This window comes from Nicotiana tabacum, chromosome 4 (assembly GCF_000715075.1).
Source record: "Nicotiana tabacum cultivar K326 chromosome 4, ASM71507v2, whole genome shotgun sequence".
NCBI lineage: Eukaryota > Viridiplantae > Streptophyta > Magnoliopsida > Solanales > Solanaceae > Nicotiana > Nicotiana tabacum.
Window position 1 is genome coordinate 81,376,348 of NC_134083.1, and position 72,089 is coordinate 81,448,436.

Genomic DNA, 72,089 nt, shown 5'->3' on the forward strand with positions numbered 1-72,089 from the left:
CTTTCTCCAAGGCATCCTTCACTAAATCAGTGCCATATAACCTAGCCTCATCGGGCTCAAACCATCCGGTGGGCGAACGACATCGCCGACCATACAAAGCCTCAAATAGAGCCATCTCATGCTGGATTGGTAATTGTTGTTAAGAAAACTCAGCCAAAGGCAAGAATCGATCCCACTGCCCTCCGAAGTCAATCACACATGCTTTGAGCACATTATCCAGGAATCGCTCGCTCCGACTACCCGTCGGTCTGCGGATGAAAGGTTGTGCTGAGCTCTACCCGGGTGCCCAACTCACTCTGTACTGCTCTCCAAAAGTGTGAAGTGAACTGAGGGCCCCTATCTGAAATGATGGAAATAGGCACACCATGCAACTGAAAAATCTCCTGAATATAAAGCTAAGCCAATCTTTTTGACGTGTACGTAGTCACAACCGGAATAAAGTATGCCGACTTGGTCAACCTATCGAAAATGACCCAAACGACATCAAACTTCCTCAGCATCCGCGGCAACCCAACTACAAAGTCCATAGTGATGCGCTCCCATTTTCACTCAAGTATAACCATATGCTAAAGTAGGCCACCTGGCCTCTGGTGTTCATACTTAACCTGCTGACAATTTAGGCATCTCGCTACATACTCAACTATGTCCTTCTTCATCCGCCGCCACTAATAATGCTACCTCAAGTCGCGATACATCTTTGTAACACCTGGATAAATAGAATACCGAGAACTGTGTGCCTCCTCTAGAATCCTATCCCTCAATCCATCAACATTAGGAACACATAGACGACCCTGGAATCGCAGAACACCACCCTTACCGATAGTAACCTCTTTGGCACTACCCTGTAGTACCGTCTCCCTAAGAACTAGTAAGTGTGGATTATCATACTGACGAGCATTGATCCACTCAAATAATAAAGAATGAGCAACGACACATGCAAAAACTCGACTAGGCTCTGAAATATCCAACCTCAAGAGTTTGTTGGCCAAGGGCTGAATATCCAAAGCGAATGGTCTCTCCTCTGTTGAAATGAAGGCCAAACTACCCATACTCTCGGCCTTTCTGCTCAAGGCATCCGAAACCACATTTCGCTTGCCCAGATGATAAAAGATAGTAATATCATAGTCCTTTAGTAACTCAAGCCACCTGCGATGCCTCAAATTGAGATCCCTCTGCTTGAACAAATCCTGCAAGCTGCGATGATCGGTGTAAACCTCACAAGACACCTTATAAAGATAATGCCTCCAGATATTCAGAGCATGAACTATCGCGGCCAACTCCAAGTCATGTTAGGTTCTAAACTAAACCTATCTGATACTCCATTTTGTATAGCTTGTTCTTACTTTACTTTATTTGAATTCTAAAATAAACTTATTATCTCATTTGACGCCTTATTTTATTTCACACAATTATTACGGTTGTCTGGTATTACATATATATTTCTCGATCACTTTAATTTATATTTGACACGGATACGATGTACATGGTAGCATGAGGACTTTGTCGTACGAAGGTGATTGCTATTGAGGGGCACGAGGTGCCATACGTGTAAGATTCAAAAATTGTGACTCATGATTTGTGACTACGAGAAGTGGTACCTCAGGTTAACTCTTGTTGTAATTCATGTATTAGGAACGATTTGATTAATTGAGTTTGTCATCGATTTTTCTTACTTGAGTTCATACATATTTCATATGTATTCTAACTATGTTGTTGCTTTATTACATGTTTACTTCTTGTTTCCATTATGCTTCTATTATTTTCACTGTCGGTTGTAAATTGTGATCCTTCCACTATTGGTCTTACATTGATGTTATTTTCATTGTTCGTTATATGTTATATCCTGCATAGGTTTCTATGTCTAGTAGGTGCCTTGACCTGGCATCGTCACTACTCTACCGGCATTAGGCTTGATACTTACTGGGTACCATTGTGGTGTACTCATGCTATGCTTCTGCACATTTTTTGTGAAGATCTAGTACTTCTGATCGAGTTGGTTTTTAGACTTATGTATGTACGACTGGAGACTTCAAGGTATACCTGCTTGATGTTCGCAAGCCCCGGAAGTCACCTTCTATTGTCTTTTATATCCACTGTTTACTATTGTTTTGGAATAGTGATGTACTTGGTATTCCTAGTTACTCTTAGGAAAGATTATGACTTGTACTAGCGGTTTTGGGATTGTATGACCGACGATGGTTCAGATGAGTTGTTTCAGTTATTAACTAATGTATTACAGTTAAGTTAGTTAAATTGCATTAATTCTCAGCATATGTTAGGCTTACCTAGTCTCAGTGAATAGGTGCCATCATGACTACCTGATGGTAGGCTAGGAACACGTGTTTTAGCCGCATTTTGCACTCTAATTACTGCACTTTGAGCGTGTTTGAGCTTAAATGATGGTTAATTTCACTTAAAACGTGTTTTATGCTTTGTAGGAGATGATTCTGAGTTAATAACGTGTTCTCGAGCTAAATAGAATAGTTTGGAGCTTTGAAGTCTGAGTAAAACCCCAAGGAATTAAACCGGGATCGCGTTCGGGGCTCGTGGACCGGCGTTGCATACGAAAGTTGAAATAAAGCGCATGGGCTGGAGCAAAATGTACTAGTGTGTCGCATAAGGCATGGCATGGAGTGACGCATTAGTACAAAAGTTCATCAGAAATTTGAGAAGTTCAGAGACTTGTAGTTTTTGGGACTGACAGAAAAATACACTAGTGCTACGCATAGCGCGTGGCATAGTGTGACACATTAGTACAAACGTTTGTCAGACAAGCTAAGTTCAGAGAGTTTACAACCGAGCAAAATGCACTAACGTGATGCACCTTGCGTAGCACTGTGCGACACATGAAGTAAACCGTTTGCAGTTTTTCCCACTTGGGCGAAAAACGGGTAGTTTCATTTGTGTTTGTTCCTACTTGGTATAAATACACTGGAAACATATTTTTTGAAGAGACTTTTGACCTACGGAAGATTGAAGAGCATTTGAGACTCAAAGCACAAAGATTCATCATTCTTTTCTCAAACTCAATACCGGAGTTTGGATTGAATTCATGTTTTCTTATTATTCAACTTTATTTGTGATGAATTTCTCCATAAATATGGAGTAGTTTACCATAGAGTTTGATGGATATGGTATTTTGATTAATATTTATAGATTTTAACTCTAGTTCTTTGCTTGAATTCGTTTATGGAGCTTTGAATTGATTGTAACTTTATTCGCCAATTTATTTAATCGAAAGAGTAATATTTTGGTGATTATATTTGCATTATTTTATTTGGTTTAATTCAATGATTCTTTTAAGTAATCGAAAGAGCTTGTTAAATTGTTGATTAAATCAAGTTAGGAGAATATTCGAGAGACGTTTCCTGAAGACTAATCCATTAACGCATGCTTGCATATGTTCACAGTGCTTATATTGGTTTACCTCGTAGAGTTAAGATTTAATCGAGAGAGGAGTCTTGACTACACGTTTGAACTAATCATCAAATGAATTCGTGAGAATCATTAAAACTTTAGAGTGAATTGAACTAGAGTTAGATCCTAAATAACTATCTTGCACCTATCCTGTCATGACCCTTATTTCTCTCATTGATATTTGGGTGTTGCTCAACTCTTGTATTTTTGTGATCAATTGTTAGTTGTTTTAGTTTCATAGTTAATTTTAGTTATTAATCCTCGCAACCAAAGTGTTAATTATCCTGAATAGCGTTAAGCTAGAAATTCTATGAGCATTGCTTAAATCTAATCCCTGTGGAGACGATAATTAAACTATACTATCTTTCTCTAGCGAGCATCAATTTCGTATTGTGTTTTGCGCTCGTCACTACCTAAGGTGGGATTTTGGGTCATGACATCCTACCCCTATGCTATTAAGACTACTCCTTATGAGGCACTCTATGGAGCGATGTATTAGTACAAATGTTCATCAGAAATTTGAGAAGTTCAGAGACTTATAGTTTTTGGGACTGACAGAAAATACACTAGTGCGATGCATAGCGCGTGGCATAGTGCGACACATTAGTACAAATGTTTGTCAGACAAGCTAAGTTCAGAGAGTTTACAACCGAGCAAAATGCACTAATGCGACGCACCCTGCGTAGCACTGTGCGACGCATGAAGTAAAAAGTTTGCAGGTTTTCCCACTTCGGCTCAAAGTGGGTAGTTTCGTTCGGCTTCGTTCCTACTTGATATAAATACATTGGAAACACGTCTTTGAATATACTTTTGACCCATGGAAGATTGGATGAGCATTAGAGACTCAGATTCATCATTCTTTCCTCAACTCAACACCAAAGTTTGGATTGAAGTCATGTTTTCTTATTATTCAACTTTATTTGAGATGAATTTCTCTATGAATATGAAGTAGTTTACCTTAGAGTTTGATGAATATAGTGTTTTGATTGATATTTGTGGATTTTAACTCTAGTTCTTTGCTTGAATTCGTTTATGAAGCTTTGAATTGATTGCAACTTTATTCACAAGTTTATTTAATCAAAAGAAAAATATTTTGGCGATTATCTTTGCATTGTTTTGTTTGGTTTAATTCAATGAGTCTTTTAGGTAATCAAAATAACTTGTTGAATTGTTGATTAAATCAAGTTAGGAGAATATTCTAGTGACGTTTTTCTGAAGACTAATCCATTAACGCATGCTTGCATATGTTCAGAGTGCTTATATTAGTTCACCTCGTAGAGTAAAGATTTAATCAAGAGAGGTGTCTTGACTACACGTTTGAACTAATCATCGAGTGAATTCGTGAAAATCATTAGAACTTTAGAGTAAATTGAACTACAGTTAGATCCCAAATAGCTATCTTGCATCTATCCTATCATGACCTTTATTTCTCTCATTGATATTTCAGTGTTGCTCAACTCATGTATTTCTGTGATCAATTGTTAATTGTTTTAGTTTCATAGTTAATTTTAGTTATTAATCCTCCCAACCAAAGTGTTAATCTTCCTGAATAGCGTTAAGCTATAAATTACTTGAGCATTATTTAAATCCAATCCTTGTGGAGATGATAATTAAACTATACTATCTTTGGATAGCGAGTATCAATTTCGTATTATGTTTTGCGCTCGTCAAACTTTGGCACCGTTGCCGAGGATTGGCAATCAATAGTGTTCAAAATAGTTTTTGATGCTAATTCAGGAACCAATTTTATTTTATTCTTCAAGATTTTTCTCTTCCGTGTGCAGATAACATGTTAAATTCTTTGGTGTATGACTCGATCTTCTTCAAAAGAAGTCATCCCATATGATCCAGAGGTGGAAAAGAATATGCGACAGTTGAGGAAAGAGAAAGAACTCACAGGGAAATTCTTGGGGCAATCTTCAACCCAAGAGAACATGGCTAAGAACGGTGAGGAGATAGTTGATTTGGTTGCATGGAAAGCAGCCCAACCGGAAGCAGTCGCACGGGCAGTTGCTTAAGCAACTCTCAGAGGTGGTGAAACGATGGACGGGAATGGAGGACGAAGATTCAACCTGAACTGGCCTCTAGTTGAAGACGAATTTGAAAATAATATGCCAAGCCAGTCTACAACCAAGGAGTATCTGTGTGCGGCCTCCTCCAATCGCGACCAATAGTTTTGAGATCAAGCAAGGGCTACTTTAGACCATTCAGAACAATTGTGCCTTCTGAGGCAAACCAAACGAAGATCCAAATACTTATTTGATGGATTTTGATGAGATTATGAATACCTTCGAGCACAATGTTGTATCGAAAGATGCTATCTACTTAAGGACACTTCCTTTGCATTGAGGAAAGATGCTAAGCACTGGTTGCGGAGTTTGCCGACTGGGTCAATTCGAACTTGGGAAGACATGACAAGAAGTTCCTTACAAATATTTTTCAGTTGCAAAAACATGGAAAATTCGAAGAGAGATTTACAACTTCGAGCAGAAGGATACATAAATGGTGTTTGAAGCATGAGAAAGACTTAAGGATATTGTGAGAAGATGTCAAAATAACGGAGTAGACTTGTGGATACAACTCCAAGATTTCTAGGATGGGCTGACACCCTCTGGTAGAAGGACGCTAAACAATGCAGTTGGAGGTTTTTTTATGAAGAAAACTCCTGAGGAGATTGTTATAATTCTAAATGAATTATCAGAAGATGCAAATTTAATGGCCTTCAGATGATAACGAGAGAAGGAAAAGGGTTGGGGTACATCAAGTGGATTCTAACACATCAGTGCAACCCCAACTAGACACTATGGCCAGAGAGATAAGAAAGTTAACCTTTGCCAAGGTCCAGAGCCAGTAATCCTTGATTTGTGGTTTTTATGGAATGGGTCATCCAACGCATGAGTGTCTGACCTCACCTGCAGATGAAGTGTGAAGTTTTGATAGAGGCAACTACCAGAGTGGTAATAATTTTAACTTTATGGCAGTAGAATAATCTGAGACCCCAGGGACACGAAGCTCCAGGATTTTAGAATTAGCAAAGGCAGCAATACCAGCCTTCATATTCTAATCAGTCTAGCATGGAAGATCTAATGAAGGCTTTTATTATTAAGACGGATGAGAGATGTGAAACTCATGGTGCAACTATTCGAAACTTAGAAAGGCAAGTGGGGCAGATTGCTAGTCTGTTATCCGAGAGGTCTCCAGGAACCCTCCATGCGGACACCAAAAGGAATCCAAAGGAAATAATAAATGTAGTGTCTTTGAGGAATGGAAAAGTATTGCAAGGTCTGTTGGTAGCAGAGAAGAATGAGTTAACGGGAAATCAAGTTAAGAATGAAGGAAAGCAAAAAAGTGATGAGAATCGTAGGAATGAAGTGAGGGCAGAGCAAGAGGATGATCTGAAGAAGAAGAATAAATCTGAAGTTCCAACAAAGAAGAAGAAAGACAAACAAAAAAGTAATGATGAGATCGAAGAGAGTAAATATATGTCTGCTCTACCTTTCCCTCAGAAGCACAGAAGAGAGAAGTTGGACAAGCAATTTGGGTATTTTCTAAAAGTACTCAAGCAGGTGCATGTTAATGTACCTTTCACAGAGGTGCTTTCACAGATGCCAGCATATGCCAAGTTCTTAAAGGAGATATTTTCCAACAAATGGAAAGTCGAGGAGACATTGGTAGTCAAGCTCACAGAGCATTGTAGTGCCATTCTACAAAATAAGTTCCATCAAAAGTGTGGAGATTCATGGAGTTTTACTATACCTTGCTCTGTAAGAAGTACTAAATTTGAAAAATCTTTGTGTGATTTAGGCGCTTCCATTAACCTTATGCCTGTCTATTTACATGAAATTGGAGGGAAAATTGGATAAATCTGATCGATATATGTGTCCTTGCAGCTGGCGGATCAGACCACAATCATACCTGAAAGAATAGTGGAAGATGTGCTAGTTCGGGTGGACAAATTTGTGTTCCTTGTGGACTTCATCGTGGTGAACATGGAAGAGAATAGGGAAGTCCCTTTGATTCTAGGAGACCCTTCTTGGCTACTGGCAAAGCGATTCTAGACATTCAAGCAAGGCAGCTCATGCTCAGAGTTGGGAAAGAAGGGTAGTCTTTAAGATGGAAGAAGCAATGGGGCCCCTAAAAGAACTAGCTGGAAAGAGTAAACATGATAAGTGTGGGGTGTACCCAAAGAAGGAAAAAAAAAGCTCTCAGCATGGACGTGTGCACTGGGTCGGGCATGCAAAGGAGATCCCGACTTTTATTCAGACCCTGACTAGATGAATCATGAGAGTTTTATTTGCCTCTTGATTTTTATTTGTGTGTCATGGGTACATGCCTCAATTTAAAGTGTGGGGTGGGGATATAAATATGTACATGTATATTTGTTTTCTTGTGTTTCCCGATGATGGATTTTCTCGACTGTCTTCTTGAGGGATCAAAGTCGAATAAAAAAATAAATTTTGTTTTTCTTAGGCAGTGTAATAATTTCTCCTTGGTTTTCTTGTGTCGCGATTCTTTTCCAAGGGTTTTGCTTGAACCGAATGCAGTTAATTTTTCTTTTATTAGGAATAGTGAAGTCATGTGCTATGGTATTAAATGTACATGACTTTTCTTGACTTTGTTATGCCTTGAGAGTAGTGGGTGCCTTATTTGTGATGCCTAGGCTCAGTTCTTAACTCATGTATAAGTGCATGAATTTGGTTGATTTGTAACTTTGCTTAACTGATTTGACTAGAGAGTTGGGATAGATCTGATCCTAAGTGAGTTATACGCCAATGTGTGAGTAAGGTTTTTGTGATATTCTATGTATGTCAGTTGATGTCTAGAACTTGCCTCGTGTGTTTGCAAAGCAAAATAGCAGTCTTGCTCAGTCTAGGAAGTGATATAAGCATTTCTTTGTTGAGCCAATTATACGTTTATGACCCGCCTAACTATTATGTATCCTAGTATCTCCTTTGAGCTTATAATCCTACTTCTTTGGTAACCACACTACAAGCCTGATCCATTTTATTTGAATTGGCTATTTGCTTGAACATTTTACCTCTATTGAGCACTTGACATTGTTATGAGCTTGTGAAAGGCTAAGTGGAGGTATGGTTGGGTTTTCGAGTGGAACTAAGAAATATGGAGATAGGTACGCTGTTTGAAAATTTAGGAGAGTCACTTGTAAGGAATTGAAAGAAGAAACAATGAAGTTGCTTGAAGAAAAAAGAATCAGAACTTAGAAAGAAAAGAAAAAGAGTTTGTATATGTATTAGAAAGAAAAAAAGATTCATTGCCAGTGGTATGCTTGCATTGTGTCTGTGCTTAAAGAAATTGGGATCTTGATGTTATTATGTGTGAGGGTTGGTGTTTAGTTCAACACAAGTGTTGGGGTTTAAATTGTTAATGTATATGTATTAAAGTACTTAGGGAGGTGTAGTCACTATATCCAAATGTATACTACCCGTCCCGCATCCTACATTACAACCAAATAAAGTCCTACTTGATCTTTGACTGAATGAGCTCAATTATTAGAGTACGATACTACGGGCAAGCATATGGTGCGTCCTCTGTGTCACATGAATTTTAATTATGAGAGTGCGTGAATTCTTTCTATCTTGAGTTTCTATTTGTTCTTGAATTTTATTATGTGTGGAACTACTCTCTATCTTTGGTGTGAGGGCACATAATTTTCGAAGGAAAGGTAATATCTTTGGCCTTTGAGTTAGAGTAAGTGAGTAGGTTTTTGAAATACGTGGCACGTGTGAGTCAAGTCTTGAGGCTAGGATGTTATGATATGGTGCTTAGTCTGCTTTAAATATTCTTGACATGATGCATTATAGAAGTTGTCTAATGAGAAGGTCGTCTCTATGTGAAGTGTCGTTTGATTTCCCGAGGACAAGCAATGGTTTAAGTGTGGGGTATTGATGGTAGGTTAGGAACACGTGTTTTAGCCGTATTTTGCACTCTAATTACTGCACTTTGAGCGTGTTTGAGCTTAAATGATGATTATTTTCAATTAAAATATGTTTTATGCTTTGTAGGAGATGATTCCGAGTTAAGAAGGTGTTCTGGAGCTAAATCGAATAATTTGGAGCTTTGAAGTCTGAGTAAAACCCTAAGGAATAAAATCGGGATCGCGTCCAGGGCTCGTGGACCGGCGTTGCATACGAAAGTTGGAAGAAAGTGCAAGGGCTAGAGTAAAACGTACTAGTATGTCGCATAAGGCATGGCATAGAGCGACGCATTAGTACCAATGTTTGTCAGAAATTTGAGAAGTTCAGAGACTTGTAGTTTTTGGGTCTGACAGAAAAATACACTAACGTGACGCCTGGCGCGTGGCATAGTGCGACGCATTAGTACAAAAGTTTGTCAGACAAGCTAAGTTCAGAGAGTTTACAACCGAGCAAAATGCACTAATGTGACACACCTTACGTAGCACTGTGCGACGCATGGAGTAAAATATTTGCAGGTTTTCCTACTTCGGCGCAAAGCAGGTAGTTTCACCGTGTTCGTTCCTACTTGGTATAAATACGCTGGAAACATATTTTTTGAAGATACTTTTGACCTACAGAAGATTGAAGAGCATTTGAGACTCAAAGCACAAAGATTCATCATTCTTTTCTCAAACACAATACCGGAGTTTGGATTGAATTCGTGTTTTCTTATTATTCAACTTTATTTGTGATGAATTTCTCCATAAATATGGAGTAGTTTACCATAGAGTTTGATGGATATGGTATTTTGATTAATATTTATAGATTTTAACTCTAGTTCTTTGCTTGAATTCGTTTATGGAGCTTTGAATTGATTGTAACTTTATTCACCAATTTATTTAATCGAAAGAGTAATATTTTGGTGATTATATTTGCATTATTTTATTTGGTTTAATTCAATGATTCTTTTAAGTAATCGAAAGAGCTTGTTAAATTGTTGATTAAATCAAGTTAGGAGAATATTCGAGAGACGTTTCCTGAAGACTAATCCATTAACGCATGCTTGCATATGTTCACAGTGCTTATATTGGTTCACCTCGCAGAGTTAAAATTTAATCAAGAGAGGAGTCTTGACTACATGTTTGAACTAAATCATCGAATGAATTCGTGAGAATCATTAGAACTTTAGAGTGAATTGAACTAGAGTTAGATCCTAAATAGATATCTTTCACTTATCCTGTCATGACCCTTATTTCTCTCATTGATATTTTGTGTTGCTCAACCCTTGTATTTTTGTGATCAATTGTTAGTTGTTTTAGTTTCATAGTTAATTCTAGTTATTAATCCTCCCAACCAAAGTGTTAATTATCCTGAATAGCGTTAAGCTAAAAATTCCTTGAGCATTGTTTAAATTCAATCCCCGTGGAGACGATAATTAAACTATACTATCTTTCGCTAACGAACATCAATTTCGTATTGTGTTTTGTGCTCGTCACTACCTAAGGTGGGATTTTGGGATCGTAACATCCTACCCCTCTGCTATTAAGACTATTCCTTATGAGGCACTCTATGGAAGACCACCACCACCACTACATTTACCTTACTTATCAGGAGAATCAACTTCAAGTGATGTTGATAATATATTGTTGAATAAGGAATTGAAATTGTAACTGCTTAATCATCACCTGTTAAGAGCTCGTCTAAGGATGAAACAACAAGATGATTCTCGTAGAAATGACAAACAATTTAATGTTGGATATTGGGTGTACTTGAAGATTTAGCCTTACAAACATATTAGCCTATTAACGCAATCATTGTACAAGTTAGCTTCAAAGTACTATGGTCCTTTCGAGGTTGTCAAGAGAATGTGACCAATAGCCTATACTTTTTTTCTTTCTATCTTCAGTGCGACATCCTAATATATATGTATCTTTATTGAAAAGGTGCTATGAAGTGCCTCCTCAAATATCAACCCCTCCTATCATTTATATTGCTAGTCCTCGTTGTCCTAGCCCTAAATCAAATTTGTAAAGGAAAATGATGAAAAGGGGGATAATGCAGTGGCTAGGTCTTTGTTAAGTGGATAGGACTGTCCGCAAATCACGCTACTTGGGAATTCTTCAATGTCCTAAAGACAAGGTTCACACATTTTGATCTTTATGGTCAAGGATTTTTTGTGGGATGACGTATTGATACACAAAATACAACTTCTGATACAATTAGTTAGTTAAAAAGCCATGTCAGTTAGAGTCAGTTAGAGTTAGTTACAATAGTTAGTTGAGTTGGTTATAGTTAGCTGAGAGCAGAGATGCGATTGTTATTCAATCATGATTCATTGCAATCTCTATAGAATATTATACTTCAGAAATTACAACCATCAGTAAACAGTTATTACAAATAACTCTCTAAATTCTCTCAATTAATCCTCTTTCTCTCGTCACCATTGTTGATTTTCTCGAGCTTCTCTGTAAAGCTCCTGATCCAGCTATTTAACCCTCGAGTTCTTTACTGAATTCCAACAATTAGGCTATCATTATCTTCGTTATTGATACTTTTTATATATGTGCTTTGTCGTCTGCAATCTTCTTCCTCATGGTTGGTTACTTTTAGTACTTTGCTAGAATTTATTAAATGAAAATGCAAATGTATTAGCCTAGACATCAACTCGCCATAGCGATGTGAAACCTTATCTAATGCCCAAGTTAGTATAGTTCTTAGCGAATAGCCAAAGCAATAAATAAAAATAAGAGAAATTGTACTTATATTAAATAGTTGAGAGTGATTGCATCGTTCCCGACAATTAATCACCATGCTTTAGTAAAGAAAGAGGTGAACGCCTAAGAGATATACTTACAACTTGCCACCAAGCTCCTCATGTCAGATCACCTTGTCTGTGTGGTTTGAGTGACATCATAGCCTTTCCCACGTCCCTCCTTACCCAAAAAGAAAAGTCACACTAAAACTTATTTGAATCTTTTCTCCCCAGACAAATGAACTTAAATAAAAAGAGAAAAAGAAAAAGAAATCTTTTTTAATGGAAAGTTAAAAAAAATAGGGCTAAGTGCACATATATCACATTTTGGGAGTGCTATTTAAGCGTTACCAATATTTAAAAAAGTTTATAAAATTTACTCAATTTAGAACCAAGTTGCAAAATTCGTGTATGAAGTTTGGCAACAAACTTTTTGTTTTAAGTGTGGCCTTTGGCAAGGCCAAATTTAGGACATGTTTGCCTAAAGTTTGCTCTAACTTTTTAAGGTTTAGATATTTTTGCCTTAAGCATGACCTTTGGCAAGATCAAACTAAGGATATTTTTGCCCGAAGTATGGTCCAACTTAGTAAGGCCATCTTCGTATATTTGTTTCTTAAGTGTGCCATTTGGCATTTTTAAACAAAATTTTGCCCAGAATTAACAACTTATTCTTCAAATTTTTAATAATTTAGTATACGATCCAAACAAACTCAAATCTAAAATATAAGTCTTACATATTATATAAAAATAAGCTCTATTCATCAATTTGTCAAAATAATAATAAATCTAAAAAGCCTATTTTGCAAACAAGAATAATTCTAGTTTTCAAAAAGCATAGGTCTCGAGCAATATGCCAAAGAAAAAACTATTCGAAAAAAAGGTCGAATTAAAACAAATACCGATCAAACTAAAGGTATTAAGCATACTAGACTATTTGTTCTTGGAGATAGTGAGTTATTGATATAAGGAAAAGGAAAGTAAGTAAGGTAATGAGCCCACCCAATCAAAAATTCTGGTTTTCTCAAAGGAGAATATAAAAAATCATATTTTGTACAATATCTTAGTTGAATTAAACAGGCCAACCCGGCCCAACAAGTAAACTTTAATTGTCCCTTACTCCATGACTCTTCTTGCTGCCTCGAGGTTCTCGGTCTACATTTACAACGGAGAAAATACAAACAAATACAGTAAAGAAAAGCTCATTGTTACTTTCGTTGAGATCTTCTTCTCTCTACTCCAACGAAAACCGTGTTCTTCTCCTTGTACTTCTTGTTAATCCTGAAATTTTCGACAGGTTATCCTGATCGCCAATTAGCTGGAAACAGAGCGGACTCCAATTGAGCTAGTGGTCCTGCAAACTGCCCCATTCATTCTTCTCTACATTATAGAGAAAAAAAGGCGAGTTAATTTCTCTACTCAATTACTCAATTGTACTTTTTGCTCAATTCAGTTGCTATGCATTTTCTTATTATCCTGCATACTTTTACAAATTGAGATACAACTGGGTCTATGAGATCAAATGAAAATACCTTGCAGGTCTAAGATTGACAGTATTAGCGGTCAGCTCTTATTTTTGTTTCACTTCCTTTTTACTGTTAAATTTCTGCAATTGAAGCGTTTGAATCTGATACTTTTTAGTTTTCTGTGTTTGTTCATTGTTGTGAGATATACCATTCAGCTTCACATCCTAGTCATTAATAAAAATATAATTACAGTTTCATTAGTTGATGTTTGAATTGCAACTATTTATTTTCGTAAGAATTTTCTTGCTTTTATTTTCAACTGGATTTCGTTTCGTTGTTTTAGACTGAGTGCCTGCTTGAAATTGGATTAGATAAGTAGGGTCTCTAATTTTGCTTTATACAAAAATTAAACATCTAGATATTACCTGTTGTGTGTCCCAAATTACCTTGTGTTTCCGTGACTAGTTTGTGTTCTTTAATTTGTGCTGCTATATTTGCATGTACATGTTGCTGCTAGTTCAGTGTATTTAAAAGCGAAAAGCGCAAAAGAGTGCTAAAGTCTATTGGGGATTTAAGTGCAAATCGCGATAAAAGCACGGGCTTTAGTGAAGAAAAGCGCCAATAGAGAAGAAATAAAATAGGAATATAACAGCAAGAAAACACAAACAATAAATATTTGGACAAAGAGTGTAAAAACTGTAATTGAACTATATATGTGCAGTTAAAATGAAGTAATTGAATTTCTAATTTCTTGTTCTTAATCACTAAAAGTTTAGTCATGACATTTTCTTAAGAATAAGGCACCACTTCGTCAACTATATTTGTTGTCAAGTGTTGTGCTCTTAAAGACAAAACTCGTTCGTGAATATGCGCAGGCCTTAGCACCTTAATGTCTACAGTAAAGCGCCAACAAAGCGAGGTGAAGCGCATAGCCTGGGCTTCACCGAGCTTCAGGCCCCTTTGACAACACTGTGCTAGTTGGAGTTGTTTTCGCTTGGATTCTGTGTCTCTGCTTTTCACCTGTTAATAATTGCTCTGATATTTTGTAACCAGGTGATGAGATCTCACCTACTTCCACTGAAGTGCAGGTTCTAGTGTTCTCCGGTTTATTAGAAAAGTATCGTATTCTTAAAAGAGGAATGAATTAGCTGGATTATCTACTGAAGTTGCAAGTTCTAGTTTGGATTTCCTATTTTTTCAGCAAACGTAGGGTAAAGTGAAGCTCTGTGACCCTAAGATAAATAGGTCCGCGAAATTTGTAATCCTAGAAATATATGAGAGAAAAGATATTGCTGAAACTTGAAATTAACCAATATAATAAGCTCCCAACTACCTTAGAAAGTTTAAAGGGGAGCGAACAATGACCTTATTGCACTTTGAATTGAGCAGCAAGGAAGGAAGTATGTCCCTTAAACCGACTCCTATAGATGTATGGAAATCAGAAACAGCAAGGTGGTGCTGGTAAAGATGGTCTTACAGTCTTACTGAACTAGCCATCTAAATGTTCCAACATTACATAAAATGTAACCCTTGATCTCCAAATAAGAGTCTTAATACCTTCAAAATCATTCCTATTTCTTCCATCCAAAATGACCATAACATGTGAAGGGAATTCAAAGCATTTTCTTTGTCCTTGGTCGACATGTCATTTTCTAATACCAACATGTAATGACTAATGGGCAAGCTTAATCTAAGATGAAAGTTTACAACTCTGTGGCAGACACATAGTAGAGGAGGAGAAGAATCAGATCTTCTCCGTGAAATTTCCAGACGAACCATTAACTGATATGTCCACTCAATTCTATTGATTAAGTCATCTGGCATCGGAATGCATTTCGAGCAACTTGCAAAAATGGCAAGATATTTGCAAGCATCGGTTCATCAAATTGCTTACGTGCAACCACAGATCATTCTTGAAGCACAAAAGAATATGTTGTAGGGCATAATTGGGATGTCCCTATTTGTTACCGAACTATTTAATTTTATCCCTTCATCCATCTTGAGCATTGACCCAATGGCATTTCCAAATTCAACGTGTCATATACATCTTGGTGTTGGGAGCTCATCACAGTGGGATTTTTCTTGCTCCTTCACTTCACACGGCTAGAGATGTTTCAAGGTGAAAATTTTAAGAGTCCATTAAAAGAGTCTTTGACAACTGAGCTGGATATGCCAAATCAAGGTTTGCTTCCAATATCGAATCATTGGACACGGAGAACTCAAGTTTTCCGATAATTCCTCTCCATAGTCCACCACTAATCTGGCTGTTGTGAACATATATGCTATCCCATCGGCGATAGGGGTTTCATCAAGTCTTTCTTTTATAAATCATCTTGGAACTTCTAATAGCGTATTTAGTAATAGCCCTATAGATGTTTAGTTGCTTCTTTAACATGCATGTCGGATTGATATCCCTAATATCGGGATGCGTGCTTTTAGGTAGAAAAGAAACCATTGGTTGTTTTTGAAATGCATCAAGTAAATCAATAATAAAGCCAACTATAAATTTTTTCTCTCTCTTGGGAAATGAGCCAACTTTCAAACAACAACTTTTCTGATTAGTTCTTGGTCCTTTCCGGGGAGTTCCCATCCTCCATGATGGAGGGGGGACCTTTTTTTCAGCAGGAGACAAGTCTTTCGAACTAATCGACATCAGTGAAGATCGGGTTAGATGGTTTTTACTCTATGAACGCAGCAGGAGGTTCATCGGCAAGATCATAATCGATGAAAACAATCTAAGATGGGTATGCGCTGCTTTGAAAGATGCCTCACGGGGAGAGGGGAACTCGTGCAGGAGATGGGGAAGGAAAATTGAGGCTTATATTTACAGAGTATACCAGAATTTCAACAGTTACGACAGATTTGTTCGTATTGAGGCATGGTTGGGTGACAGGAAATCATCGGTGATTATCCCAGAAATTATTGAAAACGGAGGATGGTGCGACATTGCTGACAAAATCTTGAGATTTCTTTGGAGGCCAGAAAGACCGGCGTCGAACTGGAACTATCAAAGTCAGTTAAGATCTTATTTTGAAGCTGCTAGTCCTGAGCTCTGGTCTTCAATGGAGACGAATGGTGCAGTAGCAGATCAGAACAAAATCAAAATTAGTGCAGAGGCTGAAGCAAATAGCTCTCATTTTCTTGCTAAATGTCTAGTTGGGAGATTTAATGACCCATTTAACATGTCTCCAAACCATGAAGTTGTTCAAAAATGGTTTACTAACATATGGAAAGTGACAGCAGGCTTGAAGGTTACACCAATTGCGCACAATCTCTTCCTCTTTGAGATGCCTTCTCGCTAAGAAGCAGTTAGAGTCAAGGCAGGTGATTGATACTGGAATGGAAGAAGGTTGTCATTGGAGTGGTGGTCAGCAGTCACAGGATTGGGAATGGCGGAACCAAACTCCGAACGTAGATGGATAAAAGCTTTTGGAATTCCTCTCCATGCTTGGTTGGAAAGCTCTTTCAGAGTTATTGGAGAATTGTGTGGCGGCTTCGTTGACACCGACGAAGACACCAAGAAAAGGACTCACCTGCACTGGGCTAGGATTTGTGTCAACAAATCAATTGAAGAAATTCCTAGTAAACTTGAATTGAAAGTGGGAGTACTAAGCTATGAAATTTCTATAATTTCAGATACTCACACTAAATTATGGGTCGCCGGAGATGGGGTGGATTGCAGCAGCAAAGGTTTCATTGAAGAAGAAGGGGTTAGGGTTTCGAGGTCTGCAGCTGTCAAATCAGTAGATAGGCCACAGGGACAGCACATGCCTTTAGCCTTTAATTCAAAATTGTCATATGCCAATGAGGTGGGGCCCTATATTAGGTTTAATAATCCAGCCAAAGGGGCCAGTATTATTAAGGATATTGGGCCTAAAACAATTATTATTAAGAAACCAGACAAAGGGGCATGCATTATTAATGAAGTTGGGCCTTCAAACACAAAGAAAATAGATCAGGCTTATTACAACACAGGCCCAAAAAGAAGAAATAAGATATTACAGATCTGGAAGGCTAGAACCCAAGACCCATGCCTTCTTAAAACACACTCTTCACCTCCACCACATAATCTTGATCCCCTTTCCATAGAACTCCATGCTCTGAAAATTAAGCGTATGGTGTCTGATTCAGAATGGAGTGTTTGCCCGAGCCTCTGCGATGTTGATGATGAAGGAAAATTGCCCCAGGATATAGAACTTCCTTCTATTCCTCCACGGATCAGGGAATTAGCACCAGTGTTTGGCTCAGAATCTGATTACTCTTCTCAATCTCACAGTGATACTCTATCCCTTCCTTGGTACATTGATAACTCTTCTAATCAACAAATTGTTCATACTCCTTCTGTTATATCCACTTCGAAATGGACAAAGCTGGTTATGGTGAAGGCATGCAAAGCATTTGGGGTTAATGCAACTGGTTTTGAACACAAATTATTGAATATGATTCTAAGAATGGACCAGAGAAGACAATCTAAATTGCAGCAAAGGGAGTCAGGAGGGGGTTGTTCAAAGACAAAAAAGAAGAAAGGGGTGACAGAATTGAAAAAATTAGTTTCGAATTTAAGCCAGGGTAAAGGGGAAGGTAGGGTAAGGGGCAGGATTCACAAAGCTCATTTGGGATGAAAGTAAAAATCCTTAGTTGGAACGTTAGAGGGTTGAATGAGAGTAAGAAAAGGGGGATCATCAAATCTTTGTTGATGAAGTGGAAGGCAAATATAGTATGTTTGCAGGAGACAAAAATTGAAGAGTGGTCACAACAATTAGTAGGTTCTTTATGGGGAAATAGATGGGCTAGCTGGGCAGATTTGCAAGCAAATGGCACAAGAGGTGGGGTTATCATTTTGTGGGACAGGAGGTTGTGGAAAAGCATTAACATTCAGCAAGGTATATACTCGGTTTCTGTCATTCTAGAAAGTCTCCAAGAACAATTCAGGTGGTGTTACACTGGGGTATATGGGCGACATTCAAATGCAGCAAGAAAGGATCTTTGGCATGAATTGGCAGCAATAAAGGGTATTTGGGATGAGCATTGGGTGATAGGGGGAGATTTTAATGTATGCAGATATGAGCATGAAAAATTCAACTGTCTTAGAAGGTCCAGAGCAATGAAATCTTTCTCTGATATTATATTGGAATTGGAACTGTTGGACTTACCCCTACATGGAGCTCAATATACATGGTCTAGAGGTGAAGAACAACTTCAGGCTTCTAGAATTGATAGGTTCTTAATCTCATATGAGTGGAATGACAGTTTCAATGCAATAAAGCAGGTGGCTTTACCTAGAGTAGAGTCTGATCATAAGCCATTAATGCTTGAATGTGGGGGATTGGGACTCCAATTCGTCTTATTTTAAATTTGAGAATATGTGGTTGCTAGCAGAGGGATTCATGGACTCAATTAAAGAATGGTGGTCCAGTTATTAGGTAGTGGGCAGTCCAGACTTCATCTTGACTCAAAAACTGAGAAACCTGAAGAAAGACATCTCATGCTGGAACAAGGAGGTATTTGAAAAATTAGAAACCCAAAAAAGTAAGGCACTTAATGAACTAACTATACTGGAACAATCATCTGAAGGCAGAGTTCAAACTCAAGTTGAGAAGGCTCAAATGATTAACCTGCAATCACAAATTTAGCAGTTAGCAAAGATTGAGGAGGTTTCATGGAGACAAAAATTAAGATGCTTATGGCTTAAGGATGGAGATAGAAATACAAAATACTTCCAAAAGATGGCTAATGCTCATAGGAGAAACAATTGCATTGATAGGCTACAGATGGGGGAAGTCATCATTTAAGATAAGGAGGAAATCAAAAGTGAAATCCTGAACTTCTACCAGCAGTTGTACACAGAGAATGAACCTTGGAGGCCGACAGCTAGATTTGACAATCTAGCTAGGATTTCAGAAGCTGAGAGAAACTGGTTGGAAAGGGAGTTTGAGGAACAAGAGATTCTTTCAACTATTAGAAAATGTGCTCCGGATAAGGCTCCAGGACCTGATGGTTTTACTATGGCATTCTTTCAACATGCTTGGGAGATTATCAAAAAGGAAGTTATTGATGCAATGAATCATTTTCACCACAACTGCCACATGGTTAAATCTATTAATGCCTCTTTTATTGCTCTGATTCCTAAAAAGAAAGGCGCAACCGAGCTCAAGGATTATAGACCAATCAGTCTTATAAGCAGTGTTTATAAGATTGCTTCTAAACTTTTGGCTGAAAGGCTTAAAACAGTCATTGGGAAGTTGGTATCGGGGAGTCAGAATGCTTTTGTAAAAGGGAGACAAATCGCAGATGCTGCTCTTATTGCAAATGAGGGACTAGATTGGAGACTTAAGAGTGGAGAGCCAGGGTTGTTATTTAAACTGGACATTGAGAAAGCTTTTGACAAAGTGAGCTGGTCATACTTGCTCACAATTCTGAGGCACATGGGCTTTGGGGAAAGATGGATAAGATGGATCAAGTTCAGCATCACTACTGTTAAGTATTCGATCTTAGTGAACAAGGGTCTAGTGGGTTTCTTTTCTCCACAAAGAGGTATCCGACAGGGCGATCCTATCTCACAGTTCCTCTTTATCTTGGCCATGGAAGGGCTTAGTAAAATGGTGCAGAACTGCTGTATCTCATCTACTTTATGCAGATGATACACTGATTTTTTGTGGAGCTGAGAGGTCTCAAGTGATCCAACTAAACCTAACTTTGTTCATTTTTGAAGCTATTTCAGGTTTGCACATGAACATGTCGAAGAGTACCATTTATCCTGTTAATGAAGTCCCAAATCTGGCTTAGTTGGCTAGTATTATGGGATGTAAAATTGGTTCATTTCCATCTACTTATCTTGGTTTACCTTTGGGAGTAAAATTTAGATCCACTGAAATTTGGAACGGGATCATAGAAAAGTTTGAGAAGAAACTTGCATCATGGCAAATGCAATATCTTTCATTTGGGGGCAGATTAACACTTATCAACAGTGTATTGGACAGCATACCAACTTACTACATGTCTCTATTTCCCATCCCAGCAAAGGTTTTGAAGCAACTTGATAAGCTAAGAAGAAACTTTCTCTGGGAGGGCAATAATGAACGACATAAATTCCACTTGATCAAGTGGAAAAAGGTTACACAACCAAAAACTCAAGGGGGGTTGGGAATCAAAGATCTAGCAGCACACAATAAAAACATGATGATGAAGTGGCTGTGGAGATACAATATAGAGGATTCTGGGTTCTGGAAAGTTGTCATCAAAGCCAAACATGGAGAGCTGAATCACTGGTGTTCAAAAGTCTCAAATTCCCCATACGGTGTGGGATTATGGAAAGGCATCAGCAAATTATAGAGTTCTTTTGCTCAGAACATCCACTTTGAAGCTGGGAATGGTACATACATCAGATTCTGGAAGGATAAATGGCTTGGAAACTCTACCCTCCAAGCTGCATTCCCTAACTTGTTCACCATAGCCCAAGATCCTAATGCGGTTATTGCTGCATATAGGGAAGGGGTCAATTGGAACTTGAAGTTCATAAGGGACATGCATGATTGGGAAATAAACGAGTTGTTAGACCTTTATGCAAGACTACAACAAAGCAATGTTAACTCCCAAGTAGTGGATAGACTTAAATGGGGGAATCATGGTGGAGGCATCTACACAGTCAAGATGGGATATCAACAGATGTGTTCTAGTAATCCCATGATAGATAACTGGCCCTGGAAACTTATTTGGAGAACCAAGCTGCCACCAAAGGTTATCTGTTACACCTGGACAACATTATATGAGGCATGCCTCACACAAGATAACCTGATGAAAAGGAACTTTCAGTTACCTAACAGATGCTACATGTGTCAAAAGAAAGCTGAAAGTACCTGCCACTTGCTCCTACACTGTGAGGTGGCCTCAGACATATGGTACATGTTTTTTTGCCTTTTTGGTCTTAAATGGGTCATCCCTTACACAGTCAAGGACGCTTATAAGAGCTGGAGTTTATGGAGAGTTGATGAAGCCATCATGAAAATCTGGTCAATGGTTCCTGCTTGTATTTTCTGGTGCATTTGGACAGAGAGAAACAAGAGATGTTTTGATGGAAACTCAACTTCTATAGGTTCTTTAAAGGCTATGTGTATTGCAAATTTGTACTGTTGGTCTAGACTCTACCCTATCAATAATATCGATCATCTTTTGGATTTCATTAGTTCCTTAGCTCTGGCTTAGCCAATTAAGTATAGAAGCCAGGATATTTTTTGTATGCTCAAATGCCAAATCATGTACTTCTTGCTTCTTCTGGATGCCATCTATTGAAATCACTTACTTTATCAAAAAAAAAAAACCAATGGTTGTTTTAGATGAAAAAGCCAGAATTGAGATGAAAGTGATGTAAAAAAAGATATATGTCCCTTCCCTAGGAAATTATAGGGGATACATCGGATGGGGATGGGGATTGGGACTTTCCTCTTATGGCTTGGTCAATCCTCACCTCATGAGCTAGCTTCTGGGATTGAGTTAGGCTCAAGGTCCATTTCTTTATCATGGTATCAGAGCCGGACCCATCCCAACTCTCTGTTTCACCGATGTTGGGTCCCCATATTGTATTGTCCACGCTCCAGTTGCAGGCCTGGGCGTGCATGGGTGTTGAGTCTCCCACATCGGATGGGGATGCGGGACTTGGTCTCCTTATATAGCTTGGGCAGTCCTCACCTCATAAGCTAGATTTTGGGTTGAGTTAGACTCAAGGTCCATTTCTTTATCATTTTGAACATATAAAGGTTAGTAACCCTAGATCTGCTAATGGATGCCTGAACAGTGCTTTCTATGGCCGAGCCTCTTCCATCTCTTCTTATTCCTAAACTTCTACCACACCCATCAAGAGCCAAGCTCCCCGCGACCAAACCCCAGTAAATTTCCCCGGCAATCGAGCCCTCACGCGCCGCCAACTCGCCTGTCTTTCCGGCGAGATCCTAGCCACTCGCCGGCGCGTGTGGCCTTTTCCGGCGACTTTTCAAAAAAACTTTCTTCAGACAGCCTCTTCTCGAGGCATTTCCGAGCCATCCCGTGCAAGTTTCACCAAATTCTGACGACGTTTTCTTTTTCCGGCCTTTAAACCCCAGATTCTGACGTTTGTTTCCTTTGTTCAGTACGAGAAAACCTTACTCCCTTCTTATATACTGTTTTCACCCACTGTGAATACTGTTATTCCAACTATTGAGGTTTTTTCCGGCCAATTTTTCCGGGACAACCGCATTTAGAATATGATGGATTGTACAGAGAGAAGCTCCTTTTTCTCTTTAGAATCTAGAAAACTGGAAAACATGTCTTTTATCAAAGCTGTCTCTTGGCCAGCCCTAGAACTTGGGGGAAGATGCCATCGAAAGCTCGACGTAGGACAGGAGCCGCACTTCTCGCTGTCCGAGGAGCACACTCTCAGGCGCAAGGGTTTCTTGGAATCTAGTCTCATTGGGTCTTTTCTCCAAATGGATTGGTTCTCCGGAGGCTGTTAGGAACTGGGCAGCAGAGGTATGGAACGTCAAGGACGGGCTGAAAATATCGCAATTGGGGGACACTCAATATCTCTTTCGTTTTGTTGACAAGTCTCAAGCTTCAGAAATTCTTGTCAGAGGAAACAGGTGGTTCGATGGGAACTTTTTAAATCTAGACAGATGGGTGTAGCATGATGGGTGTCTTGGCCCTCGCTTCACTGGCGAAACATTGGTGGTCAACATGGTGGGTCTCCCGGTGCATCTTTGGTGTCTTGACCTATTCAAGAAGATAGGGGAAATCTGTGGGGTTTTTATTGATGTCACTTGCAGTTTACATGATCTCTCGCGAGTGAGGATTGTGGTGAGGAAAGGGGGCAGAATCCCTGTCTCCACTGTGGTGGAAGATGGCTACCTGAGTTATAGGGTTTGGTTGAGCCCTGAATTTCGCCCTATCTTTATGCCTGTGATAGCGACGGAAGAAAAGGGAAGGTCAAATAGAAGGGAGGGGAGAGGAAATCAGTCTCTGAGGGGAGGGGAGGGCTCACCGGATCACTGGATTAAGCCGGAAGCAAACGTTAGATCGAAAAGAGACGGGAGGTTTGAAATTGGGGGAGGAAGACAAAATTATAATAGGAGGAGAAGACGTGAATGGGTCAGTGAGGCGGGCTGGAAAGGCAGAATGAGACGATCCTCTTCTACTTATCATAGGGCCGGGCAAGTTTTCAGCAAGTATAGGCCTGGGCCTCCTCACATGGGCCCAGCAACTTTCCCCAATTCCATTAGAATTGATCCTAAGGGGCCCAGTTTATTTCAAGCTACGCATGATAAGGCTCCTAAGCATATGGGAACAGTCGTTCCTCCTTCCTCTGGCCATGGTGCTTCACACAGTGGCACTCCTTCACCGAGCTCTAGTGACCTGTGCCCCTCTACGATGGCCGCTGTTGCAGGGGCAGAACCGGCTAAGGATGGTGCCGTTAATCCACGGCGCACCGCCTCTGATGCATTAGCAGACCTAGGGTTGAGTCTCCCACATCTTTAATGAAATCTTATCGTACCTGATAAAAGAAAGAAAAAAAAGGAACATATATATGTCCCTGCTATGTATAAGGTTAGTTTAGAGCAGATCCAATAGTTACTAGAAATGGCCAATACACACACTTACATCTCATCTGTGTTTTGAATTTTGAATGAAATTGCTGAATGTCTTGTGGCTTTTAGGTTTTTTAACATAATTTATACTTTTAGAAATTCACTTTTTTTGTTGCTACATTTTTCTTTCTTGGTTGTCTATCCTATAGTCTTGAGCCGAGGGTATATCGGAAACAGTCTCTCTACCTCTCCAGGTAGGGGTAAGGTATTTTTAACATAATTTATACTTTTAGAAATTCACTTTTTTTGTTGCTACCTTTTTCTTCCTTGGTTGTCTATCCTATAGCTGTTGGTAAGGAACCAATGAGGACTGATCACAGTCTTGTGTTGTACACCACCAAATTTATGCTACTTTTTAGCTTAGTTATCCTGCTTGTCAAATGATTATAATCCAGTTTTTTAGCAAAGATGACGGATATAATTTCTGGTTCCATTTTCTTGTGACTCAGAATAGATGAGAGAGACTAGAGACGGAGTGAGGGTTGACAAGTTTTCAAGTTCCGCATCTGCTGACTCTGATCCGCTTGTTCTTGACATAGATGATTTCAAGGTGACGCCTCAGATGTCATATAATGTGTATGGAGGATTATGCCAACTTAAGCTTTAGAAAGTTGGTAGTTAACTGACAGCAGCGTGTTTTACCCACTAAATGCAGGGGGAGTTCTCCTTTGACGGCTTGTTTGGTAACTTGGTGAATGAGATATTACCTTCTTATCAAGAAGAAGAATCAGATGCAGCTGAAGGCCATGATGCTCTACCAAATGGGAATTTGCGGACACCACCAGATGCGGGAAAGTCAGCACAAGGAATGTCAAGTCCGCTATTCCCTGAAGTTGATGATTTATTATCTTTATTTAAGAATTCGTGTAAACAACTGGTTGATCTCAGAAAACAGGTATAGTAAAGGATTATATGTGGATTCAGTGAGGTAATACTGTTTCTGAAGGTTTTTTACTGATGCCTTCATATTTGATCAAAGATTGATGGGAAACTTAACAATCTTAAGAAGGAAGTTGCTGTCCAAGATACAACGCACCGCAAGACACTTTCTGAGGTTAGTTCATTGGACTGTGGTCATTATAAGATGAAGTTGTAGTTCTTTTAAGGGAAACCTTTTTTCTGGAAATAGTTTTGGGGATTAGCTCATTTTAGTGCAATCTGCTCCTTTAATGGAGTAAGTTTCTTGATAGAGCAAATAAATGACAAAGTGCTGCCGAGGTAACATTTTAAATCACAGTATGTGGGGAATGTTTTCAATATACTTTTTAAATTTGTTTTATGAAAATGAGAATCGATCCACTTGGTCTGTTGTTGTCTCTTTCTTCACTTTGTACTTCTAGGGATATTAAAAAAAAAGAGATGCTTTTTACCTAGATAAAGACCTCAGTTTAAGTTTGATGAACAATGCAATGTGCAGCTGGAAAAAGGTGTAGACGGCTTGTTTGATAGCTTTGCACGGTTGGATTTGCGTATATCTAGTGTGGGTCAAACAGCTGCCAAAATAGGAGATCATCTACAGGTATAGCAGCTTAATTCATTCTTTGCATTTTGCAAGTCTTGTAAGCACTTGTTTTGATGCTTGATTAAGGTTAATTTCGTATGATATTTTAGATAAGAGCGGGTTGCTCTAGTGGTAAGCACCCTCCACTTCCAACCAAGAGGTTGTGAGTTCGAGTCGCCCCAAAAGCAAGGTGGGAGTTCTTGGAGGGAGGGAGCCGAGGGTCTATCGGAAACAGCCTCTCTACCCCAGGGTGGGGGTAAGGTCTGCGTACACACTACCCTCTCCAGACCCCACTAGTGGGATTATACTGGGTTGTTGTTGTTGTTGTTGTCGTCGTCGTATGATATTTTATGTTAAAAACAATTGGTCAAATGAAAGTGTTTCGTTATGGCCAAGTGCAAGTTTGTTTGCTTCCAGAAATTCCACAGTATCCTTCCCCTTTTACTTTGCTTTTCTTCTACTAATAATGAAATGCCTACTTTTAAGAGCAGAAAGAAAAAGAAATTTTTCCTTAAGACCTAACTCCATTATTTTGTCCATGTTGATTAATTTCCTGAGCTGTTTAATACTGTTAGTATGTCTAATATCTACTGAATCTCTGTTTGTGTCCAGAGTGCAGATGCTCAGAGAGAAGTTGCTAGTCAGACGATAGAGCTCATAAAGGTAAACTTTTCATGACTAGCTTCGTGCATTCGGCAAAATAATCCTTGCATGTAGGGCTATTCTAGTTTCTATCCTCATTTGGAAACTGACAGTGTAAGTTGCTTTCCATTTCATAGTACTTGATGGAGTTCAATAGCAGTCCAGGAGACCTGATGGAACTTTCTCCTTTGTTCTCTGATGATAGTCGTGTTGCTGAAGCTGCTTCAATTGCTCAAAAATTAAGTAAGATCCATATGCTTCCTTAATATTCTATGTGGTAAAAATCATACTTTTTTTACCTAAAAATTCTTTTACCGTGATCATTTGAGCTGTCAATTGTAAAGTCTAACTCCTTGCATTTATTACCTAGTAGCCAATGTATAAAGTAAGGGGTCGTTTGTATCATGGGATAAAAGAAGAATAATCCCGGGATAAGATAAAATGTGGGATTATTTAAGCTCGTGTTTGGTTGGATGTTGTTTTTCTGGTATAAGCAATCTTGGGATTAGTTATACCACAATTTGGGTATTATTTTTATACCACATTCAATATAGGATAACAATGCTGGGATAGCTAATCCCGGGGGCAAAACAACCAAATGATAAAAGTGCCCTTCTCCAAAGCTCTTCTCCCAAAGTCCTTTAAGAAGGCCAAGATTAAAATTGGTATGACAGTTTATCCTAGTTTATCTATTTTAAAACCGAACACAGGTTTTATATCATATCCCATATATCCCTTTTTTAATCCAAAGAAATCAAACATCTATTGAAAAGAGTATATCCTCTAAATAATGCCGTTATTATATGATTCCCCCTATTATAATCCCAACATTATAATCCCGGTATAACTTGTTGTTGCAAACCAAATGACCCTTAAGAAAATTAGCTGCTTCTGAGTTTTAAGCCTCTGTATCTTAATCATATGTCATTTGGCTTTTATCTGTAGTCTTATTAATAATACAGTTTATACAGTTGGCTTCCGATGTGGAGTTGTTATATCAGTGTCTTGAACCTAATCTCTGTATTCTCTATGTATCTCGTCTTCTTCCTCATTATTTCCTGTTCAGTTCCCTATTTTAGTTTTCAGCTATACCCCGAGCAGCCTGGAGCTGGGTCCTCTTTTTCCTGTCTAGACCCTGATTTAGATATTTTGCTTCCTTGACTAAGCAAAGCTAACACATTGTCTTCTCATGAGGTTTTCATTGACATAACATCTAGTATCTCTGTATTTTAATCTCATAATCATGGAGGAAACTTTATGAACTATAAATGTTTTGGCCGGTGCCATAAAATGTGTAGCGGCTCGCATTCTATACATGTTTTCCATTACTTAGGAACATATCATATGTATGACAAATGACATAGCAGAATAGCTGACGCGAATATCCTGCTGCTCTGTGCCCTTTCTAAATTCTTTTTTGAGGGCTAGGAGGGGCATTTGAGAGTGGTTTGGTTTGACCGTTGGATTTTGCGTGTCCCAGTCAATGACCAATTGTCTTGATCACTATTCATTCTCCTCATCGCTTGTATTACTTTAGACCTAGGTTTTTAATATCTTAAATATACTGATGCATGCACTTTGCACAATGTTCGTTTCCATTTGAGGAGGATATCTTATCCTTCACTTCTGTGCTGTTCCTCTTTAGATAAAACAAATGGACTCGACACTGAACTCTTTGTTGGTATACAAGAGTGGAACAATATTGTATTTTCTGGCTGCAGTTATGTTCAACAATATTTTCAAGGGATTTTCATGTTAGGACTTATTTTCTTCTTTTTCCGAAGATTTTTATGAAGATTATCTTTTGACATCCATACTATTTCAGGATCATTTGCTGAGGACGATATTGGAAGACAAAGCATGACTATCTCATCAGGTGTTGGTAATGCAACTGCGAGTAGAGGGCTGGAAGTTGCTGTTGCCAACCTCCAAGAATACTGCAATGGTACAAAATTAGCAACTTATTTATCCATCTACCACTTCTACTTGTTGTATTTATCTATCCTCCGTTATACTATCCACCTTTCAGAGCCCCTACCGTTACACTTTGGGGTCAGATATACCCTTATTTTAGATGGAGTGCCACGTGTCACTACCAGATTAAGTTGACCCATCCCCTTTTTCCTAACCCGGTTCATTTAAAAAAATCCACTACCCGACCCAAAGTCCACCCTCACAGCTTCTCTCTCTCACCTCTTTTCCTCCTCTCTTCTCCCTCGCCTCACTGTGATTTCTTCTGAAACCCATCAATTCAATGCTTAAAATAGTTAATACAAACTGCAACATTGTTCTACTATCGTCTCTCTCAGGTGACAATTCTTTGCAAGTCTATTGTCCTACTATTAATTAGAAATTAATACTTAGGCACGGACATAAAACCAGTATGTATAACCCTTTTTTTCCTGGACATATCACATTGGGAATATCGTTCCAATGCTTAGGCTAAACCAAAATTTTCAAACACAGTACTTATTCCAGCTGTCTAATTGCAAAATCAAGATTCAAGCTCTCTTAATATCTAACAGTGGAGACTATTTCGAATTCAAATTTCAATAAGCAGCTAAATGACTCAAGCTCTCACTCTGTGCCCTAAGCCTTCGAATAGTGCTCCTTACGGTAACATCACTAGCAGTGTTCAATGTGTAACCACCACCAGCTTTCACTTTGCTGCAGTCTTTGCAACCCCAAACATCAACAACTTTCCTCTTGACGGATTTGATAAATAAAAGGAAAACATGAGAAAAGAGAGCAATGACTCGCCAGAAAAATGTATTTCCGGTCAGATCCAGTAAAATCTGGAACCGAAACTTTCAGATCTCCGGTCTCTTGTATGTATTTCTCCAGATCTGTGTGTAAATGTGTTTGTAGGTATAGAGAAAGGGGAAGAAAAAGTGCGAGGTGACAAATCTAAAGGTTCTCCATGGTTTCCGGCAAGCTAAGTTGCTCGGACACGGGTGCGGATCTAGAGGTCGGATCCTTTGAAATGTAAATTCTAAGATTCGGGGATACAGATCCTAGTACGGATCCGGGTGCGGGGATCCAGCTAAAAATAATTCAAAATAAAATAAAAATTAAAAAATATCTCTAAATTATGATAAACTTTATGGAATACTTACGTATAGCTTGTAAAGTGTGGATTTCTTTTTTATTCTCAAGTTGTAAACAAGTAAATGATTGATTTCCTAAATAAGTTATGTTATTTTCTTCAAATTTACGCTTGTTTTGGTTATGATTTCGGGAATCAAATTGTATCTTGTCTCGAATTTTTCCGTCCGTCGTGGTCAAAGTACCCAAAATTGTTTGACAAGATCCGGTACGGATCCCATACCCACACCCATACTAGTGTCGTGTCGACACGGGTGCGGCACCCAAACTGCCATGTCGGAGCAACTTAGCCGGCAAGTTCGCCGGTGGACATTCCGGCCATGGTTACAACAGTGAGAAGAGAGGAGGAAAAGAGGTGAGAGGGTGGACTTTGGGTCGGCTAATGTGTTTTTTTTAAGTGAATCGGGTTAGAAAAAAAAAGGGACGGGTCAATTTAATCTGGTAGTGACACGTGGCACTCAATCTAAAATAAGGGTATATCTGGCCCCGAAGTGTAACGGTAGGGGCTCTGAGAGGTGGATAGTATAACGGAGGGTATAAATAAACAATTTATGAAAGTAGAGGGATATATTTGACCCTTTTCTATTTTATTAATGATGGAGAATTTCCGTGTACAAGCCGTACACAAATAATAGAGAACCTACACACACCATCTTCTATACAGCGAAAAGATACTAGGAACAAGAGACTATTTTTTAATGTTACAAAATCAATTTCAAACCCTTCAGATGAGGGCTAATGGAGCAACATCCCATGCCTTCAGTCTTCTTTTCCCCCTTCTAAAACCTCCATTGTGTAATGCCTCCTTCACTGTTCCCGTCATCACCCGCTGTACTCCAAACCAATCTAGAACCACCCACCAGAAATGTGCAGCCACCTGACGATTTAACGGAAGATGGTCTACGTCTTCACCCAAATATATGCACATGGTCCACCAATTGATATAAGTGATCCCTATCTCGCAGGTTTTCTGCTGTTAGTATCACTCCCCCTTACTGCGAACCACATGAAGAAACAAACCTTCATAGACGCCCTTGGGACCCGAATTGATAGGTGTGGGAAGCTTGATTCCTCTCTCACTAACTTTGGTAGTCAGACTCAAACCATGAATAGACCATCCCTGCCCCCCCCCCCCCCCCCACACACACACACACACTCACACTCTCCACTAATCTGATATTGCTTCTGGTGAATGCTGCCTGCACAGTAGCTCGACCAGGTTTTGAAATTCCCCTATCTCTCAATCTTGAAGGCCTCTTTTCTCTTGTGTCTTTTATGAAGCAGACACATAGTACTGTAGTTTAAGATCTGTCTTAGGTAATTCTAAGGAAGGTTTTATGTTCTCTCGTGCGGGCAGCTTTTTGTCTGTTCATCCTTGTTTTCTTTATGCAGTTCTTCTTTGGAGATTAAGACTTAGTTGTTGTTATACTTGCATTAGGTTTGTCATCAAAAGTCTCTCTATCCTATTTAGAGACGTATATGTCCATGTAAGAATAAGTGTGCAATCTAGAGAACCTTTAGATAACCCTTAATTTGTCCTAAAAGGCAAGTTGCCTTGTATTGAAAAGAAATAGACCTGATGGAGACATGGAGTGTAATAGATACATAGGATCATATTTGGGATTTAGAAGTAGTTGATTGATTGATAATATATATTGCATGCACGATTTGTAGAATGATAATGTTGAGAAGATAATATTTATAGAAATTGGTTGGCAACTTACTAATTGGGAAAAGAATAAAGAAGTGAGGACTCTCCTTATTATTCGTCTTTATTTTCTTCCTGGCCTTCTAACCTACAATTTAATAGTATTTGCTTTTTGTTAAAGGACATATTAAGTTTCTTCTTATTTGGTGCCTGTAGAGTTGGAAAACAGATTACTAGCTCGATTTGATGCGGCTTCACAGAAGCGGGAGTTGTCTACAATGCGGGAATGTGCTAAAATTTTGTCGCAGGTAAACCAAGTAAATCACGTAGACGTATAGTTTTGTTCCTCTGGTCACAAAGCTCCATGTGTAAAGTTCTATGGAAAAAATAGGATAAGTTGAGTTGATCATAATCTAGAAAAAAAGCTTGGAGCTTTACGAAGTGGTTATTAAGTTTTTCATTCTTGATCCCGGTTGGTTGCTTCTCCTTTGAACCATCTGATGTTTCCGTTGTGTACTTAGAGTCAAGTATCAGATTCTAGGTTATTTACATTTCAGAAAAAATTTCAGCTTTTGACGTGTTACTTTTGGAAAGCAGTTTAATAGGGGTACCAGTGCTATGCAACACTATGTGGGATTATGTCCCATGTTCGATGTGGAGGTCATGAATGCAGATGCTGAATTGGTTCTTGGAGATCAGGGTGCCCAGCCCAGCCCTAGCAATGTCGCGCGTGGTCTTTCTTCAATTTTTAAAGAGATTACAGGTTATCACTGACAAATTGATATGAAAATCTAACAGTGGTTCTCTTTTTAGTACATGCCTCCTGACGCCTTGGATTTACTTTCAGAGACTGTGCGGAAAGAAGCAGCCACTATTGCAGCCGTTTTTCCTTCCCCAAACGATGTAATGTCAATACTGGTTCAGGTATGGGTGGGTTACTACTGGCGTTGTGCTTGAGGTAGATTAGTTCTAGAATTATCTTCCTCTGGTGCGATGATGTTTCCAGTATATCAGAGTGATTTTGCTAATTTTTGACTTGTTATATGACCAACATGCTTTCCGATGAATATTCACTGATTTTTCTGTAACGTTGCTCCCTATTTAATGTTTTGAGCTTCCTCCACGTCATCTGCTATTCTGTATTGGTTCTGGTTGCCATTCAAGTAAAATGATTGCCTAAATGCGTTACTGCAAAAAATGTATTGTGATTTGTGAATTGTGATTTAGTGACTAATCCGTGGTGGTTGTTCAGCGTGTTTTGGAGGATCGTGTTCCAAAGCTTCTTGAGAAGCTCTTACTGAAACCGTCTCTTGTCAGTGCACCTCCCATGGAAGAAGGAGGACTTATATTAGTGAGTAACATGACGAGATTTTCTTCTAAGGTGCTGATTGACAGGGAAAGAATGACCCACTAATTGATCCCTTTGCTGTTCATTTTTGTGCATTCAGTATCTCAGATTGCTAGCCGTGGCATATGAGAAGACACAGGAGCTTGCAAGAGATTTACGTGGGGTAGGGTGTGGCGACTTGGATGTTGAAGGTAGAAATGCCTTCCATCATCCCAACTTCACAAACATCTTTTTTTAACTTTTTTGTTGTGTGAATGTGCTGGAACCTCCAAGTGAAGAATACAAAGACTGGTACACCGTACATAACTGCTTTTCATTTGGATTACATATTGCTTCAAAATGATATATTGAGGATGTACTTTTATGGAGACATGTATACGCCAAAAAGTTATAAGTATTCTTTAATGGAGACATGTATAAGCCAAATTTTTTAAAGTGTCTTGACACTGAAATCACTTTGTTAACTAGGATGAGGGCTGTGACAAATCTCTAAAGCCCTACACAATAAGGTATTGCTATTGGATGTAAAACAGAAGATTTACCTCAATTCCGTTACAGAACGTTCATTTCCTCGTTAAGAGGAGTGTGAAAAGACACTGAAGATAGCAGAAAAAACAATATAAGAATGGCAGCAGGATAAGCAGTTAATCAATTTGATCCACTAGGCTGGGAAGAAGGATGATAAAGTTGTTCTTTTTTTTTTCCCCCTTCTGGCGTAAAGGAAGAAGATCAATTAATTGAATTGGAGGTAGAAGCAAAAGAAGGAAGACCGGATATCTTCTACCATTGAATGGGCAAAAAGAAGGAAGACCGGATATCTTCTACCATTGAATGGGCAAAAAGAAGGTACCGCATGGCTAGTGAAGCTTGGTGGTAAATACAGATTGTTGAAGAAACTTGAGTTCTTTCCTTACCACCAAAAGTTATGTATCACTAAGAAATAGGTTGATGACAAAAAGCTGAAGTCTTGGACAATTCCTCACTTGTTCTTTTTCTCCCTTTTAATAATTTTTTTCTTTCATTCCAAGTATTATCTGTTTTCTCTAGCTATTGATAGTTGGAAAATAAAGAAAAGAGAAAAGATATATTGATGAGTCGATGTTATGGTAAATACACTATACACCTTTTGTAGGTGTCAACCATGATAATACACATATAAATTCGTCTAATGCTGGACAATATCTTATGTAAGAACTTGACACTTCTAATATTCTAATTCTAACACCTGACATGTCCCTTTGAAATTAAAGTGGGAAAACCAATTTGAGTTTGCTTATTATGAAAGTATAAAGTACATAATCAACGATATGGTTGCCAGAGATCTTGCTGGACAATTGTCGGAAAGTTATGATTATTGGAATCTTAGTGGAAAAGGTTTAGTCGTCGGGATCTTGTCGAAAAATTTATGCTAGAACTATGGTATGGAAAGACGCGGGTGCCGCTGGGACAGTCATCAGAAAGAGACATGGTACTGCCAAATGATAATCAAAAAGGAGGCACGATGATCTGAAATGGTCACCACAAGAGAAATACAGTACCATTAGAACAGTTGCCGGCAAAAGGCACTGTGCTGCCGAAGCAATAATCAGAGGGGGCACGTACTGCAGGAATGGTCAATAAGGATGGTAGGCCGAAAGGTCACCAAAATTAAGAGTGACTGGTGCCACGAGCACGGGCACGGTACTAAAATTATGAAAGAGTAAAAAACATTAGTCAGCTGACCTGCCATGTAGACAGAAGCTACCTAGATCTTTACCTAGAAGAGGATTGATATCTAGTGAGAAAATAAAGATAAGAGATGAGATATACTGATGATTTAATGATTGGATAAATAAAAGAAGCACCACTTTATAGGTGTTAACCACGATATGCGCATGTTATCTCTCCAATGTTGGACAGTATCCTACTTTAGAACTGGACACTTCTAATATTCTATTTCTAACTTTTAACATTCTAACATTGATCAATTATAATGTCCTAGTTGCTGAATGTTTATCTTTAGTTAAATAGAACTAAACTACAATGAGGAATATGTAGATGTAAATACCAAATCTTAAACCTGACCTTTCTTGTGTTATCCTAAGTTAGTCTTTGCGTCTGCTTGAGTTCCAAAAAAGTACAGAAATATTTGATTGGTAAAATCAAATATTTGTTCTGCAACACTTTTTGGTGAAGAAATTTTCTACTGTTTAAATGGTCTCGAAAGAAGCAGGTGCTGTTTCCTTTTTTCTATTATATATGCCTTTGGTATATGTCCGTTACATTCTCATGTAGTTTTTTCCTCTTGTTACAGGATTAACAGAATCTCTGTTTCTACCACACAAAGACATATACATCGAGTATGAGCAGGCCTCTCTTAGACAACTTTACAAAGCTAAGGTTGGGACACTCTGTCTCTTAGTGGTCTATCATCTTAACCTCAGGATATATCTCTATCTAGTCCTCTCTTTCCTTTTTACCCTTTTTTTCATCCTCTAAGTCGCAGAAGAAAAATTTAAGAAGAGACTTTTACACCATAGAGGTAAATAACTACTGAAATAACACTATAAATATTAACATGTCTGCTTTCCAATATTTTATTTGGTTGTGAGGATCAATTAAAATAAACTGGAGATTGAAGCACTGTAAAGAGAAAGAGAACAGATTTATTGACTGGCAACTTGCTGTGTTAGCTGGTTCTGTGAAATTTTGAAATTATTTCCTTGCAGAGCCCAAATAAGCTGCAATAGGATAACTTTGGGTGGATTTTAACCTAATCTATTTACATAAAGTACAGTAGTTTAGCTGACTCACTTATGTTTTTCTGGAAACCATTAAAAAATCTTGAGCTTCTAGAGGTACAACCTTAGCAGAAAAAGATCGTTATTAGTGGCATGATCTTGCAGCAAAACTCAGTGTTTATGGAAGCTTTCCACCTTTAACATATTATGTTGACATGTACTTATGAACTAGTGTAAACACACTTTGGTTACACTTTGCAGATGGAGGAGCTGCGTACCGAAGGCCAGCAATCCTCTGAGTCATCTGGAACAATTGGACGCTCAAAAGGTGCTTCAATGGCATCCTCTCACCAGCAAATCTCTGTCACTGTGGTGACAGAGTTTGTGCGTTGGAATGAAGAAGCAGTATCCAGATGCACTTTGTTTTCATCACAGGTATATGTGACATATGTTTCAAGATGTTGCACGAGCTACAACTTACTCTTTCTTGAAATGCAAATACCTCCAAGATGGCGGGGAACAGCTTCTTGATTTAAAAAATTAAGCTTAGTGGAAGATCCAAAAAATATATATTCCTGAATGCTCAAGTGAATTTACAAATTCCATATGTAGCCTTTTCGGTTTGACGGACTCTCTCTAATAAATCTTGATAGTGAGAGAAGGGTTCGAGAGTGGATGCCAGTGGTTATTTCATTTTATTCAGAGAGATAGAGAGAGGGAGGGAGGAAGAGGGAGATGGAGTCTTTCTTGTCCTCATCGTGATGCTTTTTAGAGAAATTTGCTGTAGAAGTGGGAAGAGATACCAGATACTTGGAAACAATGTAATTTTACTAGTTGCCTTCTTTATAGAAAACTGAATCAAGGATAGAATTTAGTTGTTTTTTTTCTTTTTTTTCTTGCACTTATTGTTGCAAGGATTTTATTCTGGCTTATCCATATATTTTGGCAAACTGTGATGTAGAAAAGATTGGCATGCTAACTTCATCTGTATTACTCTGAACTTCATTGATTTCTTTGTGCACGTAGCTTTGTCTTCTGTTAGAACGAACTAAATTATTTAGCGAACAGAGGCAGTTCTTCCTGAAAATGTGTATGCTAGTTATCCACAGCAAAAATTAGAAAGTTGATGCTTATTTTTAATTTCCTTTTGAAGATGTCATGTTCTTTGTCTGCAAACAAGTTTATTGGTCATGTTAGAGGAGTAAAGTAATCAAATATTTTGTTGTCCGTTTCTTGTAGACTTGTGCAAAGGTCTTCGAACAGCACCTTGTCCTAAGAGATTGATATTGATCTAACTTGATTCATTTCAGACCTTACAGGATTGAACTAATTGATTGTTAGTCTGTTTGTACAGCCTGCTGCAGTTGCTGCAAATGTAAGAGCTGTTTTTACATGCCTTCTAGATCAAGTAAGTTCATTACCTTTCTATTTTGAAGTTTGTTTCTGCTGGCAGTATTTACATTACTTTCATCTGGCATGCGGAGTATGTAACTTAATGAATTTTTTTTTGGAAAGGTAAAAATGGTAATTCAAAATGAGTTTTCTGGGAGATTGGGTATATTTTCATTTTTTATGTGGTATCATTACCTGCCTTGTTCTAACTTTTTCAGGTTAGTATATACATAACTGAAGGTCTTGAAAGAGCCAGAGACAGCCTTACCGAGGCTGCTGCTTTGAGGGAAAGATTTGTGCTTGGAACTAGCGTTAGTCGAAGGGTAGCTGCTGCAGCTGCTTCTGCTGTAATTACTTTGGCATTCCTGTTTACTACTATCTGAAGTTTATGTAAATTTTCATTGTAGATGATTATACTTTCATAGATTTGGCTGATTTAAGCATATCATTTGTGGTATTTAGGCAGAAGCAGCAGCTGCGGCTGGTGAAAGCAGTTTCAGATCTTTCATGGTTGCTGTGCAACGTTGTGGGAGCAGTGTGGCTATTGTGCAGCAAGTATGTTGGTTTGATGCTAGTGGACTTGTGAAAATCCTTGTTTGATTAGAGAAATAACACAATCTTGTGTTGCCTCTTGTAATGTTCATTTTGAACTCCTTTTCTTCAGTATTTCGCAAACTCTATATCTCGGCTTTTACTACCTGTGGATGGTGCGCATGCTGCTTCCTGTGAAGAAATGGCTACAGCTATGTCAAGTGCTGAGGGTGCTGCTTATAAGGGGCTTCAGCAGTGCATTGAAACTGTTATGGCAGAGGTCTGTGATTCAAAACATTTTATCTGGTTTTAGGGCTGTTCTAGGCTTTGTATGTGGGAATTGGCCTCAGCAGTACCATCACAATAGTCACTACTCACTACCAGTCTGTTTGAATTTCCCAGATTCTATTATGTTTCCTTTCAATCAGAGTTGTACTTTGATATTTGCTTACACTTTCTTTGGCTGTTCTCAGGTGGAACGCATACTTTCAACTGAACAAAAAGCCACAGATTATCGATCACCTGATGACGGCATTGCCCCTGACCATCGGCCAACACAAGCTTGTTCAAAGTCTGAACCAGTTAAAACTTTACTTATGTCATGTAGAATAGAGAAGCTATAAAAATATGATCTTTGGAAGGATATTAAGCTTGCCTATTATTTACTGGCTTGCAAAAAATCAAAACATGCCATTCTCAATAAATCAAGAATGCATCAAAGTACTAAAGTTTCTGATAGCATAGAATTGGCCTTTCATATATTTTCTTATCTCTTTCTTCGTATTACATCTCAGGACCTCTTGAATTTTTTTTTTTTTTTTTTTAAATTCTGAAGGATATTTCCTATTTCTTACGGCTTCTCCCTTTACCAGAGTTGTCGCATACCTTTCACGGGTGCTTGAATCGGCATTCACAGCACTGGAAGGGCTTAACAAACAAGCTTTCCTGACTGAATTGGTATAATCCTGTTCTTGTTTCTGCTTATACTTTATCCTAGCTGACCCCATACTGCTGGCAATGTCCTCTGTGTTATGTTTTGAGTTGCCCAATCTTTAGGCTACAAGTTACGCTAAGTGATCCTTGACCCAACTGGTTAAGTGATCCTTGACCCAACTGGTTAACGTTTTATTTTTTGGGGATTTGTTTTTCTTTGTTGGTATAGAATGACCCTGTAGCCTGTGACTCCAAAATTCCTACCCAATGGAACCTCCAAATAATTGAACTGACAAACATGCATTTTATAACAGGAGATATTTACTCTATGCGCCTATATAACTGTTTTTGGATTGTCAAGAACATGTTAATATTTAGGCCTCATTTGTTTTTTTAAAGATTAAACGTCTGAATATGAATGCATATCTGGATATTAAGATGTGTATCAAGATTAGAACGTCTGAATCAGAATATACATATGAATATTTAAGATGTGTATTAATATCTGAATACTAAATGATTAAGACTGTTTTGTTTTTTCAACATCTAAAGTTTTTCTTATTTAACAATTGATAAATAGAAAATTCAAATAAAATACTAATTAATTTAATATTCTATTAATAAATATTTTTAAAAATAATATAGTAGTTGTTGGTGGTGATGGCTGACGGTGGCACTTATGAATGCCGACCAAAGGTGGTGGTTGGTGGTGGTTTTGATTAATGTGGTGGTTCTAGGTAGTAGTTAGTGGTGATTGGTAGTGGTAGTTATGGTTGAGGAAGGTAGTGATCGGGGGTGATAGTTTATAATGGTGGACAATGGCGCCTATGGTTGATGGTGGTGGGGTGGTTGATGGTGGTAGTTGAGGTGGGTGGGTAGTTGTTGAGGATGATGGTGGTAGCATTAGTTGATAATGATGGGGGTGGTGGGTGGTGGTAATCAATAATGGTGGGGTTGGGGGTGATGGTAGTCAATAATAATAGCAGTGGCGGCTATGGTTGAGGATGGTGGTGGTCAGTGGTGGTGTTTGAGTTCAGTGGCGGTTGGTGGTGGTGGTTGAGTATGATGGTGGTTGGATGGTGCATGGTGGTATAGGTGATAATGGTGGGCGGTGTCGGCGGTTAGTAGTGAATGTGGATTATAGCATCTTAATGAAATTAAGTCTTTGTTATAGATCTTAATCAATTAGACTTATTCAGACCCATTAAGTGGTTGGGAAATAAAAAGACAAACACACTTAATGATTAAGATCTGACTAATTAAGATTCAGACTTAAAAAACAAGCAAACTTAATATTTGAGATCCGAATGATTAAGATTCAAATCTCCATTAAGTGCAAACAAATGAGGCCTTAGTGTATCTACAACCGTTTTAGAGCTTTGTGCACAATGTGTTCTGTTGCATTCATAAATCCAGCTGATTACATTATCTGCATTTTTTTCCTATTTGTATTACTCTTTGAATCAAAATTTCTGCTAACAATTTGGTGTATTTTTTACTTTTAATAGGGGAATCGTTTACACAAAGGCTTGCTTAATCATTGGCAAAAATTCACTTTTAATGCAAGGTACTTCCTTTCGCTAATGCTGTTATTGCTGCTTGTTTAAGTTGTAAAATTGGAGTTGCAAAAGTGACAGTGACTCGTAGGATCCATGGTAAAAATTATTCCCCTGCCTAGAGTAAGCTAATGCTTATACTCTCATTAGTTTCAATGAGTTTGGGAAGCTATGTTCTAGCAAATATTTGCATTGCCAAGGAGCCAAGAAAGAAATTTCGGATGTCTGTTAAATCAACTTATTAGAAATAAAGAAAAATAGAGTCTCTTTTCGATCGATTGTAAACCAGATGGGAATCTAGTTTCCCGAAGTTCAATAGTTGTGAAACTTCTGCTCATAAATTGAAAGCCAGATAAGAGATTACTATCATTTCCTTTTGTTTTCAGCAAGGTATCAATTTGTGTACTACTGATGCTGCAAGGATCATTCATGGGTTGAGAATGCAAAATTTGTGCATGGACAAACACTTTCTGGAAAACAGTCACTACTCAACTAGGACATCAACTGAAACATCTCAATCCCAAGCAAGTTGGGATAAGCTATATGAATCCTCACTAACCATGTCGCTCCAATTAAGCTCATCTCAGTCCAACATTATAAAATATAAATATAAAGTGCTTGAAGTTGTCCGAGACCAAGAGTCTATGTCTGGGGAGAAAGCTTCCTATACGTTTCTAGGGGGGGTGTTGTTCATCTACATGGTATAACCTTACCATCCTTATACATGGTTCTATCACGTCTTCTTGTAAGGACATAGTATGGTTACCCACAGGGGCAGATTTAGGGGGTCGGAAGGGGGTTCATCGCCGAAAAATTACACTGCATATATAAGGCAAAATCTGTTTTTCACCTCTATATATTATGTTTTGAATCCCCTTGACACAACCCAAAATCATAGCTTAGTGGTCAAGGGGGTTCAAAACTTTTGTGAGGTTGTTGGTTCAATTCCCACTAGCAACAATTTCTTTTAGTTTTTTAACTTTTTTCTTTTTCGAACCCCCTTAACGGAAATCCTGCTTCCGCCACTGGTTATCCCCACTCTTAAATTTTATCAATTGAGATTCCTTCTTTTTAAAATATGTATTTACTACAACTAAAACATATGTTAAAGCGAACTCTAGAATATCCTTTCCTTCATCATTTCCCGTACCATGTACTTGTTCAAAACTATAACTATCTCTACCCACATGACCATTTTGATCTCCCTAATAAGGATTTGTTTGTCTCTTGTGAAGCATATGGCACTAGTGACATTGATTGTCTCATTTCCTCGCATAAGTTCTATTGAGTTAATCCCTCAACTCGCTTTACTTCTACATCCTTATCCTTAATTCAATTTGTGATAGGCGTCATATTTTTTTCCAGAAAGGACTTTACTTTCGTATGCCATGTGCTCCAAACTTGAACTCAACTTCCTTTTTTCACCAACATCTGCTTCTCACTCAAGGGGTGTTTGGACCTTTTGCCTGCTCAGAAGTGGATTCAAACCACCGAAGCAAGGATGCCATTCTTTACCCATTAGACTTGTCATCCTTTGTTATTTCAACATATTGTACGCACTAGTCTCGTAGCCATCTCTTCTAACATAACCTTTTGGCATCTTCTTTTATGCTTCCCTCAAACACCATTGTGAGATTGAGTATTCTTATTTCATGCTGTAATGATTTTGAATTTGTTGACTGTATTCTTCATGTTGTTAATGCTACTATATCTTTTTACTACAACACAATCTAATTTTTACTTCATATTCTTCTCTTTGTACCTAACTTTCCACACACCTCTAGGCTCCAACTCAAACTGTAGAGCTTAGAGGTGCACCATCCTATTTTCAGAATTCAATTTGTGTTTGGAGTAAATAGTTTTCCCGGAAATGGGTTTTACATCATGCAATTCCGGATGCTGAACTGGATGATATGGGTTTTACATCATGCAATTCCGGATGATGAATCTTCCTCCTCCTCCTCCTTTTTATTTATTTATTTTATTATTTTTTTCTTCTGCGACTCTGATGTTCCTGGCAGTGAATATTACCTGGAGAATGTGTCAGCTTTAGGGTCGTATCACCACCACCAATTTGATCAATCAATTATGATTAAACCCTTAATTAGTTGGGTTTGTTATGTGAACCATGTTCTGCTCTATTTAGTTGCTCTTTCTCACCCCAGCGCAATATGATGGAAATCCTTGTTAGTTGGGTTTGTTTGACGGGTCTTCTCTTATTTCTCTCAAGTGGTAAGCTAGGCCCAAATCCAAGTTAATCTCTCTGTCTGCTGAGTGCCGCACCTCTATTTGTTTTTGCAATGCTAAGTAATGCCCCTGTACACTCAGTAATCTGAAATGACTATAATACACTCTGTAATGCTTTATTCTCTACTTAGATTTAAATCGATCGTGTATCCCTGTGTGCATTTAATTGCACAGTTCTGTGTAAACTAAACTTTCTGCATTGTTTTATGACTTGGTCAGTCTCTCCTGATGTTTCTTACTCGTTGCCTGTTTCTTTGTGAAATTGAAATCATGGCCAAGTTGATACATGTGATGGAAAATACACAACTTCCTGCTTGCCTGTATATTGCATAATTTGTCTCCTTGTCTACTGTAGTGGAGGATTGCGTTTGAAGCGTGATATAACAGAGTATGGGGAGTTTGTTCGTAGTTTCAATGCCCCTTCTGTTGATGAGAAATTTGAACAGCTGGGCATGTAAGTTGCTTTTATTTTGAATAATTGGCATGCCTTCCACAAAATATGATATCATCCTGATTTCCTGGTTTATCATCTTTTTCCAGCATGGCAAATGTGTTTATTGTTGCTCCAGAAAGTCTTTCCACACTGTTTGAGGGAACCCCGAGCATTAGGAAAGATGCACAAAGGTAATTAACATTTTGAAGTATTCTTGTAGGCTGTGAGCAAACAGACTGTTCTCCTGCAGATATTCTCATAAAGTTAGATGTGTTTTTTACTCGCACGTCTATCATATATTTCAACGAAAGGAATTCCGTTATATCAGCAATAAGATACTAGAAAGATTGGATGATATCAATTTTAGCAGGTCCATTTATGAGTTCATTCAATTAATAACGAGTTTCATAATAATGAATATGGTCAAGGATTTGATATTCTTGAATGCTTCCCCCCTTCTTTTCTTTTTTTGAATGATACTTTAACATTTTGTTGTCTGCAAACTCAGGTTCATTCAGCTTCGGGAGGATTACAAGAGTGCAAAGCTTGCAGCGAGACTCAGCTCCTTATGGCCTAGCTCTAGTTAGAACCAAAATCACATGCTAATTAGAGTTAAAACTTTTATTCTAGTGGTGAGCTGGACAGAGTGCAGTTGTATTGTGAGCTTTTCCACCACCTCATGCTGGCTGTCTATTACCCGAGCTCAGTGATAAAGAAACATCGTTGATACCAGAGAAATTCATCCTTGGAAGAAATTAATTTGGAGCCCCCTTTTGTGGATATCGTCATTTATTGTTTACTCAAGATCTACTGGTATATGTTTAATTTTTTTTTTTTTTTTTTTTTTTTGAAATAGATTTGGAACATGCAAGGTTTTTGCGAATTGCGATAAGTCTCTTTATTTGCTAGGTGTGCAGTTGTATTGTCAGAAGTAGATAAAAGAAATGTACCAGTTTACTGCTATAGATATTGACCGTCTGATTGTCCTATACTTGGATTAAAGTAGTTATAGTAGAGGTATCTTCTTTACCATATACAGAAATTTAAGGATATACATGCTCCCCGTTTGAGTCTAGCCTACTAATTTGTGGTTAAATCTGTAAATGATCCTCCCAAGAAAAAAAAGAAGAATTGGAAGTATGAATTTATGAAGCTAAGAAGAAGCTTTGACAGACGTTGGAAACATATTTTAATAGAATCATCATCTTCACTTTTTACAGCTCTTAAAAGATGATTTTGTTAAAATGCTAACTAGGTTCAAGAACTAAAATCAAATGTCAGATTTAGTTGATGGTCTGTTTGTTCAATCGAATAACATGAGGACCAAAACAATACACAAGGGCCAAACTCCCTACTTTCCAACTAGTTAAGCAAGAATGCCTTAGTTCAATTGTATGATTCACTCATTGGCTAACGATATTTGCCCTTTCTCTCGAGAAATTGTTACTTGGGTACACCAAACCAGGGAAAATGGGGAACACTTCCTACCATTATTTTCGGGAGAAGTGCACAGTTAGCCTTTAGCCACACTTTAAAATGTATTTACTCTTTAGCCGGTGCTTCATAAATTTTATCCGTTCAGACGAAAATACTCCTTTACTAGACATGGGTGTTGTGAATATATTAAAGACATGATGTCCTTAACTTCATGAATGTTGTGTAAATATTAAGGATAAAGTGTCCTGTATTTGCACCTTCCGTTGTTAAACTTTAGGACGTCATATCTTTAACTTCATATGTGCAGTGTAAATGTTAAGGATATGGCATCCTTAACTTCCTATTTGCAGTGTAAATGTTAAGGACATAATGTCCTTAACTTGTATTTGCATCTTCTCTTGTTAAACTTTAGGACTTCATGTCCTTAACTTCATATGTGCATTGTAAATGTTAAGGATGTGGTGTCCTTAACTTCATGTGTGTAGTGTAAATGTTAAGAACACAGTGTCCTTAACTTTATGAGTGTTATGTAAATATTAAGGACATGGTGTCCTTAACTTCATGAATGTTGTGTAAATATTAAGGATAAAGTGTCGTGTAACTGCACCTTCCGTTGTTAAACTTTAGGACATCATGTCCTTAACTTCATATGTGCAGTGTAAATGCTAAGGACATGACGTCCTTAACTTCATGTATGCAGTGTAAATGTTAAGGACATCATGTCCTTAATATTTACACAACACTAATGAAGAAAGGGTAAAAATATCTTCATATTAATTTTAATAGAGTAGTGACTATTTTTGCTCAGCATTAAAAATACTGGATAAAAACTAAATACCATATTAAAAAGTGGCTATCTCGAACACATCCTACCATTATTTTCTTGTCCAGAAATACTGAGATTCGGTATGTATATGATATAACAAGAAAATGCAGAGGAAATTTCGATTAAGATTACTTTTGATTAGCCATTCTGCCCAAAACTGCATTTACTGAGCTCCCCCTTACTTGGCAGGGGATCTTTTCTAAATGAATCATTTGCCCTTCAACGCCAACTCCTGAACGCACAAAATGTGCCTCTTCTATTAAAAATTTACTTTTCTATACTAGAGAAAACCAATAGGACTTCAATGACCATAAGATCACTTGATTCAACTTTTGATACTACGATTCAAACTGTGATCTTTCAGCCTATTGGTGTCGCAAATTCTCATGATATGGTTTAACTTTTTAACTACATACTGATCCTATGTACTGTACTGCGCTAGCTTCTTCGTTACTGGAAAATATTGGCATACTTAATTTGCATGACAAATTTAAGGTTATTTAGACTCCATTTGACAAGGAAATCAACTATTTATAGGGACACATAACGTTATAAGACTGAAATGCTATCACACGTCTTTCTTTTATATCTTCATAATTGAAGAGGAACCCCTTCAATTCTAAGAATTATACTTGCCTCCTTTCAAGTATAATGTCATTACATTAGACCAAATGAAAAAGGAAATCAAATATGGCGTTACAAGCAACGACACAAATGTTATAATACTTTCACAACATTAATGTCTTCTGTTTTCAAAAATGACACCGAGGATTCCAAAACGACGCAAAACAGAACAAAAAATTTGCAAGTTCTTAGGTTAGGAAATTGTGACTTACATACAGATTGCAAGGATATTTTCTTTCTTTCTATTTTTTGAGAAGTAATACAGGGAATATATTCTCTTCATAATATAATTAAAAAATCAATTTATGTACGATATGGGATTAGGAGATTATCTCACCCCACAAATTCCTTCTTCGTAGAGCCAGAACCAATGAAGAGTTAGCCTTTTTCTAATGCTGCATTCTCGCGGAAAACCATTACAGGGCAACCCCTAGAATCCAGAAGTGCAAAGCTGTGGAAAATGCCACTTGCATGGACATGATATTTACTCTGGTCGGATGTAGTGTATCTAAAATAACTGGAAGAAAAGGCTAGTGGATCCATCACCAAAAGATCTTAGATCAGCCGGTCTGACCAATGCTCTGCACAGAGGGCAAGTTCTTTCTCTTTCAAACCTAAATAGAAGGTGAACCCTTTTAGCTATTAGAAGAACACTAACTGGTAGCAAAATTTAGATATAGAACTTCCTCATTTAGATGATGCACACAGTAACAAGCAGCATCCATAAAACAAAGAAAAGAAGAGAAATTCACAGTAGAGAAAAAATTTAAGTGGCACAAAATATACAGCACGAGAGACAAAACGATCAGCTTCAACATAAAAACAAATAGGCCAATTTACAAGAACGAAAAGAAAATGTATTACGAAGTTATCTGTGGTCAGCAAAAAAAGTAGTAGCAACGCCAATCACAATCTCCCCATGGACCACTAAGTCATTGGTTTGATTACACTACAAATCAAAGGAAGAGCAAACCCTATTTTGGGACTTTTCATACTTCCCCTTAACAAATAATGGAAATTATAGCATCAAAGTTCTCTATCCAATTATTTTTGTAATAACAGCAGAAGGGATTATCTAAAATTCAATCTCTCTATCCATCACCTGTTGTAGTTTTCTCCATTTAAGTTAAATTTCTTGAGTAAGAGCTACCCCCTCCAAAACTATGGGAGTGACACATAAGGTAATTGCCAATGCTAAAAATAAAGTCACTTCGTACCGTTCATAACACTCAGATTCTTAATTATTGGTTAAAACAGTTTTGGTGAAAAAAAAACTTCAATGGTGAATTATATACTGGAGGTAGCCAGAAAAGAAACTTCAATGGTGAAGCACTTTTGGCCAAAAAGTAGCTTGGCCAAACAGGCTATTAGTCATAAAGATATTCCCATAAAAGATTAAAAAAATTAGAGCTACCCAAAAACCCCAAGAACTGTAGGAGTAGATGGGAGTCGTGAACTATCTATCAAATATTATATGTGACACTGGTATAAATCGCGACCACTGTCTTTTTCTTTTTCATCCCTTTTCCTGTTTCTCTGTTAGTCAAGTAAGACTTCACTAATACATGATATCCACCATTACCAAAACAACATGAGACTGAGTGCTAAATTACTATTTTGAATACACCAAAGGTCTCTCATTGCTAGCAAAATTGTTTCACTTATGTTGTCAGGTTAAGGTATTAATGATCTAGGTGACTAGTTCAGCAAAGCAAAGGATCTCATGCAATTGCAACAATCCCAGTTGCAGACGTTCTAATACGACACCGTTAAACTAGAGTCACCTAAGCATTCATTTATTTATTCCTTGGGCATTCCCTAGTAGGAGCCCACAAAGAAGGCATGGCTGTCAGTTACCCCTGCTACCCCTTTTGTTACGAGGTAACATTACTACCCTGATTTTCACAAAGTTATTGACTCCGAATTGACAACATTCTGGAGTAATGCCGACATTTTGCTAGAGAAAATAGTATAAAGCACTTCGTAATGCATTTGTTCAACTAAAGGGTTTTCGTGAAGAAGTGCTTCAGAAAGACTTACCACTCTGAGACACAGTCTTCACAGAAGATGTGTTTGCAACGCAACAAAATTGGTGCATGCATCTTCTCCTGGCAAATAGCGCACAGATCACCAGCCGCATTTACCTGCGTAGACATTTAAAATCTAAGTACACAACAGTTGTCAAAGAAAGCTAGAAATCTTCAAGACAATGTAAAATGAAGCAAACGAATCCAAGGAATAGCTGGACAAAGAGAATATTCCTGAAATTTGTAGCTTAAAACATCTAGTGACACTTTAATCCAAACATTCATTAAGCTTGTACCATAAAAATCTACTTGCTTACATTAAGCGAGAAATGGCTTTGTAAAATATTTTCTAGCTGAAATTAATATCTTCTAGAAACATCAGAACTTTAATTCAACTAGTATTTCTCATTTTGATGATTCTAGATTTTAAGACAATTAACTTTTTCTAGAAACATCCAAACTTTAACTCAACAAGTACTTCTAAATTTGCTGATTCTAGATTTCGAATCATAGAGTCTACCCTCTTTAGGTAACTGAGACGAGGCCTATGCATAAAAAGGCTCCAGTATTTGGCATGCCCTGCTTGTCTGGATGCATGAACAGGGGATGGAATGGACATCTCAATGCAGAAACAATTTCATCTACTTGGAGATTCAGGGGTACCTTTCTTATATTTAAACCAAAAGAATGTTTTAATCAAAGTAATAATATGCATCATTTCATAATTATCTCAGACAATTTTTCTATTACTCTGCCAATGCAAATCCTGTCAACACATTTTGTTTCCTAAGATGTTTACAAGTACTTGTTTTATATGTATGTGGGTGTACAACTGTACACATATATATAAAGGCAAACAAAGAATAGGTTTTAGAACGTCAGTAAATGTTGGTAATACAGCTTTGCTTTATCAAGTCAGAAGCACTTAGCAAAAGCTGATTAAAAGCAAAAACTGGTCAACTATTATAGTAATATAGTTGCTCTAGCACTCTAGAGTCTAGAGAAGCCATGGGAGGTTCAAAGAAAAGATGATGAAACTTCTTATCAGACCAAATCAAAATGACAAAGAACAACAATCAAATTTTTGGCATCTCCCAAGAATAAATCTCAGGAGCTTTGCAAGCCAGTAATCAGTAAAAATATGATACCTGCTCAGGTGTGGCATGAGACCCATAATGGACTTCCTTTTTGGACAATGCCTTCAAAGCAGTATAGAATGATTTTACCTAAACAAAATAAACTGAGTATGAGGGATTGCGGAGGAATCATGCCAAAACATTTTTTTTAACAAAAACATGAAGATCAAGTAGGGTGGGAAGGGGGGTTCCCCATGAAAACTTGATATTAGCAAGATAAAACCAGATATGGTCAAGCAGATACAGTAGTTACAAAAAGACCTTACCTTCTCAACAATTGAGGTAAGCTTAAACGTCAAGTACAACCCCGTTGTCAGTGATGAAAAAAGGCTGCCGTAATCCTTATTGAGAAAGAATCTATACCAAACAGGAGCAGGTAACAGTCCACGATATAACAACAGTGTGTACTCCACCAGAGTCAGCATTTGACCCTACAAGACAACACAGTTCACTTTTCTTGCAAAGATGAATAGAGAAAATCAATAAATTACCACATAGGAATCTGCTTAACAGTCTACCTGTCTACGAAAATTGTGGCCCCTGCCATTCTTGTAATACATAAGCAGCACCAACTTCAAAGCCATTGCTGCCTGACGCACCATCGTATCTGGAATCAACAATAGTTAAGACGAAGGTGAGGATCAAATCAATACTCTTCCCATGAGATTTTAAATGTAACAGCTTTCCATCATTACCCCTCAAAGGAGGTAAACAAATTCTGGTACAACCTTGCATTAAGCCCTATTTCAAGTGCAGGCTCCATTAAACTGAGGAGAAAACATTTCCCCCCCACCTTTTTTTTGGATAACCTTGGTGTTCAAACTGGCTTGCATTCACCTCACCTAATTCCACGAGATACCTGCTACCTCGCACCAGCACAGGTACCAGGTAACTCTACCCACCAAGGCTTGGAGAGATGGGAAGAAATCATAACAATATAGAGAAAAACTGGCACACCCTATTAAGACCTTGTTTCAATTGCATACTTCATTAAAACTGACACGAACGGTCGGTCTAATATAAAAAGAGAAACGCCAGAAAGACATGAACTATGAAAAGAGGCCCTTAGTGGTGTCTGAAAAAAGGCCACACAGCAAATTGCTGCTCGGCAATATTTCATATCGTATCAGGATTCCATGAATGAATCTACTTTCTTCTTCCTTTTCCATTCCTTTGTTTATCTGGGAGATCTGGCCCTATCTTTACGGGTTCTTTTCTTTCTTTTTTCTTTTTCCATAAGTTTGGTAGAGTGGGGGAGAAGAAGGTATGGAGCGGGTTCAGAAGGAAAGAGGTTTTCCACTATATGATTGCCAGAAATAAACCTGACTTCCGAACCCACAAGAAGGGGAAAAAGGAATAAATGCATTTGAATTTATTCAAGCGAGCAAAACAATGGCCAAAATCAGAAGAACATGTCAGATTTCAGCTATGAGTTCAAAAGCACCTGATTTCATTCTTTAGTGTATTTATGCAATTGATAACAATGCATTGGGAGATTATTGGAAGGTCAACAGCCTGTATACTCCATAATAACGTGCGAACAACAAAGAGAAGTATTAGGCAGATCAAGAACCATACCATTTACCAGGATCATGAATATAGCATGCCAGAAAGGTGGGATGACCTTCGGAGGAACCATAAGCAATGGATAGAAAAGGTCATCATTACGATACCACCAGTAGATTCCAATAACATGAATCACGAAAACCACAAAATAACCAACAAGGACATCTATCTTTCTCTCTCCCTGCAAAAGCCAAAATTCATAATTGCAGGATTCTCAGTTTTCCTTAATCTTTCTACTGATGATAGATGAAAATAGAATATGCATTGAAAGAAAAAGAAATCAGAATTCAGCAAATGGAGCACATATTACACCTTTAATGCTGTCTGCTTCCGAAGAATGTCATTTGACTTGAACATGAAGGCAGTGATCCAAATTGTGACAAAGAAACCTGCAGTCCAAGAATTAGAATATAATGGTGAATGTGATTCAGCATAAATAAAAGTTAGCACGATATACATGTATTTACTTATCCCCAAAAAAGCATGATATACATGAATCATGAAACAGGTAGAGATTTTCTTAGAAAATAGACAATCACAATTTGCTTGGAAAATTATGGATTTGTGCATTTTAGGTTGAACTTGTTCATATTTTCTTCTCTGGGGAATAGCTTTTACCTTAAAAATATCCCAAGGCAAAGAAAAAGAAAAACCAAGCTTATCACACACGATCAATTTAAATTGTCAATAATGCTACTTCTATATCAATTGGTGTAATTGGGTCCGAGGGGTCGTTTAACAAACATTACCACCTTCACCATCAAAATGCTTTCATATTCAACAACTTCCATCAAAAATCGCATATAAGTTATAAGTTCCTAATTAATTTCATGAGATTATCATTTATCCTGGCATATCTAGCTCAACTGATTGCAGTTATCAGTACATAGAAACACCAGCAAACAGTTAAAGAATAAATATTCCATGAAGGTTTCTGTTACACCAAGACCTGATATGAGGATATCAAAGAATCTAATAAAGGACACTAGTGAGTTAAATCCCAACATTCATTGGTAGTCGTCAAGGCACTCAAGCCTAGGGAAAAACCGAGGTCAACAGTGTACCTATTCTATAGCCTCGATATATCGATTTACTTGTTCATACATTAAAATTGAAATTACCATGAGAACAGAAGGCTACTCAGTTTGCTAGTTCGATGCATGTGTATTCCTTTTTATCTGCCACGGCATACACATATATGCAGGAATATGACTGCATATCACCCAAAAAACTACATCTACACCTGAAATATTGAGTGGAACCTATCAATTTACATTAACCATAGATTGCTAATAGCCACAGCCCACAGATCCTGTGATTTGTGATTCATTGACCATGACCATTCAACACCCTTTAAAATACAACATTGCTAAGCCAGCCAAGACATTACATACAAAGGTATAAACCCTAATTTCCCAAGCTATAGCAATACCGAAACAATAACACCAGATTCATCAAAAATTAATCGCATGCTCAACTCACAAACTCAAACTAAGACATCTCATATTCTTTTTGCATAAGCTAAACAGCATTATCAGAGTAATATTAGTACAAAGTTCTCAAAGTGTCATATACCTTGCAAATGCTGGCGGATGAAAACAAACAAGAGAAGCAAGGAAAATGGAAGAATCTGCTCAATCCACCTTGCCACTTGCTGTATATCAAATCTTTGGTACGTCGAATCCCTATTATTACTCCCAGCATCATCATCATCATCCTCAGCACTAACAGTAGGCACCGTGGACGCGTCCACACCAGAACCCTCCCTCTCCTCAACAGAACCACCGCCCTCTCCCTCCCCACTATCCTCACCCTCAGTTATTCTAATTGAAACCTCCCCACTACTGCTACTATTAATATCTCCACTAACATTGGTATTATTATCAGCTACAAGAGGCTCCGTTTCTGGGTTATCGGGTCGGACCCGAAGGAGTCCGGAATACTCAAGCAAAGTGGAAACTGGGGATTGGAAGAAGCGCAGCGGACTGAATTGAACTCCAAAAGTCGTCGAATTTGGAGATGTGGGAGAAATATTTGCATTTTCTGAACCATCCAAAGTATCCATCAGAAGAAAATGGTAAACAGAGGTTTTTGTATAAATTGTATTGATCCAAGAATGAAGATTGTGGGCGTATTTTCTTGGAGATGAAGAATGGGATATTATGTGAGTTTTTCTGACACACAAGAAATGTTCAAATCAGGCAAAAGCAAATTGTAATAAAAGTCAGATGAGTGAGAAAGCTTAATAGTAGTAGTAGTTAATGTTAAAATTAAACCGATCAATGAAGAAAATAATAATTCTACTATTACTATATATTGAGCTTTAAATAATGACATAGAGGGGCGGAGCTAGCGGCCGAACTTTTGGTCCAAATTATGTATTTATCTTATTAAATTTATTAAATATATATTAATTTTTAATTTAAAACTCAATAACTTTAAATTATTAGAACTCCGAACTCATAACTTTCAAATAATAGCTCTGCCTACTAAGATAGCGAAACAAAATATAAAATATCTCAAAGAGAGGGAAAGAGAGGGGGTTTAGGAAAGTGTAAAGAGGATGGCATTAAACAATTAACGTGTAACGTAAACTTCCTTTTTGTTTGCTTGAGACAAATAAAGAAATAAAAAAGCTTTTTTGCATTAAGATAAGAGCAAGTGTTTGTTGAATAAGAATTACATAACGGTCCCAATACTCAGACGCGGCGCTGGGTTATACGGTGCTGGTGCACATCTTTCAACTTGCTCTCTACAACCATAACACAAATACGGGTGCATCATTTAAATTTTAAAATTTTAATTTTTAATATTTGTCATATTTTTTACTTATATAATTATATTAAATTTTAGTTAAACTCATAGCTCAAAAGCTGCATTCGCATTTGCCTTCATCAATCCTCCGAAGTCCGTTAGTTTTATTATTATTATTATTATTATTATTATTATTATTAATTTATATTATTATAATGTAATATTTATGTTATCATAAGAAATTCTTTATCTTATTTTGTTGATTACTAATTTCACTTGATATAAATAATTGTTTACATTAAACTTTTAACTAATCAGATAGTAAAAAGAAGTTATATTATCAACAAAAGTTAGCTCTATTATTTTGCGCCTTAAAAGACTCTTCTTCTTACTCCTGCCATTTCTTAGTTTACTTTTTAAACAAGGGATATTTGCTGATAATTGAAACTTTTTATACCACCAAGAGTCACTGCAGAATAAATAGGATCTCTCCATACTTAGTCAGAGGTCTCGAATTCGAGCTTTGAAAATGAAAAAAATTCTAGTAGGAAGCGTTTCCTTCATTTATGGACCTTACGCAATGTAAATCTGGATTAATCAAAACTCCAATACAGAAATCGTACCCCAAATAAAAGGAAAATTTTAAACCTTTCACCTTAACGCAACAATTATATCACAGAAATTTTTTTATCTAAAAACTTTTGACATATTATGTTTTTATGAAAGAAAGTGATGGAGTAACTTGTGCAAAATTAACAAGTTGCGTAAATAAAAGAATTAGAAAAGTTACTTCATAGGCTTTTGAATACTTGGTTTCCAAATATTCCTTTTTAGAAGCGCTGTGAGTATATTGGATTAGGTCCATTACAACTGGATCAATCTCACCTAATGAATTATCATTATCTATCCATAGTATAACGTATATCACAAAAATACATTTAACCTGTGGAAGACTTTCCTTATTTAAGGTATTGCTTTCGCTGGTATTTTTCTGAGTCTTTTTTTCTCTTTTTATTTTAAAAAAGACAATATAATTAATATCTATTTATCTTTCTTTTCATTTCTTTGTTTAATTTATCCCCTAAAATAGAAATATGAAACCGAAGTAGTGATTTGGCATGTCATCTGTTATGCATTGACTAGTGTAAAAATTATTTAAACAATCATCACTTGTGAGATAATTACTAATAAATCTAGCTTTGTAACAAGCATAGATTGATACCGAATAAAAAGTGTCAACTAACTTATTAAGTAATTTACACTAACAGTGTAAAACAATCTTTTCATTTTCGCGTTCATAACTTAAATCCAATACGTATAATGATTTTTGTACACCCTATAATTAGCTCGTCTACTATCCCCCATTGAGCTATAATGGCATAACGCTTCTAAAATCTAGTGAGCCTTTAATTTATCCCTTAAAACAAATATTACAAGGAATCGAAAATGATGGGACTTCTTCTAAATTAAAACAGCACCACCTAAAAGACCATGAATTAGCTTACAAAGGCTGACTCTTTAGCATAATGATTTGCCATGTTAATAATTTTGACAGATGGAATTATATAACTAGTACTGATTAATCATTAGCATTGGGCTGTGGTTGTCAACAATAATTAAGCAAATGGCAAATATTTAGTGGAGTAACTAATAATGCTATCCGGACATTTTTAAAAAATGATGGAAGCTAGCGAATTTTATATTTGTCACGCAGAAACTGCACCTTTCCAATTATTATTTTAATTATTTTTTTTGGTTAAAATAACGAACTAAATTTCCTCCCAAAAATTGACTTTCTCACTCAAAAAAAAAATAAAAAAAATTACAAACTGATGAAAGGGAATATTACTTCGCAGCAGTGGCCCACGAATATCTTCAAAAGATATGACATATTGCTAGATATGGTTAATAAGTAGGATTTGAGTGTACTCTAAGCAAAGCCACGAACAATATTAATCTCATATCAAATACACTGATCAAAAGGAAGTGATTACATATGTCATATATGATTAAGGTCATCAGCAGCAAAATGAAATGCGCAAACCCAACTTCAGTGATTTAACCCTCTAACATCGCCCCCTATTACAGATGAGTTTAAATTGCTACATTTAAAAAACTTTTTACTTGTACTAACTGTTACTCCACCTGTAACTGCAGGTAGCTTAACCTCATCGGTTGGTAGGGTACATAACAATAATGATGGTATTAGTTATGTTGGCATTAGTTATGCTGAGATATTTCTTATCCATTGTTTGGTTTGATGTATTAAAGCATTGTACAATTTTTAAAAGAATTGTTTGTTTACAAAAATGCCCTCAAAACCAGTCCATCACTCCATCTTTGTAAAAGAAACATATGTTAGAGAAATATTTTTAAATGAAAAAAGTTTTAAAAAAATTATTTGATTTGTCTACTAATATTGTAGTATAGAACTGAATATTTATTTATAAAAAGGAAATATGCTAAATATTTATTTATTTACTAGAGATATAATTTTATTTCTCACTATTTGGATTATTTCAAACTTGAATTAATATAATAGCATATTTTAATTAAGCATAAATTGTGAAGGACAATTTTGCATTTAACTAAGCTAATGCATGCATTAAAACCCATTGCATTGTTAATACCATGATTTTCTATGCATTAATTATGCATATGATAATATCAAATAGGGTGTATAACTAATGCATAGATTCAAAATGTGTACCAAACAAGGCATTATTAATACATAAAGCTAATGCATGCATTATTTTATCTAATGCATCCTACCAAACGACCCCACAGTGTAAGAAGATTAAACATTAACCAGGAGCGGATGTAGCTTACCGGTTACGGATTCATCTGAACGATAACTTTCAATATAAAATATAGTAGAATATATGTAGAAACTTGTTAAAATCTCAACAAATATAAGACATAAAATAATTTTAGTTGAACGGTAATTTAATGCTAAAACTCTTAAAAGTTAAACCTTTTAAATTTAAAGCTTGGATCTGTCTCTCCATATTAACTTAAACTCATTAAATATAACTTAAAATCATTAAGAACGCACAGACGGCGACCTTATTCAAAAGCATCAAATACACTACCGTTCATTCTACTATATTCAGCATTATCCTTTTGTTGCCATATTCTATCCAAGGCTTCAACAGGGGACTTGAAATCCAAACTTAACCTGTGTGGCAAGAAAGATATCCACCCCTCTTCAAAAGGCTCATGGGCCAAGCAGATATTACTCTCCAACCCTACTATAAAGTAATCATACACTAGCTTTATAATCACGCCCAACTATGCCCTATAAGAAGAATTAAGCGGTCGCTGCAAATATAACCCGGTTCAAGTCCGGAGTCGAATCTCACAGGAAACTAACCTATTTACTACAACCTTAAATAATGCTAATGATAAGCTCAGACAACTTCCAGATGCAATAGTTTTATGAATAATCAGTGGAATTTTTTTAGCCAAGGAAAAATGATAATAAAATTAGCAATAATCAAGAATCATCCCACCAAAGCTTCGTTATTTTTAACCCCACTTTTAAATTCAAGTAATTAATCTCTTAACTTCCCCCAAAGTGGTGTTTTTCAACAACAATCTAACCAAGTGTTCTTTCTCAAGCAACACAAGGTGAATAGACACGATTAATCGAGGGCGCTTTCAATTAACCACAATACAATACGTAATTGAACAATCATAGAACAAACACGGCTCAATTATAACAAAATAGAGTCAAGACTTCATCCAACAATTGGTTCCATCAACCCTAGATAACAGATTTAGCTACTCATACTAATGAAAAATAAATCACTAAAATAATTCATAATCAACAAATAGAAGTATCAAGAAGAAGATGAAAACTCTAGGGAATTTATCTGTCTTCTCCCCCTCGTTCTTGCCTCTAAAATCTTCTAAAAACAGTTATGTCTCACTTCTGGGCGAGTTTAGGTTTCATATAGGTTTAGGTTAGTCGCCTAAAAAATTACATAATTAACCCTGCGTGTTTGGCTTTTGTCCGCCCGTCCGCGGCCGCGGATCCGACCGCGGATTTGGACTGCCTCACTGCCATGAGTTCGTGGACCACTCCGCGGCCGCGCACCTGGAGGGGTCGTTTCGCTTGCTTTTCTCGCTCCTTTTCGACCGGGCTAACCTTCGATTACCCTTTCACATTCCATGTTGACTCCAAAACACTCGTTAGCTCCCTCTTAGCTCGGAGTAGCTCCTGCAAAGCATCAAATTCTTAATTAGAGCATTTTGTTATCTTTTAGCATTCAAATATCAATAAAGTGCGGCTAAATTAGAGTGTAAGTAGTGTCTAAATTACATGAATATAGCCTACTATCAACACCCCACACTTAAACCATTGCCCGTCCCCGAGCAATCAAACCACACTGTAAGAGGCTTCACTGAGCGACTTCCCTACTCGTCACACCAAGAATATTTCACATAAATTGAGTACATTAGTGCAACATCTACATCTCAAGAGTTGACTCCCTCTAGCCACGCAATGTTCCTAACTGGCTTACTTACTCTATATCAAAGGTCCAGACTTACCTCTCCTTCATGAATCAAGTGCCTGCTCACAACAAAAGAGACTCATTTCACAATCAGTAAAATTCACACACACTGAGGAACTTTAAAAGGAATAGAATTCACTCACCCTCAGAAATGACATTCTTGTGCCACAGAAAATGCACTATAGGCTTGCCCGTAGTGTACGACTCTACTAATTGAGCTCACTCAGTCTAGGATCAAGTAAGACTTTATTTGGATGTAATGTAGGTTGTAGGTTGGGTAGGATATATTTGGATATATAATAGTGACTATACCTCCCTAAGCACTTTAATACATTTATTTTACAATCAAGTCCACACCTAAGTTAAACCAATATTTTCATTTTTTTTTCTTTTTTTTTCCAAGTGGCCTTTTCCAACAAGATTTACCTTTCTCCTTATTTCCTAGTTCTACTCAAAAGCTCCATCAACTACCCCACACTTTATCCTTTGTAAATTCATAGTATTTCCAGTGCTTGCGAGAGGTAAAGGATTCAAAAAGATGGTCAATTCAAACAAGGGATAGAGCTTGTAATGTGGTTGCTAAGGAAACGGGATTATAGGCTCAACGGGGTTAAGTATGGTACATAGAAAATAGGTGGGTGGAGTATGTATACATATGGTTCAACAAAGAAATGCCTATATCACTTTCCAGACTAAACAAGACTACCATTTCGCTTTGCATACACACAGGGCAAGTTCTAGGCATTAAATGTCGTGCACAGAATATAACAAGCCTCCCACACACATGGCACATGACTTATTCCAAATTAGATCATCAAACACTCAGATCAGGGTATTTCAGCCAAATTAAAAACATACATTTTAAGGCCTTCTTACAAGAGTCAACAAATCAGCCTAAGTGTCACACTAAAGTAACCGCTATATTCAAGGCATTACGAAATCAAACAAGGCTTCCTATTTTAATTCTGTCTATAGCCCATAAGTTCCTAACTAAAAAAAATAAAAAGCTAACTACACCCGGTTCAAACAAAACCCTTGGAAAAGAATCGTAATTTGAAGAAAAATCAAGGGGGAATTGATACACTACTACAAAAGAAAATCTTTTTTTTTCTTTTGACTTTAGTCCCTCAAGAAACCCGTCGAATGATATCTATCGTTGGGCCAAGTCGAAATTGATTTATACAAATAAACTACGAAACTATCTACATACAATAAAGTATCCCCCACCCCACACTTAAAAGGATGGCATGTCCCCATGTCATACAAAGTAAAGTAATGTGAGGTAAAGGAACTTCCCTGGTGGATCAGTCTTGATCGGAGACAGTGCCAGGGTCAAGATGACATGCTCTCCCCAGCACACGCAGCCAGCCCATGATTTTCTTATCTGAATTCGCATTTTGGGTTGCCAAAGCATCAACTCTGGTCCCCATCTCTGTGATGGAAGTGCGCAGTCCTACCATGTCTTGTTCTAGGGATGTTATTCGTGTGCTCCGTCTGACCTGGGATGGTCCTTCAGCCACTGCAGCTTGTTCCTGTGGGGGTGAGGCAGGTTCAACCTCCTCCTGCCCTTCGTCGCCCTCTTCCGACGCATTATAATCGTCACTATGAGCTGCTCCTGGTGCCACCGGGTCTTTCCCGATGGTCACTTTGTCTGCCCGAAACTTTGCTTCTTTCTTTACCATGCCATCCGCATTTGGGTTCTCAGGCACCCTTGCTGTCCGGCACAATCTAGTGATCAGAGAGGGGAAAAAGAACCCATACCTCTTCTGTGTTGAACGGACGAACATCTCAGACTGAAGAACCTTGGCCACATCGAAGTCGTGGCCATTCATGAAGCACCATATCAAGGCTGCTCTCAGACTATTTACCTCTGTGGTGTTATGGGACGGCAGTAAGCGACTGTTGATGATATACAACCAGCATTTTCCTTCAAAAGTGAGTGAGGAAGAGTGTAGCTTCGATCCCAGCACAACCCACACTACCTCTTTGTCTGGTGCACAGATAGTTCTGAAAAACCTGTTCTATGTGATGGGTTCTCTCCTATAAGTATCATAGAAATCTTCCTCCCCATTGAATTCAGGCAATCGATACACTCTCTTGATGGCTTCTAACGAGGCATCCACCCTCGTGTATCGCACAATGCATATTTTATCCTCATGTTCGGGGCAGTTGGCATAGAACTCCCAAACAAACATCAAGTTACCCTCCTCCGGCTCTTCGAAAAAGCTGTCCAATCTGCGCCTGATCAACTCCCGATACATATTAGGGCATTCATCCTGGAGGGACGCCCTGTCAATACCCCTTTCCAGTACAGGTTTTTTAGTGGCCTTCAAACTGAAATGGCCTTGGGCAGCTCTGGAGACAAACCTGGTACGATCAAACTGAGATGCACTGGTCTGTGCCCGTCCCCGAGATGAGCCTCCATGACCACTTGATGAGGCCCCGGTAGCGCGTCTCTTCCTTGAGGGTTGCATTTTACCTACACAATAAATACTACTATCAGTGGATAGAAGAATATGTGTCCCAATGGCGGTTACTCAGACTTCACTCGCACAATTGGTCACAATTTATCTTCAACACTCATTAAGGCAAATCAACAAATAAGTAGTGTGCATATGTACCCCCAAGTCACCCAAAGACCTAATCAAACCCAACAATGGCTTCCTCCAAATCAATCAATTCAAATAGCCTCCATATACCACATATAAACCACAATCCAAATCCCAAACAAAAGTACCTATGATTTTACTACCCTATACAGAAAAGGAAAATAAAATTAAAAAAAAACTAAGAAAGAGGAATAAAATCATGTACTTACTTGGAGATCTTGAGAAGAACGGAGGTTGGAGATCGGTTGAGTGGAGAAGAGAAGGAAGGAGAAGAGTCTTGCATTAAAAGGAAAATATGGGGGAAAGGAAGGGTTTGGGTTCTTGAGGTTAGGGAGGGAAGAAGAGAAGTGGGGGGAAGTGAGGGGTTTGGGTTCTTGAGGTTAGGGAGGGAAGAAGAGAAGGGAAGTGGGGTGGGGGGGGGGAATGAGGGGTTTGGGTTCTTAGAGTTAGGAAGGGAAGAAGAGAAGTGGGGGAAGTGAGGGTTTAGGTTAAGGAAAAGAAGAGGGTGGGGGATTAAAATAAAAAAACTTACCTGGACAAGCCCGGGCTTCCGCGCCCCAATCCGCGGCGGGGTTTGGGTTCTTAGAGTTAGGAAGGGAAGAAGAGAAGTGGGGGAAGTGAGGGTTTAGGTTAAGGAAAAGAAGAGGGTGGGGGATTAAAATAAAAAAACTTACCTGGACAAGCCCGGGCTTCCGCGCCCCAATCCGCGGCCGCGGATTCTGGGCAGAGGGGGTCCCAAAATCCGCGGCCTAATCCACGGTCCAATCCGCTGCCGCGGACGGGGGGCAGAACACAAGCCTAAATCCGCGGCCGCGGATCTCCGTCTCCAGCCAATTTTTGTGTTTGCCGCATTTTTTTACCTAGTCTTGGGTTAATTTCGACCCCCGAATCCTTCCGATGCACGTGATCTTTGACCTGCACACTAGTAGGTCGGTCAAAGTCGTTCAAAATCAATTACAACAAACAAATTAAGAAAAATAATAGGTTGCCCCCCAAAAAGCGCCTAAATTAACGTCGCGGCACGATGATTTACAACAAACCATGGGTTGCCTCCCAGGAAGTGCCTGATTTAATGTCGCGACACGATGCATGCTTTCATTATCACTCCTCGTTCGCGTACTGGGGCTCTTCCAAAGTTATCACCACTCTATCCCCTTTCTCTTTGACCATTCCAAGGTAATGTTTCAACCTTTGCCCATTTACTGTGAACTTATTTGTTCCATCTTCGGATTCAATCTCCACAGCTCCGCTTGAGAACACTTGCACCACTCTGAAGGTTCCTGACCATATGAACTTCAATTTACCCGGAAACAACCTCAATCTCGAGTTGTATAACAACACTAGATATCCGGGCTTGAAGTTCCGATCTAAGATGTGCTTATAATGGATCATTTTCATATTTTCTTTGTATAATCTGGCATTTTCAAAAGCATGGAACCTGAATTCCTCGAGCTCATGTAACTCAGTGACTCTGCTGGTGCCTGCGGTCTCTTTATCCAGATTCAGCTGCCGCAGTGCCCAAAGTGCTTTATGTTCGAGCTCTACCGGAAGGTGGCATGCCTTTCCAAACACCACGGTGACATACCAATTAGAGTTTTGAATGCTGTGCGGTATGCCCATAATGCATCATCCAGCTTCTTCGCCCAATCGGTCCTTGTTGCATTCACTGTCTTTGTCAGGACACTTTTAATTTCTCTATTGGACACTTTAACTTGCCCGCTCGTCTGTGGGCGGTACGGTGTGGCTACTTTGTGGCGAACTCCATACTTTTCCAACAGGCGTGCGAATGCTCTATTGCAAAAATGGGTTCCACCATCACTGATTATAGCTCTCGGGGTGCCAAAACTTGTGAAGATATTTTTCTTTAGGAAACTTGTTACCCCTTTTGCATTATTGGTTGGGAGAGCCACTGCTTTGGCCTACTTGGAGACATAGTCAACCGCTACCAATATATATTTGTTACCATACGAGCTGACAAACGGCCCCATAAAGTCGATCCCCCACATGTCAAAAACCTCCACCTCTTGAATTGTTGTCATCAGCATCTCGTGACGGCGAGATATGTTGCCTTTCCTTTGGCATTCATCGCAACTTTTGACCCAAGCATGGGCATCCTTGAACAGAGTAGGCCAATATAATCCCGATTCCAACACTTTTGCTGCTGTCCGAATTCCTCCAAAGTATCCACCATATGGTAAAGCATGGCAAGCCTGCAAAACAGAAGGTTGATCTTTCTCGGGGATACACCTCCGGATCATGTTATCTACACATATTTTAAACAATAGAGGTTCGTCCCAATAAAAGGCTCGACAGTCGCGGAAGAACTTTTTCTTTTGAATTGAGGAGTTCATAAGGTACAATACCGCTTGCTAAATAGTTAGCAATATCAGCATACCAGGGCATCTCCTCCATTGTCACAGCAAGTAACTGTTCATCCGGGAATGTCTCTGTTATGTCTTCAACCTCCATTCTCTTTTCAGCTCCTTCCAATCTTGAGAGGTGGTCTGCCACTTGATTGTCTGTCCCCTTTCTGTCACAAATTTCCAGATCGAATTCTTATAGCAAAAGAACCCAGCAAATCAAGCGTGGCTTTGACTCCTTCTTTGCTATCAAGTACCTAATTGATGCATGGTCAGTATAAACAATAACTTTTGAACCAATTAAGTACGACCTGAATTTGTCAAAGGCAAACACTACAACCGGCATTTCCTTTTCCATTACAGTGTAATTGAGTTGTGCATCGCTGAGCGTCCTACTTGCATAGTAAATCGGGTGCATCATCTTGTTTTTTCGCTGCCCCAATACTGCTCCTATAGCATAATCACTAGCGTCGCGCATGAGCTCGAATGGTTGCTCCCAGTTGGGTGCAACAATGATGGATGCAGTTATCAGTCTCTTCTTAAGATCCTCAAATGCCAACCTGCAATCTTTAGAAAACACAAAGGGCTGATCCTTTTCAAGAAGATTACATAAAGGGTTAGCAATTTTGGAAAAATCTTTTATGAATTGCCTGTAGAACCCGACGTGCCCAAGGAAACTTCTCACTACCTTGAACGAAGTGGGCGGTGGCAATTTCTCAATCACATCAACTTTAGCATGGTCGACCTCAATTCCCTTACTGGACACTCGATGCCCCAAAACTATTCCTTCTTATACCATAAAATGACACTTTTCCCAATTCAGCACCAAATTTGTCTCCACACATCTTTTGAGCACTCTTCTTAAATTGTGAAGACAATCTTCTAATGAATCCCCCACCACAGAGAAATCATCCATAAGCACCTCCATAATATCCTCCACCATGTCAGTGAAAATGGCGAACATACACCGCTGGAATGTAGCCGTTGCATTGCAAAGTCCAAAGGGCATTCTCCGAAAGGCAAAGATGCCATATGGACAAGTGAAGGATGTTTTCTCTCTGTCTTTCGGGGCTATTGAGATCTGGTTATACCCCGAATATCCATCCAAGAAACAGAAGTGGGATTGCCCAGCTAACCTATCCAACATTTGGTCAATGAAAGGCAATGGGAAATGGTCCTTTCGAGTGTCTATGTTCAGTTTCCGATAGTCCATGCAAATCCGCCACCCCGTGACTGTACGAGTCGAGATCAACTCGTTATTATCATTTTGTACTACCGTCATTCCTCCTTTTTTTGGCACACATTGGACAGGACTGACCCAGTGGCTGTCAGAGATGGGAAAGATGATACCCGCATCCAGTCACTTGATCACTTCCTTCTTTACTACTTCCTTCATATTTGGGTTCAAACGTCGTTGATGTTCCCTGGAAGGTTTGTGCCCCTCTTCCAGAAGAATCTTGTGCATGCAAAAGGCTGGGCTGATACCCTTTATGTTTGCCATGGTCCAACCAATGGCAGTCTTACATTCTTGCAATACCTTCAATAGTTGCTCTACCTGCACAACTAGCAAACCAGATGATATAATAACAGGCAAAGTAGAATTAGGCCCCAAGAAAGCGTACCTGAGGTTGGCTGGAAGCGGTTTCAGGTCCAGCTGTGGTGGCTCCTCTATTGATGGTTTTGCAGGTGGTGTTACTCTCTCTTCTAAGCGTAGGGGCTCGAACTGAGGTTCCCTTTTCCAGAATCCTTGACCTTCGAGAGCCATGACCCACTCTGCTAACCCTTCACCGTCCATCTCTTCCAAATTCATCAAGTAGGCTTCTAGTGGATCCTTGACATTAAGGGTCTCATCCTCTTCTTGCAGTATCACATCTACGGCCTCCACTAGTGAGCAGTTTGCAAATTCACTGGGTCTCCTCATGGATTGTTGAACATTGAATATTATTTCTTCATTGTTCAACCTCATTTTTAACTCTCCAGTCTCACAATCAATTAATGCTCTCCCTGTGGCTAAGAATGGCCTTCCCAGAATGATGGGTATCTCTTTATCCACCTGACAATCAAGAATAACAAAGTTTGCAGGAAATATAAATTTCCCCACTTGCACAAGCACATCATCAAGAATTCCTGTCGGTCTTTTGACTGTGCGATCAGCCAGTTACAGCAACATTGAGGTCGGTCTAGCTCTGCCAATGCCCAGTTTTGTATAGATTGCCAAGGGCATCAAGTTTATGTTGGCTCCCAAGTCACACAATGCTTTAGCAATAACATAACTCCCAATAGTGCATGGGATAGTGAAGCTACCTGGATCAGACACCTTTTGGGCCATAGGTCTTGTCACTACCGCGCTGCAGATCTGTGTCAGAGTTACAGTGGACAGGTCCTGGAAGTCAAATTTCTGCGACATCAGGTCCTTCATCATTTTTACATACCCTGGCATTTCCCTCAAAGCATCTATCAGTGGAATATTCAATTGAATCTGTCGAAGTATTTTCATGAATTTCCTGTATTGATCATCTTTCTTTTGTTTTGCCAATCTCTGAGGGAGTGGTGCAGGAATCAATCTCTGTCCATTACTTGATGTCTTTTCTTTGTTGGAAGCTTCTGGCACAAGAGGTGCCACATGTTCTGAGACTTGTTCACCGTCCTTCTCCTTACCCTTGTCAACCTGTGCTTGTTCAATTACAACCTCGGTGAGCTCTGCTGACTCATCTGCCTCTAATATAACTGGAGTAGTTGGCGTAGTCTCTCTCCTAAATTGAGCAACTTCTTACTCTCTGTCTAAATCTCTTCCATTCCTGAGACTCACTGCCATTAGCTGATTTGGGTTCTGTTCCTTTGGGTTAATATTTGTATCTGCAGGCAATGTTCCTTGGGGGAGATTGTTCAAGGCCATAGACAGCTGTCCCAGTTGAGTTTCAATGCCTTTGATTGCTGAATCATGTGCTGCTAACTTTTCTTGCATCTTACCATTTGTTCCAATGAGTTGTTGCAGCATACCCCTGACTTCTACCATATTGTTGTCCTGTTGTTGATGAGGTGGTTGGTAGGCCAACTGTTGCTGGTGTTGCTGATTATAGCCCTGCTACCTTTGATAAGGCACAACTTGACCTTATGGTCATGCGCCTATAGAATTGGGGTTGTGTTGTGGCAGGTTGGGTCTGTATTGGTGGTTTGGTGCTGGTCCCCATTGTTGCCCACCTTGCCTATGACCTCCAAAATTATTGACATAATTCATGTCTTCTCTGAAGCCCTGATTGTCATTCTCATAATTCATGTCTTCTCTGAAGCCCTGATTGTCATTCTCTCCACTCCACGAGCACACATATGACTGGTTTATGCAAGGAGTGCACAATCCTCCATTCGTTGTATCAATAATATGCACTTGCTTTGTACCCATCTCATCAATTTTCTTTGTCAGTATGCTCATCTGAGTCATGAGAGTGGCTATGTTCTCTGCATGGGAATTGTTTGGGTCAAGAGCAACAGAATGCACTATTGGTGTAAGTGTCATACCTCTAGCCATCCAGCCTAAATTTTGAGCCATCTTGTCAAGAAGAATCTTGCACTCTGTGAATGTCTTGCTCAAAAATGCACCCCCAGCTGAAGCGTCTACATTAGCCTTCAAACTATCTGCTAAACCCATGTAGAATATCTGTCCCAACATCTGATTTGGAATGCCATGGTGTGGACCCTTCACTAGCATATCATTGAACCTCTCCTAGATTTCTTGCAAGGACTCAGTTGGTTTTTGCCTGAACTGCAATATCTCATCAATCTGCCTTGCAGTCTTGTTGGGAGGATAAAACTTGTTTAAGAACCGTTTGACTAATTCTTCCCAAGTGGCAATGGAGTTTATTGAGAGTGAATTCAGCCAAGTTTGAGCCTCTCTAGTCACAGAGAATGAAAACAGTAATAGCTTGATGGCTTCAGGAGTCACATTCGGCTGTCTTTGGGTCACACATATTGATAGGAAGTTCTTCAGATGTTGTTGTGGGTCTTCAATGTATGACCCGGAGAACAGTCCCTTATTTTGCAATAGATGCAGCATGTTGTTGGTGATCTGGAATATCTCCGCTTGTATCTGAGGTACAGCAATGGCGGTGGCTAAGTTATCAGCAGTTGGTTGTGCCCAATCATATAGAGCAGCTTCTGGCACAAGAGGTGCCACCACTCCATTGTTTGGGTTAACCCGATTAATCCAATTATTTTCGTTGACATCGTCCACGTTATCCATTTCAATTTCGAGTGTGTGTTTTTATTGTAACTATTTGTTCTTCTTGTTGGCTCGATTTAATGTCCTGAATGTTTTCTCGAGGTCTGAAAGTCCTTCAAAAAGTTCACCAGCCCTCGAAGAGCTTCTAGGCATACACCTGAGTCACAGGAGAATTCAAACGTGAGAATTTCAATATAAAAAAAAAAATTAAACACCGTAAGAAATTGATCCAAACTAAGAATCCTAGCAATTCTTCTAAGTTGTAATAAATAACACCGTTAAGTCCCCGGTAACGGCGCCAAAATTTGATCACGCCCAACTATGCCTTGTAAGAAGGACTAAGCGGTCGCTGCAAATATAACCTGGTTCAAGTCTGGGGTCGAATCCCACAGGGAACTAACCTATTTACTACAACCTTAAATAATGCTAATGATAAGCTCAGACAACATCCAGATGCAATGGTTTTATGAATAATCAGTGGAATTTATTTAGCCAAGGAAAAATGACAATAAAATTAGCAATAATCAAGACTAAAATTGAATTCAAGGGTAAAAGGATCTAGGGCTATTGATTTTTCCAATTGTCGGATTAATTCTCAACTCTTTAGCTATAATCTCGTCGTAATACTCTATGAGGATTATGAGTTCCGGGCTACCGTAATTACCTTTCGATCAATTACGATAATTTACTAGAAGCATTCTCTCGAACTACTCTAGTTAACAATTTATGCAACTTAGAATCATCCCACCAAAGCTTCGTTATTTCTAACCCCACTTTTAAATTCAAGTAATTAATCTCTTAACTTCCCCCAAAGTGGTGTTGTTCAACAACAATCTAACCAAGTGTTCTTTCTCAAGCAGCACAAGGTGAATAGACACGATTAATCGAGGGCCCTTTCAATTAACCACAATACAATACGTAATTGAACAATCATAGAACTCTAGGGAATTTATCCAACAATTGGTTCCATCAACCCTAGATAACAGATTTAGCTACTCATGCTAATGGAAAATAAATCACTAAAATAATTCATAATCAACAAATAGAAGTATCAAGAAGAAGATGAAAACTCTAGGGAATTTATCTGTCTTCTCCCCCTCGTTCTTGCCTCTAAAATCTTTTAAAAACAGCTATGTCTCACTTTTGGGCGAGTTTAGGTTTCATATAGGTTTAGGTTAGTCAACTAAAAAATTACATAATTAACTCTGCGTGTTTGGCTTTCGTCCGCCCGTCCGCGGCCGCGGATCCGGTCGCGGATTTGGACTGCCTCACTGCCTTGAGTTCGCGGCCCACTCCGCGGCCGTGCACCTGGAGGGGTCGTTTCGCTTGCTTTTCTCGCTCCTTTTCGACCGGGCTAACCTTCGATTGCCCTTTCACATTCCATGTTTACTACAAAATACTTGTTAGCTCCCTCCTAGCTCGGAGTAGCTCCTGCAAAGCATCAAGTTCTTAATTAGAGCATTTTGTTATCTTTTAGCATTCAAATATTAATAAAGTGCGGCTAAATTAGAGTGTAAGTAGTGTCTAAATTGTATGAATATAGCCTACTATCACTTTACAAGAAGAGTATTTTTTTTCTCCCCTTTTTCTCAAAGATGCCAGCAGGTTAGTGTTTTTATGAAATATAACGTACGGAAAATGGCCAAATATACCCATGTACTATAAGAAAAAATTTAAATATACCACTCGTTATATTTTGGGTCAAAATATACCCTTACCGTAATACTATTGGTCTAAATATATCCCTAGTCCGTTAAGTTTGTCCAAGGTGGATATCCAATCCTTTGTGACACTAATATTTGATGAAATAGATGTCACGTGGTATGCCACCTCAACGCCCCTAACCCATTTTACTCTTCCTTTCTATTTTTTTTTTCCAACCACTAAAATTTACTTCTCTTTCACCACCATTACTACCACCATGAACAATATTGTTTCGTTGCCACCATCACAAGAAAAGCCACTTGGAGAGATGCACACTTTATAATGTACCTGCACCTTATTTGGAAGATTGGAATTAGGGGTGGCAAACGGGCGGGTCGGGTCAGATATGAGACGGGTCAAAAATGAATAATGAAAAAACTGATAAGTTATTTGACCCAACCCATATTTAATACGGATAAAAAATGGATTAACCAGCGGATAATATGGGTAACCATATTATCCATGACTTCGTGAATATGATTCCTTTTGGGAGAATTGCTAGTCTCCCAAACTTGAAAAACCTCCAATTTGGGACTTTATAAATGTAAAAGTTAAATCCACTAGGTATCTATTGGTTATCCATTTTCTAAATGGATAATATAGTTCTTATCCATATTTGACCCGTTTTTAAATAATTCATTATCCAACCCATTTTTTAGTGGATAATATGGATGGTTAACTGTTTTCTTTTAACCATTTTGTCGCCCCTAATTGGACGCCTGCTTTTCTCTAATAATCAGCTTCCAGCCCGTTCTAACTTGTGTGATACATACTTTGGCATTATTCCTTTATGGATAAAGATGATGTTTGGACTAATTTGCGCATATTTTAACTAATATCAGGTAATTAAATCGTCTAACAAAACTTAGAAAGATAGGGAAAAATCACTTAGTTTATATATCTTTGTCAACTGGGATTTGAATTCTAGTCTCTCATGATTCATCTACGCGACAGTCTTGGATGATAGTGGCACTTTAATTTGGCATTAATATTGGATTCAACTGTTAATAAAAGCAAACTGCAAGTTCTTCACTGCGTACGACAGATCATTAAACAAGACTACGTACGAATTTGCTTCTAAAGACAAATAGGAAGATAATTAAAAACAGTGTCACCATGATCAATAGAGGAATTAGTTAGGGAATTATATTGAATCAAAACCAATAGCATGACCAACTGACTACTACTCTGTTCATTAAAAAAACTGTGTTCTTTACCGAGAAAGAGGAAGCTCTAGATAACGAAGGGAAATGGGAAGTAGTAATGTGGAATGGATTGAACGGACACTATAGATGAAATATGTGTACAAGCGGAAACCTCAAGGAATGTATATAATTTTCCATTAAAGATGATTTTAATCAGTATCGTCAATTGACTTGTGAGTCACGGTGGTCGTACTCGTACAAACATACACTTAATTTAAGATACTACAACTCTTTGTATTGAGATTCAATTGCAGTCCCTACCCTTTATTTCCTGCTAACTTTCTTGTGAGGATCACACTAACACTCCTTCCCTACAAGGCTATTTTGATGCATGCAATCCTATTAGTTCGACTTATGTTGGGTATATTCTTATATGTTTTAATATTATTTTACCCATGTTTTAATCGTTTTTTGGTGCTATTTGGTCTTTAAAATGTCCAATATACGCTAATTATTGGTTTTATGACTAATTAAGTTGTATGTGATGATTTAGGATGTTTGGAGTGCAAAAATATCAAGAAAAGGTGCTCCAGCTATAGGAGAAGAGGGTGGATGCGTTGCATCCACCTTGCAAAAAAGACTAGTTGGTTCACCCTTAGCAGTGAAATCGGGAGAAGGCATTCACCTTAGCATCCGCACCTGGGCACATCAACGTTGAGGGAACAGAGGGTGGACGCGATGTATACACCCCAACATCCGATGCTGAGAAGTTCAAGTTGAGGAGGACACGAAGCATCCACCCCAGCATCAATCCCTGAAGCTGATTTGGAAAAGGAAAAAGAAAACTTTGGCCCACGATTTTTGTACGCAATATATAAGTTAAAATGCCTCTTTTAGGGCATCGAACACACTTTTTAAAGGGTATTCGACCTATGGAGAGCAAGGAGCCGCCGTGGAGGCCGAATTTCATCTTTTTCTGCCAAACTTAGTAATTTTTATGTTTCTCTGTATGATTTGTTGTTTGGATACCATGTCTATGTGGAGTTAAACTTCAAGTTCTACGGTTGTGGTTCTTTCATGACTATTGTTATTCGAATATTGATTTTGGTTTCTTGATTTATCATATTAGTTTATTTATTCAATCCTACGCTTAATTATTTGATTGCTTGATCACCAATTGAATACTATCTACGAATCTAGAGTTGAACTCGAAAGTGAGAATTCTAGATTGCATACAAGATTGAGTAGAGTAAGTTCTTGAACCTTGACATCGGGGAATGGATTTGCGGTTAGGATAGACATATACCTGATTGCCTTGCTTGGTTGATGTACATGAATTATAAATGCGTTCTTGCTAGTTCTAACTCCATAGACATATAAGCATTAGGTTAGCTTGAATAGGCGAGTAAGAACTCGACAGATTCTTATGAGCAATATTAACCATGTCAACCAATAAGCTAGATGAATTAGTTAGTCAATTCAATTGACGACTACAATATATAGGATTGTTAGATAGCCCATAACCCTAGATCGTTTTCATCACATTGATAATCTAAAAATCTGCTCTTCCTCTATTTAAAGTTCACTATTTGTCTTTTTTCTTTATTTTAATTAGTTTAGATTCAAACACTTCTAGGTTAATCCTTGTTTAGATAATTAGGATAGTCTAATTTAGTTAATAGTTAATTACAAGTCCTCGTGGGTTCGACATCAGACTTTTAATCACTTTATTACTTGACGATCGCGTATACTTTCGTGTTCGTTTGACCGCAACAAGTTTTTGGCGCCGTTGCCGGGGATTTAGAAATTAGATATTTTCCTAAATTAGATTTTTACTATTTTCTATACAAGTTTTTTTTTGTAAATATTTTTATTGTTATAACTATTTGATTTTTCTCGTAGTGTATTTCCAGTTCTCTCAGCATGACATTTGGGGATGAAGTAAACAGAGGTAAAGTTATTGATGAAGACACTTGGTTGACGGAAGACTGTTATGGCCCGTCTTTTTAGGCTTGTCATGGCCGGACCTCTTGGAAATCTGAATTTGAATATGGGAGTAAGAGTTGGTATTAGGACGAATATTCTCGATTAAGGGAATATGCGAATTGATGTTGTCTTCTAACAATGTTGATGAATGATTGGTCTAAGGAGAGAGTTGATCTTGCACATGAAATCGACAGTTTTGGCTTAGATGTGCATAACTTCGATGTAGATTTGAGTGCAAATGTTAATGTGTGTAACGCCCAACAATTTAATGATTAGGTGTGTGAAGCTGAAAAAAATCTTTTGGATCAAATTGTGAAGCTAAAACGAGTATACCAATCATTAGACCTTAGTTTTCTTGAGGATGCCAATATTGAGAAGAGTGTTCTAGAGTCATATGAGGGAGTAAATAGCATTACTTTGGGCGAATTGAGTGTGTGTATATATGGGGATGTAAATAGTAGTACAATTCATGAGTTAGAGCGCATTAGACGTCATTCCAATCATTTTTCACATTGTGTTTAGATAGTAAGATAGTAATCGAGCCATCTGAGCCTATGAGGGAGTCAAATGGTGAGGATGATAGTTTCTATATTCTTGAATTTGTTGTGCCAAATAGCATAAATTACATTCCTCATCTAATAGACGAAAAGTGTAGGGTAAAAAAGTTATTACTTGGGATGGTTATCTTTGTAGCCCTACCAAATGAGCTTAGCCACGGACTATGCCATGTTAGGAGTACAATTCATAAGTTCAAGGTGGAGGCAAAAAGTGGTTTTCAAGTAGTGCTGCGACTTTAAATTAGGCACTTGTTGGGAGACAACCCAGTTTTACTGCTTTCTTTTATTTTTGTTTTTTATATTATTTTTTTGGTTTAGTTTTGTAGGATTATGAGAAGAGGAAGTAAAGCCATAAGAACTATGAGAAAGAGAGCTAGACGGTTGGGACTAAGTGTGGGGTGCCCATGCA

The 72,089-nt window shown here is 38.2% G+C and overlaps 2 protein-coding genes across 3 annotated transcripts; one reads left to right on the forward strand and one right to left on the reverse strand.

The window, feature by feature from the left end:
• Window positions 1–24,467: 24,467 nt before the first annotated feature.
• On the forward strand, window positions 24,468–43,205 carry LOC107827049 (exocyst complex component SEC10b-like). 2 transcript variants are annotated; one of them, XM_075252088.1, is made up of 24 exons: window positions 24,468–24,710; window positions 24,816–25,055; window positions 25,140–25,214; window positions 25,578–25,679; window positions 26,274–26,324; window positions 26,441–26,546; window positions 28,129–28,248; window positions 31,273–31,364; window positions 31,654–31,819; window positions 31,904–31,980; window positions 32,309–32,407; window positions 32,505–32,595; window positions 34,698–34,783; window positions 35,386–35,559; window positions 36,479–36,532; window positions 36,735–36,863; window positions 36,979–37,071; window positions 37,181–37,327; window positions 37,521–37,618; window positions 37,920–38,004; window positions 39,489–39,547; window positions 42,139–42,237; window positions 42,324–42,407; window positions 42,725–43,205. In XM_075252088.1, exons 1-24 carry the CDS (start codon window positions 24,615–24,617, stop codon window positions 42,801–42,803), a joined length of 2,502 nt encoding a protein of 833 aa, XP_075108189.1. In that variant the 5' UTR covers window positions 24,468–24,614; the 3' UTR covers window positions 42,804–43,205. The 2 variants fall into 2 exon arrangements, with proteins under 2 accessions (XP_075108189.1, XP_075108190.1); XM_075252089.1 differs by having other exon boundaries at window positions 36,735–36,839.
• Window positions 43,206–45,275: 2,070 nt separating this feature from the next.
• LOC107827050 (uncharacterized) lies at window positions 45,276–52,066 on the reverse strand. Its single transcript, XM_016654108.2, has 8 exons — window positions 51,408–52,066; window positions 50,145–50,221; window positions 49,845–50,013; window positions 48,785–48,873; window positions 48,533–48,697; window positions 48,279–48,356; window positions 47,144–47,247; window positions 45,276–45,717 (listed from the first exon to the last, which is right to left on the reverse strand). The coding sequence occupies exons 1-8, from the start codon at window positions 51,895–51,897 to the stop codon at window positions 45,612–45,614; spliced, it is 1,278 nt and encodes a 425-aa protein (XP_016509594.1). The 5' UTR covers window positions 51,898–52,066; the 3' UTR covers window positions 45,276–45,611.
• Between the last annotated feature and the right edge of the window lie 20,023 nt (window positions 52,067–72,089).

Excerpts from the sequence above, each read along its gene's own strand:
- LOC107827049 (XM_075252088.1), top strand. The coding sequence starts at position 24,615 with ATGAGAGAGACTAGAGACGGAGTGAGGGTTGACAAGTTTTCAAGTTCC. Across the intron at positions 26,547-28,128 it reads TTCAATTGCTCAAAAATTAA|GATCATTTGCTGAGGACGAT; the intron begins GTAAGATCCATA and ends ATACTATTTCAG. Across the intron at positions 35,560-36,478 it reads GCACTTTGTTTTCATCACAG|CCTGCTGCAGTTGCTGCAAA; the intron begins GTATATGTGACA and ends CTGTTTGTACAG.
- LOC107827050 (XM_016654108.2), bottom strand. The coding sequence starts at position 51,897 with ATGGATACTTTGGATGGTTCAGAAAATGCAAATATTTCTCCCACATCT. Across the intron at positions 48,874-49,844 it reads ATTCATGATCCTGGTAAATG|ATACGATGGTGCGTCAGGCA; the intron begins GTATGGTTCTTG and ends TGTTGATTCCAG. Across the intron at positions 48,357-48,532 it reads TTACCTCAATTGTTGAGAAG|GTAAAATCATTCTATACTGC; the intron begins GTAAGGTCTTTT and ends TATTTTGTTTAG.